Source organism: Miniopterus natalensis, chromosome 6 (assembly GCF_054644295.1).
Source record: "Miniopterus natalensis isolate mMinNat1 chromosome 6, mMinNat1.hap1, whole genome shotgun sequence".
NCBI lineage: Eukaryota > Metazoa > Chordata > Mammalia > Chiroptera > Miniopteridae > Miniopterus > Miniopterus natalensis.
This window is the reverse complement of record NC_142086.1, coordinates 46504851-46565386: the sequence shown is the minus strand read 5'-3', so window position 1 is coordinate 46565386 and position 60536 is coordinate 46504851. Positions and strand designations below refer to the sequence as shown.

Genomic DNA, 60536 nt, shown 5'->3' with positions numbered 1-60536 from the left:
GAGGCAGGACCCAGAGAGTGAGGAAGGACACAGTCTGCTTCCAGAAGCTGCAGCTTGTCCACCTGACAAGAGCTAGAGCTTTTTCTGTTTTTTTTTAGCTACAACTTTTTGATATTTGGCCAGGGAAATGAGTCTTTGTAGCAATTGCTACATATTTGTATCTTCAGAGAGAGAGAGAGACATTAATCAGCTGCCTTCTGCACGTTCCCCGATGGGATACCAAACCCTCAACCTGGGTATGTGCCCAGATTGGGAATCAAACCCACCACCCTGTGGTGCATGGAACAGTGCCCAACCAACTGAGCCACAACAGCCAGGGCTGGGCTAAAGTTTTAAATGTATACTTTCCTTTTGGCTACTAAGAATTGTATGTTAATAAGTTCAAGACTAGCCCTGGCCGGTGTCGCTCAGTTGGTTGAGTGTCTTCTCTTGCACCTAGAGGTTGCCGGTTCGACTCCAGTCAGGGCACGTGTGTGGGTTGTGGGCTTAATCCCCAGTAGGGAGTGTGCAGGAGGCAGCCAATCGATGTTTCTCTCTCTCCCTTCCTCTCAAAAATCAACAAAAACATATTTTTTTTAAAAAGAGTTCAAGACTAGAAGTGACAGGAAGAGAATGTTCGGCGGTGTATTTGGGCTTTGAAGACATTATTGCTCAGAAAGTATAGTGCCTACCGTAAGTCACTTAGCTAGACCTGCACTCATTCAATAAACATCTGTTGAGTAGTCCTTTGGGGCCGGGTGGTACATTAGACACTGGTGTAGCAAATACTATCCCTATCCTTATGGTCTTAGATAAGGGAAGAAACTAAAACCTAAATTCCTGGCAATGGGATGTTAACAAGGACAAGGCTATTGGTCTTTCCAAACCCCAGGAAGGCATCATGGTAGGCAGAATTGAGCAATGAGTTGAAAACAAGGGGATTGGTTCAAAGGAAGCTGTGAGTAAAGCAACCAGGCGACGAACTCTTGTGCCACCCTCCAAAAGACTTTGGAGAGATCAAACTGGAGAGGTTCCCAATTTAGTAACACAAGTGAATTGATAAACTGAAAATGGGGAACAAGGGAAAGTCTACATACTTAAAGGTAAGACCTTCCAGCCCTCTCTCCTATCCCATTCCCAAAATATTGACAGTCGGTTTTATACCTTCAGGCAACAGACTAAAAGATCCTTTTTGGGAGAAAGAAAAAAGTCCTGGAAATATATTTGGAGGATCCAGCAACAAAAAATCTCAGCTGATAACCCCATTAATTGCATAAAGCCAAGGCAGCAACTCCCTCCAACATAACCAACCCTTCGCCCTCTCACCAACAAACATGCATCCATTTTCCTATCTACACACTATACAGAGAGTGCATTGCATCTCACTTTAATGGCTAAGGATCAGCAGACATTTGAGGGAAGTTTCCAACATGAGTTAAATGATTAACAATTAGGGAAAGTAGAAACTTAAAGTAATTTGGGAAATGGGGGGAAATAACCAGAAAAATCTTCAGATGATATGGTCTTGCTTTTATGAAACATGAACAAAATATCAATAAAGCCTCAAAAATTAAAAAAGAAAAAAGAGCTCTTAGTAAGTATAGACCAAAAGGACAAAAGATGGACAATAGGAGAGAAATATGAAAACTACAGGAGCAATCCAGAATGTCTCACATACAATTAGGGGGGGTTCCAAGAAGAGAAAACAATGGGAGGGATGATATTATTTAGAAATTTAAATATACACACAAGGAAATTCCCCGGAACTGAATGATGTGAATCCAGTTGAAAGTGCCATGAATACCCTGCACCGTAGAGGAAAAATAAAAGCCCAAGCCAAAACACGTGAAATTTCCAGGCCCAGATTGTTTCACTGATGATTTCTAGCAGAAATTTGAGGGGAAAATACTACTTTTACACAAACTTTATTGGAGACTAATAAAGAAGGTAGCACTTCTAAACTCATTTTTTGAGGCCAGTATTATCTGAATGTCAAGACCTGGCAAAGACATTCCAGAAAAAGAATTATACCCCTATGAATACAGATGCAGAATACTTAAGAGGTTAGATCTGTCCACAGATGGGCCAAAAGTGGCTGACATTTTTCTGGAGACAGAATCAGTTCAATATATGGAGAAGCCAATACTAAGCAAAGAGGAAATGGTTGTTTATGAAGGTGGTAAGGTGCAAGATATAAAAATAAATCGAAATTAAAACACTATGAGATTACCTTTTTTCCATCTCTCTAACTGGCAGAGATTTAAAAAAGAAAGCCACAACTGCCCTGGCCAGTGTGGCTCAGCTGGATGGAGTGTAGTTCCGTATATCATGGGTTCGATTCCCAGTCAGGGCACATACCCAGGTTGCAGGTTCAATCCCCAGTTGGGGTGTGGGAGGCAACTGATCGATGTTTTCTCTCTCACATCGGTGTTTGTTTCTCTCTCTCTCCCTCTCCCTCTCCCTCTAAAATCAATAAAACATATCCTCAGTTGAGGATTAAATAAACCAACCAACAAAAATAACCCACAACTGATGTTAGTGAGGGGAGATGTGTACTCTCAAACATTATTGTTGGGAATGTAATCCAACACAACTTTTGGAGGATGGTTTGGCAATGCCTGGCAAAAGTGGGGATTCTGTCCATGTACCTTCCATTCTTACATCCAGCTCCCTATAATAAGAGAAGTCTAAGTGAGCAAAGATATTCATAGTATAGTGTTGGGTGTAAAAGAGCAGGTTTCATACAAAACATTTAATAAAATATCCTATTTTTATGAATTATATTTATGTACATATCCACAGAGTGGGGAGGAAGACAATTCAAAATTGTAGTGTTTGTTTCTGAATCTTGGTGTTATGGATTTTTCTTTTTTTCTTTTTGCTTCTTGGTATTTCCTGAGTTTAAAAAATAATGATATAATCGTTTCTGTAGAAAGAAAAAAAATTAAAGTTCTTTAAAGAAGTAGTGTGATTGCCCGGTCGGGCGTGGCTCAGCGGTTGAGCATCGACCTAGGATCCAGGAGATGGGGGTTCCATTCCCGGCCAGGGCACAGGCCCGGGTTGCGGGCTAGGCAGCTGATCAATGACTTTCTCATCATTGGTGTTTCTCTCTCTCTCTCTCTCCCCCTCCTTTCCTCTCTCTGAAATCAATAAAAATATGTTTAAAAAAAAGAAAAAAAGAAATAGTGTGATTGTTGCCCATGGTATTATTTACAAACCTGAGCCTGGATAAGCCTGTGGTAGGTATGTTGGCAGGAAGTTTAAGCATCAGGTAGAAAGGTGGACTTGATGACTTCTGAAGTCCCTTCTAATCTAATTGTGATTTTATGTTTTGTATACATACATGTCACTATATGTGTATGACTGTGTAAGTTTTAGTATAATTCTATGTATCTGTGAATGTAATAACCATGTCTTTTTATTCTGTGTTCTTGATGCTTTGACATCTTGGGGCCTTGCTGACTCTTGGGAGACTGCTCCTTCCAGGGCCAGTCAATTCTTAGAGGTAGGAAATGACTGCTTACATGGGCACCTTTCACATGTAAACCAACCAATCCAGACCCCATACTCCCAACCACCTCCTTTATGGGCTCTTACTCTCTGGGCCATAATTCCCCTTCTCTGACTACCTCAGGGCCAGCTACCAGGCAACTAGGGACAACCCCTCCACCAGAGCCTGCGGAGATTATCCAAACGAACCAATCCTAAATCTCTTTGCCGTGCCTCACCCAGTCTTCCCACAGAAATTACACTAAAGGCTTGTGCCCATGGTTTCCCCATCCACTCTGCTTCCCTCTGTGGTCCCCACACATGGCACACTGTGCCTCCTGCTTCTAGGGATCTGTGGGTACAAAATACTTCTTCTTTCATGACAGCCATTTCTGTGACTTGTCTGTCTTACCGTACCTGAGGAAAACAAATCCTCAATACCCTTAAAACAATGTATGTGAGGCACCTCTATCTACTACTAATTTCATTCAGCATAAACAAACATTTGAATGTGATTTTGTTCTGGCAGCAATGCTATAACCTATCGGCTGGTTTCCCCAAATTGGCGTCTATTTTATTCTTCTCAGAGCAGTCTCTACATATTTGTTGGGGTGGGGGGACGAGAGGAATAGTATGACCTCTATCTCTGAACTCCTGAAAAAAAAAACTCTCCCAAAATGAAACACACAAATGGATTTAATATGATTTTGGAGAAGAAAGTAAAAGAACAAATAAAACCCACATTACCCCCGTCCCTCATCAGAATTATGTAATAAATCCTTAGTAGCTTTTAGGCAGCCCTAGTTTTCAAACACAGATCAGGTGGTCTGACAGCTTATGAATGCCAAGAAAACTCTCCATTTCCAGAGATTCAATCTCCAGGCATTGTTTGCAAAGTACTATTACAGGTAAGCTGTTACTCATGTGTTTTCAATATTATTTGAGAGGTGCCAAAGACTCACTTGTTCCAAAATACCCTGGCCACTGATCAGCCACAGTGTTTGCTCCCAACCTATCTGGTTTGTTTCCTAGTTGTAGAGTAAACAACTATTTGTTCCAGAAGACATCTATCAAAGCATAGTTAAGTCATCTGGGAGGGGGAAAATATTTCTATCCTGGGGTGGCTTTCTGATTTTTAGCTGTTGAAGATTCCAGTTGCTAGCTTGCTAGTAGGACTTCGGGGGAGTTTCTTAAGCCATAGGGGTTTTGGGTATGGTTCTACTGATTCGGGGTGCATATCCCAGACTTCTCCAGGGCATACAGCCATGAATCAGTTTGGAAAAGCGCCTTGGCAGACTTCCTGGGACAGGGCAGGTGTTTAATAAATGTTTGTTGCATATTTAATTGAATAGATGGGAGCTTCAGATACAGCTAACTGCTGCATGGAACAGAACCAACTCTAGTCATATGAAGCCTATAGAGAAAATCCTGAAAGGCTGTCAGGAGCTTCTGGAGTTAAGGCTGGTGATCTGGGAGTAGAAAGTCACAGGATCAAAGTAGCTATGGAGACTTGCACAGAACCCACAGGACATTCATGGACTGGGAACAATCTGGCCCTAGCACCACCACTGGCCCAACGATGGCTCCAATCACCAGCATCCCCTCTGACCTAAGATTCAAAGTCCTGGGAGTCTCAGGGTCTGAGTGGCTGAATTGAAATAATTTGCTTAAAGGTAGTAAAAGAAGGATCTGAATTCTTCAGTTGTAATGGAAGGCCGCAGTAGAAGGCCTTCCAGAAGGAAGGAGAACAGGACTTAACGGAGCCTGGGTGGCCAGCCGGACGGCGGGAGGAGAGTCCTGGGGAGGGGAGAACAGGTGCTTGATGGTATTCTTAGGCTAACCCGGGAGCTCAATTATTTGTTAAATTAATGACAAAATGGAAATCTAAACCATGCTTTTCAGATATAACACTGAAGTTCCTCTGGCTGGATGAGGTAGTGAGTGTCCCCACACGGGATGACTCATCCTTAGAGCCAGCTTGGCTAGTCACCCTTGCTCCTGAGACTTTTCCCATTTACTTCGGAGCAGGTAACCTCGAGCTGGCCCCCAGTGAGGGGCTGGAGAGTGGGTGTGCCCCTGTCTGAATCCGAAGAACGGGGAGCCCTTGTATCGGGAATCTCCATGGAGTCCGCCTCGGGTGTTTCCAGCTTTAGCCAGGCTGGAGTGACTTGGCTTGGCCTTCATATTCCAAGGAAATGTGCTTCTCTCTCTGGGTTTTCAGGTAAGGAACCAACCCTTGATCTTCGCCACTTATTTGCCTCCGTTTCCAGAAGAATCTCTTTGTCTTCTCCTCCATGCAGAGCAGCACGGCCCAAGAGCTTGGATTCTGGGTGTTCTAAAAATCTGGGTTTAAACCTAAAGTCTTGCTCTTAGTTGCTGGCTGTGTAACCTTGTCAAATGTTACCCTAGCCTGCCTCTTCTTCTGTGAAATGGGGAAAAGAATGCCTGTCTTGTAGTCTTGCAGGGGCATTTCACGAAAATGTGCATAAAGTGCCAGGCACATACAAAACTGCAGGGCAGGGCATCTAAAAGATGGCCCCATTAAAAATTTCAAAATACCATCTCTTCTCCCACCCCAGGCTTTTTACATAAACACTAGCTATTGTCTCTTCCTCAAAAAGAATTTATTAGCTTGCAGGCAGCTTCAAGGGTAAGGCATTACCTAATGGATACAAATATCGATTTTTGAGAATTATATTATTTTGCAATAGAACAATTATATTATTTTATAATAATTCCTCAGGTATGATCAGAGTTTAAATGATCAGGTATGAATTTTTCTTTAAAATCTTCCAATTCTTATTTAGTCTAAGGAAATAACTTGTTAGGTACACAAAGATATCATGTGGAAGGATGATCAGTTACTGCAGCGTTGTTTATAAAAGTAACTATAGAGGATTGATTATAAGAGTAAATTATAGTAATTTTTTACAGTGGAACTCTATGTAGCCTTCAAGAAGATACTGTAAAATATATTTAACCACATGGAAAGGTGCTTTTGCTGTATTGAGGGACTAAATTATAAAATACCATTTTAGTGTGATTCCATTTTTATTATATATATATATATATATACACATATGATAGCAGAAGGGACATATGTTAAATGTGAACAATGCTTACCCTTGAGTGTGGGAGTATAGGTAGCTTTTATTTTATTTTTACTCATAACCATTTTCGAATTTCCCCGAAATAAACACATATTGTAAGTATATAAAACAGGAAAAAATAATCATATGACCCTTATTGCCCTGATTTCAGACTCTTCAAGCATCCTTTTGATTTTTCAAATTTGGTTTCTTCAAGGCCATCCCTTAAGAAGATAGATATAGGGACAAAGTTATATCCAGCTGAAACAACTTAAAATGAATATCAAAAGCAATTTGATTCCCCCCGCCCCCCGCAAAAAGAGGTGTAAATGAAGGGGAGACAGTGCCCCTACTCTGTTTTAGTTTCTTTCTCTCTCTCTCTCTCTCTCTTTCTCTCTCTCTCTCTCTCTCCTCCCCTCTCTCTCTCTCTTTCTCTCTATATAGGGTTTATTCTTTTTTTAATATATAAATATGTTTTTATTGATTTTAGAGAGAGAAAGGGAAAGGGAGAGAGAGACAGAAACTTCAATGATGAGAGAGTCATTGATCGGCTGCCTCCTGCACGCCCCCTACTGAGGATCGGGCCCGAAACCCAGGCATGTGCCCTGACAAGGAATCGAATTGACCTCCTGGTTCATAGTTCAATGCTCAACCACTGAGCCACGCTGGTGGGGCTTTTAAAAAAATTATTTAAAAAAACCCCCTGCAGATAGCACTGTGCCTTCCCCTCATATACGTGACTGCTTTGTAAAGCCTGGAGCCCTTTTCTTTCTTCCTACTCTCTGCAGGGTGAGATACTCAAGTCACTAACCCAAGGAAATTATCCTGATGGCTTTAGTACCTAGTTTTCTGCATTCCTCTCAAAACTGGGAAAAGGGCACAGGATAATGAATGTAAATCTGTCCCTGGAAAGATAATTTCCCCTTCTGTGACAAATTAATAAAACAGTCTGCTGATTTTAAAATGTTTCCTGAGGGCCCTGGTGGGGTAGCTCAGTTGGTTAGAGCATCATCCCCATATGCCAAGGTTGCTGTTCCATCGGGTCAGAGCACGTAAAAGAATCAACCAATGGCCCTGGCTGGTGTGGCTCAGTTGGCTGAGTGGCGTCCCATGCACCAAGAGGTCGCTGAGTTTGAATTCATATATATATATGAATCAACCAATAAATACATGGATGGATGGAATAACAAATTTATTTCTCTCTCCTTTCCTCTCTCTCAAATCAATAAAAAAATTAAAATGTTTCATAAGAATTTGCATAGCATGAATATTTCCTGATAAACTGATAAAATGCCTTTAAACATTTATTGAGTAAATATCCTAGGTTTGGGAAAAGAAAAAATAATAAGATAGGTTCCTTGTCTTAAAGGAGTCCAAAGTCTAGTTGGGGCAGACAGACATATAAATAAATAACTAAAATAATATGAGAAAGGTCATAACCAATTTATGTACAAAGTGATATTAGCACATAGATGTGATAACTTAAGGTTATATGGTGAATGGGAGAAAGCATTCCAGGAGGGGGAGGAAATTATGTATCACAGCTTGAAATAGCTAAGTATTTGGGCAAAAAGGTCAGTTTCTGGTCAGATGACCCAGACTATATAGAAGGTACCTCAAGGTACCACAGTCTGGTACACCCAATGAGGGTTTTCCACCAGGCTACCATAGTGAATGATTGTCAAGGAGTCAGGTTCCGAAATCCAACCAGGTGTTTGTAGAACATTATCAGAGATCTCCAGAGTTTCATGAAATACTTAAAATAAAAGTCAAGCACTGCTTCAGCCAAGCACTTCCACTTCTCTCAAACACTTGGAAGTGTTACCTTTTGCTGATTGTGTTATTCAACCTTCTGAAAGTCAATAATTTATTCCACTCTGATATTTCCAGGGGGGAAAAATGGGACCAATAATGGCACGCCAGGCGGAGGACAAGAGGGAGAATGTTAGACAGGAGACTCTGATTTCCTTTGAGTTTCAAATTTTCTCTAGGTGATCTCCAACCTAATTGGGTCCAATTCCTACTCTGACCTTCCCTTTTCCCTTACCTTTCTCGATTTCTCTCCCTCCATCAGTTCTCCCGAGTTTCTGGGTCTCCTAGCTTAGTAGCTGACCACTTCGCAGGCGCCCCTTTCCGCCCTAGCCGCAGCCGCAACTCCAGCCCTGACAGGTGAGCCTTCCAGATCTCCGGGAACAGGTCGGGGCGGGGCGGGGCGGGGCGGCCAAGAACGGAGGGGGCGGGACCTGGGGCGTGGCCACGAGCGGAGGGGCGGGGCGTGCCGGGCGCTGCGACGCAGGCGCGCACTGGACCCGCGGAGCGAAGCTGCAGCCATGGAACAGGCATCTCCGGATCTCGAGCGGCTTCTGCAGCCGGCGCCAGTAGAGCCTCTGGGCCAGCCCGACCCTGGGCTAGAGTCTGTGGTCGGTGAGGAAGCGGAGGGGGCCCGGGACGTGGAGGGCGCCGGGGACCGCACGGTGAGGAGAAGGGGCGGCGGAGACTGCCTGGCCTGTGTCGGGGCCTAGTGGGCCGGGCTGGGCTGGGCTGGGCTGGCGGGGGCGGGTGGGCTCGGCCGGGAGGCCCGGCTGTAACCGGGAAGCGCGGTGGAAAAGCTGGGCCACGCGTGCAGTGAGGGGGGGCTGAGTGGAAAAAGGGGTCCTGGGTAGGGGGGAGCGCCAGGTGCTGTGGCACCCAGGGAAGGTCGAGAGGGCGGCGGCGAGGGGAGCGCAGGGTTCCTGTGGGTGCGGTTCCGTGGGCGTGGAGGAGCGGGCTCGGCACCGGCCAGGCTGGAGCAGAGGCGGTTTTCAGAGGTTCGGGGGCCCGAGGTTTGGACCTGAAGAGGAACGCTGATGTTTCTCAGTCTGACAAGGGGTTGTGCAGAGGAGATGGCTTAACGAAGGCACCGTGGGGTGTGGGCTGCGACGTTTAAGAAGGAAGAGAATGGGGGACTCGAGGAACAAGTCTGGGGCCATAAGGGTGTTTGGCTGGGCGCCACAGTCAGGAAATTGAAGAAAGTGTTAGATTCAGGAAAAGGTACAAGTTAAGTAAAATTTTAAAACTCATTTGGCTGTACTTTCATTTGTGGATCAGTGCTGTATTTCCCAATAGAGACGTGTCATAGAGATCTCGTGTATCTGTCTGCTTTGGGAGGCCTCTTTGGTAATTAGTGATTTTCATTTGCTTGAGGAGAAAAGAAAATGCATCATTTTATATTTGTAATTGTTTTCAACCCGAAGTGTTTTCACTCATAATGCGTGATGGGTAGACCAGGTTGAAAAGAAGCATTTCAGAAACTCAGTCTAGGGCTCCACATCAGACCACCCTACCCAGTGTGCACATTGCTTATCCATTTGCTGCTTTTTTTGGTCTTTCTGGAACTGGTGTTAGCGCTAACATGAAACTGTGTTATGATGGATAAAGAAAGTTAAACTTGTTTGCAGACTGTAAATAGAAAGACTCCTAAATTTAAGTTTAGAGACCAGATAGCCAGGAACTTCAACACAGGAGTTGAAGGTTTTGCCAACTTGGGGAAATGTTGAAGTACATAGCATGAAGACGTTTTGGGCAGATTTTTTTTCATTGACTTTTCCCCCTAAATTCTAGAATTATTTGTGGAGAGGTCAGCATCTCACATGTGAGTGAGAAGTGTATGCACTTCTTTGGTGCGTAATTTGACTCCTATGTGATTTGCTTTTTAAAAATATTTATTTACTTATTTATTGCTTTTAGATAGGGAGAGAGAGAGACATCGATTTGTTGTTCCACTTATTTATGTCTTCACTGGTTGATTCTTGTATGTGCCGTAACTTGGACTGCAACCTAGGTGTGTTGGGAGGACACTCTAACCAACTGAGCCACCTGAGTATTTTTACTGGTTTTTAGAGAGAGAGGATGGGAGCAGCAGCATCGGCTGCCTCCTGCACACTGGTGATTGAGCTCGAAGCCTGGACATGCGCCCTGACCAGGAATGGAAGCAGCAACCTTTTGGTGCACAGGACGATGCACAATCAACTGAGCCAAACCGGCCAGGGCTCATGATTTGCTTTTTATGCAGCTATGTGACTTAGTTTTTTTGTTGTCTGTTTTAAAACAAAGTTGTGCTGAGGTGTACAATTAATGCAGAGAAGGTTCCTACAAAATAATTATCAGTTCCTTTGAAGCCCGTACGTTCTGGGTTATATCCACTCCCTACACCACAGAGGTAACCAGTATTTTGAATTTTGTATTAATAGTTCTCTTGCTTTTCTTAATCTTTACCATATGTATCCCTAAACTATATTATTTAATTTCCTTTGATTTTGAAATTTATATAAGTGGAATAATTTTACTATGATTTTCTTTCCTTGCTCAATATTACGGTTTTGGGATTCATCCAAAATGTGACTTAGTTGGTTTATATTTATGGCTTTATAGTATGTCATTTTGTAGACACTCTCCAGTTAATTTCTCTTTTCTTGGGGTTGTAACAAGATTCTTGCTCTTTCTAAAAAATCACCACTACCATGAACTTCTTCCTGTATATCTCTGGGTGTAAATGTCTTAGAGTCTAATATAAGTTTAGGGGTAGAATTGCAGGATTGTAGGGTAGTAGCATGTTTAAGTCCAGTAGGTAGTGCCAAATTGTTTTCCAAAGTGAATATACCAGGTTATACTCGCACCCGTAGTGCCTGATACTCTATCCTTATCAATACCTAATATTTTCAGACTTTAAAATATTTGCTAATCTTGTGGATATATGTTAAAGCAATTTTAGGTTGTTTCAAAAGGTAAAAATAATACCTTTTGTTGGCTACATCATGAGTTTAATTTTGGTTATGGTGATAAAAATTTTGGTGATTTTGTGTGAGTGTGAAAGCCTTTAGAGACTTAACTAGTATGAAGTTGCAACTCTAGTATAAAATCCATTTATATTAATTTAAAAATGATTATAGTCCAGCCAGGTGTGGCTCAGTGGTTGAGCATCGACCTAGGATCCAGGAGATCGCAGTTCGATTCCCAGTCAGGGCACATGCCGGGGTTGTGGGCTCCATCCCCAGTCAGAGACGTGCAGGAGGCAGTTGATGAATGACGACTCTCTCATCATTGATTTCTCTCTCTCTTTCTCCCCCTCTCCCTTCCTCTGTCTGAAATCAGTCAAGATATATATTTTTAAAAACAAACAAAAAAAGTAAAAATGATTATAAATATCTCATTAAAAAAAACTTACCTATGTTCAGTTTAAGATATTTGAAAACCCGAAGATGCCATTATATAGGAGAGGTTGTAGTTACCTGACATTTTAAGAAAATGTGTGTACATACGTGTCCAAGAGACCATTTGTTGTGACCAAACTTAGAGGGTTTCCTAAAACAACTCCCCAATTTAGTAATTCATAGAGACACAAGCCATTTGGACAAATATTTCAGAATTACCAGAAATTTAAACACACATACATTCATATGTACTTTGTACACTGTTTCCTCCTCCCAAAAAGCTACCCAAACCCTCCTTAAGGGGTCATATACTCCTTTTCCCTTTTTCTGTCCCCTGTTTAACTCCAGTTCCAACCCCACTTGAGAAGTATTGCTGTAGCTGTCGCCACGTTGCTTCTGTTACTGATGGGAATGTGGTCTGAGAAGAATAAGTTAGATCTGTTATGTATGTGCTATTCACAGCAAGGCTCTACTCTTTATTTAATTTTCAAAATTACCCCCAAAAGGCAGATAAAGATGAAGCAGAGGCTCAGAGATAAGTGATTTGTCCAAGGTCACTAGGTAGTCAGTGGCATGACTGGCACTTGAGACCAGGTCTGCCTGGCTTTGAAATTAGTCTGTCAATTAAGCCATGCAGCTTCATTTAAAAAAAAAGTTAAAAATAGTCTTGTAAATTGCTCCAATACTGTATTTTAAATTTTTTAGTTTAGTTAAGATTAACTTTAAAAAGAAAAAAAGGTTTAAATGGTGTATTGATTTATCAAGCAGTTTCTCATCACCAAAATATCTATGCAGATAGTGTGCAGAGATGGCAAAGAGCTCACCTCATGAGCCTTAATTTTAACACTGCAAATTCTGGGCAGAGAGTAATTTGTACCAATTTCCCTACTCCTAAGGGTGGTGGAAACAAGCACTGCCTAAGACTAGCCAGTTTCTTCCGGTTTTAAATATCACTAATCATGATTCTAAATTCTTCTGTAAGCTCTTATTCTGTAGTCTCTTGTTTTTCTTCTTAAGTGTTCATTCCTCTTTCTTTCCATTGTCTAATTAGAAGTCTCCTTTCTTTTCCTTTTGTACTTTTTCCATATAAGGAAGAATGCATTCTTTTTTAAGTATTGTCAGTTCTATTTAAAGTGATTTAGAAAATGGAAAAATGAGAGAGGAATCCAATCTCCAAGAAAGTAGTAATTAGTCCTGGCAGTAGCAAAGGAATGGAAGTAAGAATACTTTTTTAGGCTGGAAGATTCCATTGAGTGGTTCCAGAGAAGAACCACTGCCTGAGTGATTTTTAGGGAGAGGGCTCTAGGCCTGGAGTGCTGGTGGGACAGAGTGCTTGAGCAACTGGTACTTAAAAATCCTTCTACACAGTTAGCATCTTCACTGACTGGCCGCAGAGAACTAAGCGGAGGAGGCCGGAACTGTTCAGGTTTGAGGCGTTGGTGGGGGAGGATTAAGTAAAGGAAATGAAAATGTATAGGCATCGTTACAGCGCATTCGAGCTGCAGTGATTAAATCGCACTCAGGAATGTTGTTCTTGTTTTTCTACCTCACAGCTCTCAGATATTTCTGAAGGCAACTCATAGTACAAAATACATCTTTACAACATAATTAGCATACACTTTCATACATAAGTGTTGTTTCAGGAGACTACTTAACTTCATGTAATGCCCTCTAATATATATATATTTTTTTTCATTAAAAAGAAATGTTGGTCACAACCCACCAAATTATGAACCTTGAAAGTATTATGATTCAGTTTGGAAAACGGTTCAAACTTAACAGGTTTTAAAAAAATATATTTATTTTATTTATTTATTTATTTATTTATTTATTTATTTATTTATTTATTTTTATTTTAGAGAGAGAAAGAAAGAGTGTGAGAGAGAAACATTGATTGGTTGCCTTCCTTAGAATTGAACCTGTGACCCTTATGTGCATGGGATGATGTCCCAACCACTGATCCACACCAGCCAAGGCATATCCTCATTTTAAAAAATTCCTTTTTTTTTGCTGCTTTGATTAGGTGTGTTTTTCTACCTTTCAAATAATTTATTCAATCCTCTGCTTCATCCAACCTACTCTTTATTCCTTCCAGTGTATTTTTTATTTCAGATACTGTATACTTCATTTTTTATTGGTCCTTTTTTATGGTTTCTGTGTCTTTTTTTCATGTTGTTGAGCATCCTTATAATTATTACTTTGAACTCTATATCTGATAAATTGCTTGCCTCCATTTTATTTAGCTCTTCTTCTGGAGAATTCTCTTGTTCTTTCATTTGGGGCCTATTTCTTTCTTTTTTTTTTTTTAAATATATCTTTATTGATTTCAGAGAGAGGACAGGAGAGGGGGAGAGAGAGATAGAAACATCAATGATGAGAGAGTCATTGATCGAGCCCACAATCCGGGCATGTGCCCTGACCGGGACTCGAACCCTGATCGCCTGGATCCTAGGTGGATGCTCAACCACTGAGCCACGCCCAGCCAGGCTGGGGCCTATTTCTTTATCTCTCCATTTTGGTTTCCTCTTTGTGTTTGTCTGTATATTAGGTAGCAGATCTACCTAATACAGGTAGATCTGCTTTGCCTCCCAGTCTTGGTAAAGTGGCCTTATGTAGTAGGTGTCCTTTTTAACCCAGTGGTACAGTCTCCCTGATCACCTGAGCAGGGTGCTCTAGGAATGTCCCTTGTGTGCATCATGTGGACACTCCTGTGGTAATTGAGTCTTGATTGCTATTGGTCCGTTCGTGTGTGGGATCGACCCTGACGCTGGCTGAGTGTGAGGCTCAACCACTGACACAGTGTGCAAGCTGCTGTGCAGGTGCTGATCACATGAAGCAGAATTTGCCTCGGCAGGGTTTGTTGACTGCCAATACCTCCCTGTGGATATGCTACTTGTGAAGCTTATTGGATCCTGCTCTGTTGTCTGAAACTGGCCACTGGGTGTATGGGTTCTGGGCCTCTTCAGAGGGACTGCGGTGCAGGCCAATGTAAGAAGCTGCCAGTGATTGGCCCTGAGCAGCTTGTTTGAAGCTATCAGCGATCCACAGCTTGTGGCTTCCTTTGCTGGGCTTGGGTTCGTGTGGAAAGCACCAAGTTTTGCACCAAAGCTGGCTTTTACTGGCACCAGGTCCTGAGGTGAGTCAGCAAAAGTCTCAAAGCACCCAGAGATCCCTTCCACCTGCAGGCTGCCTGTTAGGCTTAGTGACTGAAAATAAAGGTTTTAAAGAAAAAATAATCTCATCTATAGAAATGATCTCAAATTTATAAGCAAGTACACAGTACAAAGAAACTTTTTCCCCTGAATTTGAGAGTAAGCTGCTATATATTCCCTCATTTCATCTCCAAAACTTTTAGTATTTCAAGGGTAATATGGACATTCTGTATAACTACAACACTGCCATCAAAATCAGGAAAATGACATTGATAAATTACTGCTATCTACTCCTTCGTTGGAGCAAAATGATCCAGTCCAGACCCATATTTTGCATTTAGTTGTATTGTCTCTTTAATCTGCTCCCATCTGGAAGAGTTTCTCAGTCTTTACTTTTGTGACTTTGATCGTTTGAAGACTAGAAACCAGTTATTTGCCCCTCAATTTGGGTTTACTACCTGGCCAAGTAAACTTTAGCTTTTTAATAAGTTGAAACCAGACAGTGTAAGTCCTGCAACTTGTTATTTTTCAAAATTGTTTTGGCTGTTCTCTGTCCTTTGTATTTTCATAGAAATTTTAGGCACAGGTTTATCAGTTTCTATAAAAAGTCCTGCTGGGATTATGTATTTTTGAAGGAACAATTTGTTAGTATGTTTTATATTATTCAAGCATGTTCTATGCATGATGGTCCTTTGTCATTTATTACTGTGAAGTCTAAGGCAAATCTGGTATTTATTCTTTTGTAGTGGTCTTGTTTCTTATTTTTCTGTCTTAATCTTGTTAGGATTTTTTTCTTTATGCTGAAAATGTTTAAATTTTCTAATTCATTATACATGGACCACATGCTTTTCAAAAACTTGAAGCTATAGAATGTTTTTCAATCCAGGAGGATTTTTGTTTCTTTTTAATTTTAATTATCCTGATGATTATTATTTCTGTCTTGTTTCTTCTGATTTCTTCTTCAAGAACTTCCATTATTTAAACCTTGGTTCTTAGTTTTTCTTTTTTATCATCTTTCACCATTTTTACTTTTTTGGGTCTTTTTTTCCTCTCAGCATTCTGGGGGATTTTATCGTTTTCGTGTAATTTTCGATATAACAATGAACATAATGTATTTTCTTTAGTGTGTGATTTAAATAAACGCTAAAGATATTCTAACTTTTTTCATCTATAGTCCTAAAAATTGTTATATTAAGGTTAGCTAGCCTTCATTTTGTTTTTAATCTTAAAGGGCACCTCAGATGGAGAGTAGATCACTGGAGGGTTGAGAAATCCTCATGCAGCAAGCAGTGAACTACTGAACTCAGGCAACTTGTCTCACTTACCCTCTCCTTCGTAATGACTGGCATTGTAGATACTCAAATATTTACTTAATGCATCAGTAATTTTATTGTTCTTTTTATCACTATTAACTGCTTTACGCTTACTTTGTCTTCACTGTTTGCAACATTTTAAAATCTTAAAATAGATTTTATTTTCACTCATTGAATTGGAAATTAATCATTTAATCAGATTTTTTTTTTTTTTTACATGTCTTTATTGATATCAGAGAGAGGAAGGGAGAGGGGGAGAGAGAGAGAAACATCAATGATGAGAGTCATTGATCAGCTGCCTCCTGCACTCCTCTTACTAGGGATTGAGCTCGCAGCCCGAGCATGTGCCCTGACCAGGATTTAAACCACGATCTCCTGGATCCTTGGTCGATGCTCAACTGCTGAGTCTTGCTGGCCGGGCTTATCAGCCTCTTAAATATGTCCATCTTCTGCATTAATGTAGTCTTAGGTAGTCATTTAATCTTTAGGCAGGTAGAAAGTAGTTTTTCACAAATCAAGCACCTATATTTGGGGCATTATCCCTTTGGATACGAGTATAGTGTCACTCTTTCTTTAATAATATACTTCACTCTGATGAGAAGTCTACGTTGAATACATCTGAAATATTATATCTGTCTTTAAAACGTGTCCTTTCTCTCATCTTCCAGGCATCAAGTCAGTTCATTTCTAAACCTGTTGAACATTCTTTTAACAGTTATGAGATTAGTTGAGTTTTTCTTGATATTGACAGCATAAGCAGTTTTATATCATCTTTCAAACCTTACCAGTAGCATTATGTGCCGTTCTTTAGTTTTTATGATAGCTAATTTTATTCTTCTATTTTTTTCCCTTCTGTGTAATTGGTGGCATAACAGGGTGAATTAATGACTCATATGCATTTTCTTTTTGGCTGGGGAGATAATTTGCTTTATCAATCACATGCTCCCAGAATTCAGGGAATTTTTCACTTGAGTAGAAGCTGGTAAGTTCAAGTGCTTGGCTGTGGACCAAAATTATGATTTCTTTATATGTGTATCTCAACCAGTGAGGGCTTCATAGTCTTCATGTTGAATGGTTCATGCTTAGGTAATTTCTTGAGCTTTCTTTTAGTTGAATGATTTCCTTCTGTTTCTCTTACTTTGTCTCTTTGTACATAAGCATAAAACTTATTATACTTTATAAAAATGTCTTGTTTGGTGACCGAGTGATTTCTGTTTTTGTTGACTAGTAACAGTTCCATTCCATTGGGTTGACTCTTTGTTCTCTTTTTTCTTCTCTTAGCATTTTTACCTTCTCCATTTTTCTTCAACATTTTGGGGGCACTTTCTTAGTATGTCATCTTTATTCTTCATTGATTTAATTTTTTGCACTATTACGTAGCTTTTTCTATTCTTGTAGCACTTAACCTTAATTTTCTATGTAAAGTATTACCATGGATTTTACTGTATGCAGCTTTTTCTTTTACCTTTTGATGCATCCATCTTTTTACTTAATATCTCTTCTTCATAGATTGCCTGCAACTATAATATAATACAGTGTTTTTAATTAAAACTCACCTTTGAACTTTAGAGTGAGCAAGGGAAGAAAAAACCAAAGCACAGCACTTATCACGTGGTCTCACGCAGTCTTCCTTGTTTAGACTTGGAGTTAACTTTGGGTATATTTGAGACCCTTCTTCAGTGGCTTACTCCCACAAACTCAGCCTTTGATATAGACCTGGGGATGTTTAGCTTGTGAAAAGAAAGTTTTTTTTTCCTTCTTCTTAAACCCTGCTGCTGACTAACAGTTGGAGCCCATTAACAGCTGCCAAAAAGTTTAGGCAAATTTAAAATTGAATAGAAGATGACTCCTGCTTTTATAATTTTTAAATGAAACTGCCTGCTGAAAATCTTGCCTTTTGGCATATATATAGTATTTTATTTTTGAGAGAGATTTGAGTTTTATAAAATTAGGTATCAGTATTAAAAAATTAGTTATCAATATTGAGGATCATTCATCTTTGTATAATGTGTTTTTAGATTCTTATGCATTTCTATATAGATTTATTTTTGGTCACTTGTATGAAATGTCTACATTTATTTTTTCTTTCTCCTATTTTTCTTTGTTTTAATAATTAAATGTTTGATACATTCTGGAAAAATTTAATTTGCTATATAGTATGCTGATAAAGAGAGGCAGACATATAATTTGATGCTGTCATTAGCAAACCCCTAGCAACTTAAGAAATATAAGAAACTAGTTTGAAATATATACCAATAATGGATTTTATTATAATAGCTAGTATAATAGCTGGTTGTTTTTTTCCCCCCAATACCATCTTAAAGGGTTTTTGTTGTTCTTCCATTTGTTTTTGTCCAGATGACAGAAAATAATTTTTGGTTGAAGAAGATAGAAATCAGTGTTTCAGAAGCAGAAAAGCGAACTGGAAGAAATGCCATGAACATGCAAGAAACATATACTGCTTACCTCATTGAAACAAGGTAGGTGATGAGAATTAGGCTTAGGGTTAGATAGAAAAAGCTTTGGTAGCTAGTGATGTAAAGTCTGTGGTATAATGGAATTGTTTACAGGTCATTGTCTTTTTAGGGATTTTTTTCTTTTTTTATTTTTTAATAGGTAAAGTAGACAGGTGTGTCTTTTACTATGGTATTCTTAATAACTATATTCTTTTTTTATTTTTTAAATATGTTTTTATTGATTTCAGAGAGAGGAAGGGAGAGGGAGATAGAAACTTCAATGATGAGAGAGTCATTGATCCGCTACCTCCTGCATGCCCCCTACTGGGGATGGAGCCCACAACCCAGGCATGTTCCTTGACTGGGAATCGAACCATGACCTCCTGGTTCATAGGTTGATGCTCAACCACTGAACCATGCTGGCCGGGCTTGGTAACTATATTCTAATGTACTTGTTTTTGGGGAACAGGAAGATTGGTGAAATACTTTTGGTATCTGGAATATTACTTGACGCATGCTTTGGTGGAGTTCTTGGTGTTAGATACAATCCCTATACAATTTTGGGAAAGGAAAGCAGGTTCTCAGGGGCATATTAAGTGGGCTTAGATAAATGTGAATGATAACGAAGTCTAGGAGAAGAGGACACAACCTGAGTCATTTTAGGAGAGTTGGGAGTTACAGAGAAATTAACAGGAAAGTTTTTGATTGAGACTGAAGCTTTAGACCTTGGGGTAAAATTGAAAAGACAATATAAATCATGGAGTAAGAAATCAAAATTCACCAGAAAAGTTCTTTTATGTCATAAGGAAAAATTAAAGGAATTAAATGGTTTTATCTAGAGAAAGGCAAGGGAAGACTCAATTTATTTTGCCTGTTATAAACAAACGGTTTATATAAAGACGATACTGACTTTTCTTTATGCAGATGTAGCAGAATTACTTTCAATTAAAACAGCTATGAGAAAACTTTTTGATAGCCAGTAAAATAAAATGATAAAACTATCAGACCTAGTTGATAAAGAGTTATAACCATGTTTTAATGTGAATGCTTTTTTTTTTTTTAACCCTCACCTGAGGATATTTTTTCCATTGCTTTTCAGAGAGAGTGGGGGAGAGAGAGAGAGAGAGAGAGAAACATCGATGTGAGAGAGACAGATTGATTGGTTGCCTCTTGCACTTGCCCCGACTGGGGCCAGGGATCGAGCCTGGAACCGAGGTATGTGCCCTTGGTGGGAATTGAACCCAGGGCCCTTCAGTCCTTGGGCTGATGTGCTAACCACTGAGCAAAACCAGCTAGGGCTAATGTGAATACATTTTTAATGTACTTTTTAAATGTATGTTTAAATTTGTACGTAGAATTTTTTTTATATATATATATATTTTTTTTTATTGATTTTAAAGAGAGAGGAAGGGAGATGGATAGAGAGATAGAAACATCCATGAGAGAGAGACATTGATTAGCTTTCTCCTGCCTGCCCCCTACTGGGGATCGAGCCCGCAACCCAGGCATGTGCCCTGACTGGGAATCGAACCAAGGACCTCTTGGTTTTCAGGTTGGCATTCAACCACTGAGCCACACCGGCCAGGCTGAATATGTTTTTAAAAAAAAAGTTTTAAACCCTCCATTTTCTTAGGCTTTACCAAAAGTAACCAAGCTTACCTTAAGACTGAATGCTATAACTTTTCTAGGCTCTCTCCAGATCTGTGATTCTACCCAAATGAAACTTAAAATCTTGGTAAAAATTGTTTAATCTGCAGACACTTGTGAAAATCCTCTTTGTAAGTATAATTTCTTTTCTCCACCAAAAAATAAAAAGAAAAAAAGAAAGAAAAAAGGGAAGAAAAAAGAATCTTCCAAAAACAAGAGAAATTTGTGTACAATAGGAATTTTAGGAAAAGAGAAAGGTAAGGTGCATCTTTTTAAAATTAGGTCATTTTGTAGCATATGTAAAGCATGGATTTTTAAGGTGACTAAAATACAAAACAAAACAACAACATGGTCCCACATGAGAGAGTTTCTGTGTTGTTTTTTGTTTTTTAGTTAACTTAGCCACTTAAAAAAATCATACTTTAGAAATTAGTGTTAACTCTAGCTTTCTAAGTAAATTTTTTTTTTAATATATATTTTTATTGATTTCAGAGAGAGGAAAGGAGAGGGAGAGAGAGAGAGATAGAAACATTAATAATGAGTCATTGATTGGCTATCTCCTACACGCCCTTGACCGGGAATCGAAACCCGATTGCCTGGATCCTAGGTCAATGCTCAACCGCTGAGCCACACCCGACCGGGCTCTAAGTAAATTTTTAAATTTAAAACAAAGGACGCTTTTAGTATGTGCCCATTTCTTTACCCAGTTGAGCAATGAAATTAGCTGTTTATTACTTTTACTGCTGGAGGAGTATCTTGATTTGAGTAATCTGGGATAACTTATAGTTGTTTACTCTTGACTTTGAAATGAATAGAGTATCATAATTTGAAACTGGAAGTTAGAAGTGACCATACTTGCATAGTATAGCTAGACAATGAATGCATATTTAAGTGGATCATCAGTAATTGTGTGGTACACAAAAGCAAAAGATTGAGTTAACTTTCATGATTGTCTTTCATTATAAATTTTATTGATTGATTGATTGATTGATTGATTGATTGACTTGAGAGAAAGATAGATTTGTTGTTCCACTTATTTATGCACTCACTGGTTGATTCTTGTATGTTCCCTGACCAGGCATTGAACCCGAAACCTCGGCATATGGGGATGACACTAACCAACAGAGCTACCTGGCCAGGGCCTCATTATAAATTTATTTTAAAACAGTGGTTCTCAAACTTTAAATACATAGGAATTACTTGGAGAATTTGTTAAGCTGCAGGGTTTTGGGTGTGTTCCAGAAATTTATATTTTAAAACCAGAGCTATAGCTGTTTGATTATCTTTTAAAGTACAAAGGCTTTAAATTTTAAGATAGTCCAATTTATGTCTTTTTACTTTATGGTCTGTGTTTTCTCTATTTTAAGAAAATTTTTCCTACTCCATATATATAGATATCCACTTTGGAAATTGCTGTTTTGAATAGATTGTTTTGTAATTACTGTACCTCTAAGGTTAACTTACCTTCAAAACCATAGAACCCTGAAGTTTCTTAATCATGTGGGATTTTTTCCTTAATTCAGTGTTATGCAGATAATCTTGAACAGTATGAATATTATTGAGCCTTTTTATTGACTAAAAGTTGAACATTCATCATATGGCTTACCTACCAAGGGTCTTTGGATACAAGTAGGAACCCAGTTTAACAATTGCCAATAATGTTACAGTTTAGTAGGCTAAGATTGGATAAGGCTAAAGTCACTGGTTCTTAATTTCTCCAGACATTTTGTGTTTTCTTGTTCATGGAATATGAACCCTTTTAAAATAGGTAAGAATGTGCCTCTTTTAGAATAGGAAAGAATGCCTCTGTGGCTTGGGAGGCAGTATGATATTACCTAATTCTCCTAGTAATTTGTAAAACGGGGCTAATGATACTATCCGCTTTATTGTGAGTGTTATGTTACATGTAAAACTAATTATGTGCTATTAAATATTTGTTAAATAATTGAATAAATGGACTAATTTTGTGGTCCAATGAAAGTCTTCTCTGTGTTTTTAGTTAGTTTCCAGTGACTTAGATGCTGCCTTAGGTGGCCATTTTCCTTTAAACACTGAGCAGGTCTTCTGTATACTTTCTCAAGATTTTACTTTATCCCAAGACTGATTTAGCTTCTATGTCTTTATGCCTGAATATGCAAATGCACATTGTGGTTCTGTACATGTTGTCAGGCAAACAATTAGAAAATAGGAAGGTCCTGATAATGTTTAGAGCACTGACGCTTTCTAATGGTGATTATACTAGCAAAAATTTTAAGTAGTCAAAATAATTTCAGATATCTTTTATATGATTTTACCCTAACTTCCCCAGCTGTAAGTTGAACATTTATATGAATGAGACATGGCATTGCCTGCAACTCTTTATATTAAAGGTAGAACTAGAGATGAAGTTTTACATCTCTTCTCCCCCACTCTTTTGGAGTTAATTAAGATTTTGGTTCTTGGATATATCCAGTTTATTCATAACCTTGAATTGAGATTTTTTTAGTGTCTGAACATTCTCTCTCATTGTGGCAGAAGTGCAGTTATACATTCTTTTTATTTAATGAAACAACAGCTAAGCCAGATTTTTACTATATTGTAAAATCAATTATACATTAACTGAATATCTTGAGGCTTTTAGAGTATTTTTCTAATATGATTGTTTCTCTTGAGTCCAATAGGTTTTCTATAACAGAAGAATATAACAGAAGGAAAGTGGTTAGGAGTTAGGCCTTTGGAAGCAGATGGATCTGAGTACTATACCTACAGATTGTTGTGACTGTATGAAGAGCATATACTGTGCAGTTGCTTCCTCATTTGTAAAATGGGGACAATAATGTCTGATTCACAGGGTTGTTGTAAGGATTAAATAAATAGTACATGAAAATTTTTTTACTCAGTGCCTGGTTCATAAGCATTCAGTAAATGGAGTTATAAAATTTAAAGGATGTTGCGTGCATGTATTTGTATTTTAAAAAAATAATTGCAGTTTCTTATTCTATTTCTTTGCAGGTCAGTTGAACATATTGATGGTCCAAGTGTCCTAACAGACTCACTATGGAGGCGGTATAGTGAATTTGAGTTGTTGAGAAACTACCTTTTAGTTTACTATCCACATATTGTTGTGCCACCTCTACCAGAAAAGAGGGTAAGAAGTGAAATGGCAGTACAGTTAAAAAATATTTAACATTGAGACTGTTCTTCATGATTATTTTGTTTACCTAGGCAGAATTTGTTTGGCATAAACTCTCTGCTGACAACATGGACCCGGATTTTGTGGAAAGACGACGAATTGGTTTAGAAAACTTCCTCTTGAGAGTTGCTTCACATCCCATCCTTTGTAGAGACAAAATCTTCTATTTGTTTTTAACACAGGTATTTTTCTTTTATTTGGTCTTTTTTAAAAATTCATTTGACTTGGGATTTTAAAAATTTTAAATTGTGCCCGGCCGGGCATGGCTCAGCGGTTGAGCATCGACCTAGGATCCAGGAGATCAGGGTTTGATTCCCAGTCAGGGCACATGCCCGGGTTGCGGGCTGCAGCTGATCAATCACTCTCTCATCATTGATGTTTCTCTCTCTCTCCCTCTCCTTTCCTCTCTCTGAAATCAATAAAGATATATTAAAAAAAATAAAATAAAACTCTAAATTGTGGCCTGGCTAGATGTGGCTCAGCAGTTGAACGTCGACCTAGGATCTGGGAGTTGTGGTTCGATTCCCGGTCAGGGCATATGCCCAGGTTGCGGGATTGATCCCCAGTTGGGGGCGTGCAGGAGGCAACCAGTCAATGATTCTCTTATCATTGATGTTTCTGTATCTCTCTCCCTCTCCCTTCCTCTTTCTGAAATTAATAAAGATACATTTTTTAAAAAACCCGAATTTAAATTGTGGAATGCTTGCTATTTTTTTTAACTTAATTTTTTAAAAAATTACAGTTGACGTAAAGTAATTATGTTATAGTGATTAGGCATTGAAATAATTTATGAAGTGATCACCCTGATAATCAAGTCTAGTTGGAATGCTTATTCTTTATTTTTTTATTTTATTTTATTTACTGATTTTAGAGAGAGAGAGAGGAAGGGAGAAGAGAAAGAGAGAAACATGACCAGTTGTTCCACTCATGCATGCACTCATTGATTGATTCTTACATGTGCTGTAACCGGGAATCGAACCAGCAACCTTGGCGTATTGGGAGGATGCTCTGACTAACTGAGCTACTCAGCCAGGGTGGAATGCTTATTCTTAAAGATACTTTTGGAGCAGCTTTGTTAATTTGTATGCATTTTTGTTTGTTTTGAATTTCAAAATTATTGGTTACATTATTCTTTTGGCTAACATTTTTATACTGAAAGATATTAAAGACAGTGCTTTTTGGTATCACTTAATGATATCAAAGTTCGTCTTTAGTTTTTTGAAGCCTAGATTGTAAATTCTTGGGTTCATCTTTTGGTAATTTTTTTGGAATCTGGATTGAATGTTTAATTTTGAACTGAAAAGAATTATTTTTTTAACCTCTCCCTCCCATCTCCCCTTAAAGAAAAATAGAACAATAGATATTTTCTTTAATTTGAAGTATTCCTTGTGTTTATCTTGCAGTGATTTCTAAAATTAACTTTAATTTTTAGGAAGGCAACTGGAAGGAGATTGTGAATGAAACTGGGTTTCAGCTGAAGGTAAGAATATTTGTATGAAATAATTTGCCATGTTCCTTTACAGTTGCCAGAACAGTGCCATGCACTTTAGTGGGTACTTGGTATTTATTGAATGAATGAATATTTGAAATAGGCTTTGCATCTGATATCATTGGTAAGGTGTTCAAGAAAACATTGCAGTTTAGTTTTGATTTGTGTAATTTTAGTTACTAGTGAGACTATAATGGGCATATTTATGAATTTAATTCTATTAGGAATGCATCTTGTTTTCTTCCCTTTGTCCTTACAACTTCCACTTGCAGTGGTGCTCTGGTAAATGCTCACTCTTTATCAGGTATGAAAGATGTTTCTGAAGAATTGAGCTTGGGTTTTCCAATCGTAGTAAACTAAAAGATGAGCCTTTGGTTATGCTTCTTTTTCCTCCTGAGACTTGGTGGCCAGTTCTGAGTGGGCACAGGAGTCATTTTGAATTAGCATCTGTTAGTGAAATAGGCTTATTTAGTGTTTGTATAGCTTTTTAAATTTAGTTAGTAGAATTAGTATTTGGGAATGAAATAGTTATCTAAAAGTTGAAGAGCATAGTGATGGTAAGATGGCCACCCTAACTCCACTATGTGCTCTCTATTGTCCCCAAAAGTAATATAACAATGGTTCTTGTACATTTTTGAAAGTCTTCATTTCTTGTGTAAATTAAATAGATAAGTAGAAAAATATATAAATTGATAGACATAAATTGATAAGCTATTCAGATGACAGTGCAGTAGCAGAAGTTCAATAGATCTAAGCAACAAGAACAAAATGTCCTTACAGTAATTATAAAAACACCCTCTAGAGATTTATGCATTGGCGCATAGGTATTTGAAATTTAGCACACAAAAAACTAGGAAGAGAAAGTTTTTTCTACACAGATATAAAATATTTATATTTAATTCTGTCATAAACTGATTCTAATTTATAAATATTTTGTTGAAAGATTGCATGAAAAGAAATTTTCTTGGCTGTAATTTATTACTTTATGGCACTCAGAAAAAATACTAGAATTTTAGTTTAGAAATGGATTTGAAATAACTAAACTTTTAAAAATTATGTATATTTTGATAGGGTTTTCTGAGAACTACTCCAAGGTATGCTAGGAGCTAATAATAAACAAAAGAGCAAACTAAAATATAATGGTTTTGGTGACATCTCTTTATACAATAGAAAACTTAAAAAATTTTAGTCATTGATTTATTTCTCCATCCATATAGACTATGCTGTTTACAGAGTGCTTTGAATCTTGTGTATAGGTGCTATTTAAATGTCCAGATATATTGTATTTGGCTAGCCTTATGATACAACTTTGGTTTTACTTTCATAAAGTCTTTGAAAGGTAATAATATACATTATTAATAACTTTGAAAAGTCAGACTTAATGAAATAAAATATATCAAGAGAATTTGGAAACCCATGTCTTGTTCTATTCCTTATTTTGTTGTAGCTGTTTCTTGTTTTAAGTCTTTTATTAAAGAAATGAGACCTTTTTGGAGGACGTACATGCATCATACATCCAACATTCATGTGATGCTGTCTATATACATATATAAATAGATGTAGTTACCTTTCACTTATGCGGAGGTCATGTATTTGGCAGTTACAACTAACTTCATCACAATGGAAAGCTGGATTTAAGCAAAACTGATTTCTGAAATGTTCAAACGGATGTAACTTGGCTTACTACTATACTTACAGAAATACTTTGGTCCTTTCAGATAGGACCCACTTAATTTTATTATAGTTATTCATACCAACTCGGCTATCTACTTTCTAGGCTACAACATATTAGAAGAAAATTTAAAAGGTCTAAAAGTTAACACTACTACTGGATACAGGCACACTGTGACAGTAGTGAAAATCAACAGCTGAGCCTGCCAGCAAAGAGGGATAGCCACAGAATGGGTGCATTTGGCATGGGCCCAAATCCCTGTGCCCCAGGGTAGCTTCATTATATCACATAGGGTTCAGTATTAGTTGTTTATACTGGTTACCTTGAGGCCTCGAGAAAAAATTGAGTTATGCTTGCCTTGTACTCATGATTCAGTGTTTCTTCCTTTTTTTTTATTTTTAACATGCAACTAGTTCATGATTTAAAAAAATTTTTGAAATACGATGTTTTTAATGTGATCATCTATCTTTGTGCATCTCAGTTTGTTGGGATTGTTTGTTCAAAACACTGAATCCTAGAGTTCATCCTAGGATTTCCACTAGTGTAAAATTTGACAACCATTACTGTAAGGTGATAGATAAGAATATTTTGGGGAAGAGAATTTTAGAATGAGTGTCAAAAATGGTAAAAAAAGAAAAAAGTTTTTTAGAACCTAAAGCAGCACCCTATCTGAGTATAATTAGCATTGTAATGTTTACTCTGCTAAAGCACTGTACTATACCATACTGGGTTTTTTTTCTTTCTTTTTTTTTTTTTGCTCAGTATTGCCTCAGTACCTTTGAGATTAGTTCAGTATTATTCCCATTTATCTATCTATTTGTTATTTATTTAAAAAGTTTAAATTTATTTTTAGAGGAGAAAAGGAAAGAGAGAGAGAAAGAGAAACATACATGTGAGAGAGAAACATTGATCAGTTGCCTGCACACACCCCAGCTGGGGATTGAACCTGCAACCTGCGTATGTGCCCTGATGGGGAATGGAACCCACTGACTTTTGGTGTATGGGACGATGCTCCAACCAACTGAGACACACCGGCCAGGGCTATTCCTATTTTTTAGATGAGGAAACCTAGAAAGTGACTTACCCAAGGTAGCATAGTTGTAAGTGATGGAGCCTGAATCCAATTCTAGGCCTAACTCAAAGCTCTTCTTAATTACTATTTCATATTACTTCTCTTCACTTATTAGCTATGCAATTAATGTATATAAAGATGGTTGGTAAAGGATGTGTTAGAAACTATTTTTCCACGAAAATAAGATCATTCTAAATCAGACCAAATATTTACATTACTATAAGAATATTTGACCTTGGTTATTAGATTGTCATTCTCGAATTGAAATGTCAGCTTACTTTTTTTTTTTTTTGGTCAGAAATGTTTAATTTAATTTCTAGTATGGGCCTACTAGGTTAATATTATCTGAAATCTTCTTAGAGTAATTATTATACCCAGCAAGATAATAAAAATTTAGTTTCTTTTTATCTGTGCTCTATTTAATGTAAACATGAGCAACAAACCTTTTTATCACTGCTATGTATTGGCATTCCTCCTTTTTTTGAATATTTATATGATAATTCAGTGAATTCAATTCAATTCAGAGTTTATCTCTAGAGTTATGAAGACATAAACTAACTAGTTTAAAATAATACTTTAACTCAGTTAACTCAGTAAACTACTTACATGAAAGTGTCATTCATATGCCCAAACCTTAAAGCAATTTAGGCTGAGTCAGAAGAATCCAGACCCTGGCTGTTGCTTGGAGCAGGGACTGCCAGTGACAAGATCGGGGCCCTTAGGATCTCTGCTAATCTGTGTATTGCACAGGGACTCCGAGAGAGCCAGTGTGGAGATTCCAAATGCTAGGTGCCCCGAGTGTCAGGTACTCTACTAGGTGCTACTGATACAGTAGTGAATGAGTGGAAAACCTAAGCTCCATGTTCTTATGGAGCATATATTTTAGTAGTTGGAGACATTAAATTAACACTTAAATAAGATACTTTAAAGTAAGAAAATAAATCACTGTGAAAGAGCGTGACAGCAGAGATTTTTTTTCAGGGGTTATTTTGAGATTGGTGACAAAATGGGGATACTTATGAGAGTAAAAGGGGCACTATTAACAATTAGATTAGGACACAGATGTAAACCAGGACTGTCCTGGAAAACTGGGTCACAGGGTTGAAGAGAGGTACATAACATTTGAGCTGTGACCTAAATAATAAGAAATCTGCAGTGGAGTCAACCTTGGGGGGCCAGTGTTAGAGAGAGGCGAAGCTGGGTCATGGCTTACTAGGCAAGATTGGGGGGAAGGTAAGAATCAGGAAATGAAATAAAGGAAAGACAAGGTCCAGAACAAGGAAAGTAAAGTGTATACTGGGAATTGGAAAGGGAGGGTTGGTGGATTTTAAAGGAGAACATGGGAAAGAAAACTTGTAAGGTGGGGCTATGGAATAGTCCGTTATTTTTTGTCATCTAGCCAATACTTACTGCATATTTGTGTTGTGCCAGGCATTGGAGGCATTGGAATACAGCAACGAACAAAGGAGAAGGTGGATTAGAGTATTGCCATGGCAGCTGTTGTGCAACTTCAGGGGGCACCATTCACATTGTGATTTTTTAAAATGTCTCTTACATTCTAGTGGACAGCTAAGAAACAAAGATGAGTTCTAATAGTACTGTGTTAAATAAAATAGGGTGGTATGAAACAGCAGCGTAAGGGCTTTTTAATTTTATTATTTTCAACATTTATTTTTAATTATAGTTGACATATTATATTAGTTTCAGGTATACAACATAGTGATTCAACATTTATATACCTTACAAAGTGATTACCACATTAAGTCTAGTGTCTGTTACTTACAGTTATTACAGTATTATTGACTTTATTCTACTTTATTCTATGCTGCACATTACATCCCCATGACTTATTTTATATCTGGAAGTTTGTACTTCTCTAAGGACTTCTTTCTGGTAAGATGGATGGTAATCTGTCAGATTTGGAATAGTCCAGGTAGTTTTTTAGAGATCTAGCGTTGGGGAGAAGTTTCTGGTTTGGTGACATTTTAGGCAACTTCTCTTTTTTTTTGGATCTTGTGAAATGATGGGCTGATTGAGTTGGGTGTTGTGATGGACTTGACTGACAGAATGTTTGGTAAGCAAAGGTTTAGTTGGATGGTGATGGTTTACATTTGATATGACTTCTAAATTGGTAAATTTATGATATTAAAACTAAATTGCTGGTATTAAGAAGTATGAGATTCAAGAAAAGGTACAAATGAAAATTTTCTTCTTCCTGATGGTTTTTATGTAATTTCATCCTCATTTTAAAAATCACATTTGCATTTGACTATGAAGTCATTAACACTTTGTTATTTAGTGATTTTAATTAGCTTAAAGAACATAAGGGGGTAATATATTTGTGAGGACTTTCACATCACATGCATTATTAGCTGGTATGCTCTTGAGATGTAAGAAAGGTAAAGAATTGGTGAAATACTGATTTTTAATTATTTTTTAAATATGTTTTTATTGATTTCAGAGAGAGGAAGGGAAAGGAGAGGGAGAGAGAGAAACATCAATGATGAGTCATTGATCGGCTGCCTCCTGCATGCCCTCTACTGGGGATTGAGCCTGAAATCCAGGCATGTGCCCCAATGGGAATCGAGCCCTGACCTCCTGGTTCATAGGTCTACATTCAACCACTGAGCCATGCTGGCTGAGCTGAAATACTGACTTTAGAAATAAGAGAAGCCCCTGAAATCAGTGACAGATTGAGCTTCTTTAGATATTCTTGATAGCCCTTTGAATTTCTTTTGGTCTGAAGTTCTGGGAGGCTGAGTTTGTGGAGTAGCATATTTGTTACATTAAAAAAATGTTCTTAGGCAAGTAACCTGGGGAGCCCTAGTATTTTTATTTATTTGTTTGTTTATTTTGGGGATATTTGTAATTATGGGTTGGAAGTTGGACCAATGTAAAAATTTTAAGCTGATTAGGATTTTAAAAATCAAACCACATTTTGAAATTGATTCCTGATTGAACTACCTTTTATTGAGCCCTATAGTTTCTGTGCTTGGTCAGAAAAATAATTTGGTGTTTTGTTTTTCAATGAGAATTTAGGATAGGATTTGGATGTATTAAGTATAAATTTATACAACGAAATTATTTATTTTGTGTTTATCCCTCTGCCCCTCTTTTGAGAGCAGTTATCTGGAAATAAGAAAATAAAAAGTTGTGTTGTCTTGTAACATTTTCTACCAGCTAGTAAGTAATTTGATGTCATTTAGCTTGTTTTACTTTAGTACAGGCATTTCCATATTTATTTATTTATGTATTTATATTTTAAATATATATTGATTCCAGAGAGAGGAAGGGGGAGAGAGAGACAGGAACATCAATGATGAGAGAGTCATTGATCGGCTGCCTCCTGCACGACCCATGCTGGCGATTGAGCCCGCAACCCGGGCATGTGCCCTGACCGGGAATCGAACTGCTATCTCCTGGATCCTAGGTTGATGCTCAACCGCTGAGCGACACTGGCCAGACTCCATATTTTTTTATTTTCCAAAATACTGATTATGAAAATGGGAAAAACCAATGTACATTTGGTTTGGATTCCACCTGAGAATTACCCTCAGTAATGCAACAGGCTTCAAAGCAGCCCTTTTATTTAGTTTATATAAACAGATTGTTGCTTTTCTTGATTTAGAGAAAAAGTAAACTACTTTTTTCTTGTGGTCTATCCTGAGGTATAATAATGCCTGCTAGCGTGTTGGTGTTTACAGTTGTTTTACTTTGTTATCATTGAATGCTGTGTATTCAGTTTAATTTATAGCATCATTTTTGTCGTGTTTTCAAAAATAACTACTAAGCTGTTTTTTTAGGTATTGTATGTGTTTGACATAAATGATATGAAGAAAACTGTACTTGAACATCTTGATTCTAAAGGGAAAATAAAACTGTTTGGATTTATACCCTGAAATGTAATTATATTAAGTGAATAAATTATTTTTTCCAGGCAGACTCCAGGTTAAAAGCGCTTAATGCAACATTCAGAGTGAAAAACCCAGACAAGTAAGGTTTTGTTTTAATAACGGTTACAATGTTGTTTTGAATGGTGCTTATCAATATATTTAATTTTTCATTTCTGAATGTATGCACTTTATTTGCTAAAGATTTTAAATAGTAATTCACATTTAGTGAAATCCTTTTATGGTCTAAAATTGATTTTAAAATTTGCTAACTTTATTGGGTTTAAGGTTGTAATCGTCTGAAGTTTTAGAAAATTAAACCACTGCTTTTTTCTAGAAGAATTTTTTAAGTGTTGTTGAAGGTGTCAGAAAAATGAGAGAAGCAATTTTAATTTCATATAAAATAGTTTTTCTCATATGAGTTTGCTTGCCAAATATATACAAAGGCCAAGATAAGAAGATTATATATTACATTTATATTTTAATAATAAACTTTCTACTTTGCATACCAAAACAACTTCATAAATGCATACTAGTATAATAATGCCATAGAGATGTATATATATAACAGTTACTTGACTTCAGTAATGTCAGCTTGGTGTTTGTGCAAGCATTTCTGTGTGAAAGGAAGACAGTGTATTCATTTAATTTATTTTTTAATCCTCACTTGAGGACATGCTTACTGATTTTAGAAAGAGGGGAAAGGAGAGAGGGAGGGGGAGAGAGAGAAACATAGATGTGAGAGAGAAACATCGATGGATTGCCTTCCATACCTACCCCAATGGGGGATGGAACCTGCAACCTGGGTATGTGCCCTGACCAGGAATTGAACCCGCAGCCTTGCAGCCTCTTCAGTGTATAAGACGCCGCTCCAGCCACTTGAGCCACACCAGCCAGGGCAACGCTAGTGTCTTCAGAAATAGCTTTTCTTAGGATGAGACCTAGGTATTTCTTAAGATTTTGACTTTGCTTATTCTCTGAATTTGGTGGATAAATTTGGCTCTTCATCATACGGATTTTCACCTGGTGTTTGGTTCAGCTGAGTTTTTAATTTAAAAATTTGCTTATGCAGATGAGGCTTTTCTTTTTGGTGCCTAAGTTGATGAAGTCTGTTAGCATTTCTCTAGTTAGGTCTTTAGCATTAATTTCTACATAGTGTAAATTCTTAGCAGACAAAGGTCAAGTTTGCATTGTCAAATAGCCGATTATGCCTGACTTTATAAACCATAATACATTAACATAATGCCTTTGGTTTTTAAGATAAATTTTGACTATAAAGTATAAGTAAGTATTTTAAAGTTTTGTTAATTAGGAAATTGTGGTGGTAATCATTCAGGTGTTTTTTTGTTTTGTTTTTTGTTAATCCTCACCCAAGGATATTTTTTCCATTGATTTTTAGGCAGAGTGGAGGGAGGAGAGGGACAGAGAGAGAGAGAGAGGGAGAGAGAAACATCGATATGAGAGAGACACATGGATTGGTTGCCTGCTGCATGTGCCCTGACTGGGGCAAGAATGTGCAACCTGCAACCCAGGTACATGCCCTTGACTGGGAATTGAACCTGTGACCCTTTGGTCCGCAGGCTGATGCTCTAACCACTGAGCCATGCTGGCCAGGGCTTTAAATATTTTTATTGATTTTTAAAAAAAATATATTTTTATTGATTTCAGAGAGAGGAAGGGAGAGATAGAAACATCAATGATGAGAGTCATTGATTGGCTGCCTCTTGCATGCCCCCTGCTGGGGACTGAGCCCGCAACCTGGGCATGTGCCCTGATCGGGAATCGAACTGTAATCTCTTGGATCATAGGTCAGTGTTCAGCCGCTCAGCCACACTGGCCGGGCTATGTTTTGATATTTTTAGAGAGAGAGGAAGGGAGAAGGATAAAGAGAAATATCAATGTGAGAGGGAAACATTGATCCGCTGCCTCCTGCACACCCCCTACTGGGGATTGAACTTGAAACCTGGGTATGTGCCCTGACTGGGAATTGAACTGGCAGCCTTTTGGTGCACAGGACAAGGCCAGCCAACTGAGCCACACTGGCCAGGGTGAGGCATTTGTTTGTTTGTTTTTACTTGACTTTATATCATAGAGTGGTTTAGGTTCACAGCAAAATTGAGCAGAAAGTACAGAGCTCCCACATACCCTCTGCCCCTACACATGAATACCACCCCCGCCGTGCATAGCTTCTCCCAGTTTGTCAGCATCCCCCACTAGAGTGGTACATTGGTATGGTCAGTGAACCTACTATTGACACATCTTTGTCACCCAAAGACCACAGTTTACTTTAGGGTTCACTCTTGGTGGTGTATATTATATGGGTTTTGACAATTATATACATTATTATAGTATCATACAAAGTATTTTCACTGCCCTAAAAATCCTTTTTGCCCTGCCTACTTATCCCTTCCTCCCCACAGCCCTGGCCACCAACTGAGCTTTTTACTGTCTCCATAGTTTGACCTTTTCTACACTGTCATATCATTCAGTATGTAGCCTTTTCAGATTGGCTTCTTTCACTTTGTAATGTGCATTTAAGATTCCACCAAGGTTTTTTTAAGGGTTAAAAATGATATCTATGGTATATAAGTGATGTTCTCTAGATTAAGAACTGAAATTACTAAAAAAAGCTTTGGAAAATTTTATAAGCAAAGTTTCTGACATTGACGGATGTATATTCATTAGAGGAGCATGTACATGAGACTTTTAAAAATAATATTTTAATATTAATAGTTTGTCAATTAAATGTTTTCTAATTTAATGAAAAATATTTTGTCAATTGAATATTTGTCTTCCCTTTTCTGACCTAACTAGATTTTCTAGGTTGCTAAATTTTGTTGCTGTTAATCCTCATTGAGGATATTTTTTCCATTGATTTTTAAAGAGACTGGAAGGAAGGGAAGGAGGGGGGCAGAGAGAGAGAAACATCAATGTGAGATAGACACATCAATTAGTTGCCTCCCACATGTGCCCCTATGGGACCGGGGATCAAACCTGCAACCTACGTGCCCTTGACCAGGAATTGAACTTGCGATCCTTTGGTGCTCATGCTGACTCTTTAACCACTGAGACACTGTGGCTAGGGCTAGACTGCTAAATTTTATTTAATATTCATATTATATACAGTCACGTGCCACTTAACATTTTGGTAACTACAGACCACATATAGGGTAGTGGTCCCATAAAAATATAACGGAGCCAAAAATTTCTGTCATCTAGTGATGTAGCCGTCTCAAATATTACTCACCTGTTTGTGGTGATGCTGATGTAAAACAAACCTACTGCACTGCCCATTGTATAGAAGTACAGCACATAAAATTATGTACAGTACAAAATGCTTGATAATGATAATGAACAACTGTGTTACTGGTTTATATGTTTACCATACTATATTTTTTATCATTTTTTTAGAGTGTACTCTTTTTACATATGAAACAGTCTGCTGTAAAACTCTACGCCATGTTACACTGACAGCAGCCTAGCACACCGCATGTTTACTACATCTCTTGATTGTGTCATTTTCTCTTGTGCTTGATTTAATCTCGTGTTGCTTTGTAAAGTAGCATGCTATACAAGCTTGTAGTTTAGGAGCAATAGGCTGTACCTGTAATTTACAGCTGGTGTGCTGCAGGTTTTGAAGACATGAACTACCTGACTACTTAGTCAAGGGCACTGACCTGTTTTCCTTTAGATTGTCAAATAAAAAAAATGACTACAGCCAACACAGTAACTGTGGAGTGTGAATGAATCAAAATTATACCTGTTTTTTTTGTTAGATCGACAAAAAGTATATTTTTTGGTGTGCTGCAGAATTTTAGTAATTAGATTATATGTGGCATGAGACGAAAAAGGTTGAAAATTGTATTAAGGTTTGTGCTGTGCACTCTGACGGTTGCACAGTGACGAAACTGCCTAACGAGATTTCTCAGACGTATTCTGTTGTTAAGTGGTGAGTGACTGTATAGGATTTTAAATGTGATATGACGAATAACATAACCAAGGCAGTTTTTTACTTCTAAGTTCTTGTTAAAGTGTATAATTAATGTGTAATTAGTAATAGAATTTGTTTGCCTTAAGTTCTAGATAAAAGAATTGTCTACATCAGTCATTGTTATAACAAATTCTTGATATACAGAATCTTTGTTCTACATCTAGTTGGAGCAATTGTTATTCATGCTATTACTAAAATAGTTTACATCACTAAAATACTTTTATTCTTTCTTAAAATCTAGAAAACCAGAAAGATTATTTCAGAGATTACCAAAATGATACTTGCTTTATGCATGTTTATCTTTCTTAAAACTAGACTGTTGAGAGCAGTGAAGAGAAGGGCCTTGGGTCTTCTACTTTTATGTGGCAATATTTAGACAATATTTGGGCAATATTTAGGATGTAGACCTAGTGATTAGTAGAATGTGTGGGATGAAAGGGGGGGGATACAGGTGGCACCCAGGTTTCCATCTTTAAAATGCTAGAGAACATAGGGGAGAGAGATTTTGGGGGGTAGGGGAAGATAAGTTAATCTTTGGGTATGAGCAAGTACAAAAGTCTGCTAGTTGACTTTCTAGATCTGGCATTTAAGAGAGCTCGGCTAGAGGTAGACATTTGGAATTCAGCAGCATGTGATCATAATTGTGAAGCTTTGTGAGTGGTAAGTCCCTTAGAGTGTGTAGATGGAAAGATTGATTGTAAGATGGCTGAGGACCTAGGACTGACCCCTAAAGAAGCCAGCACTTTAAGGGCGTTTTCCAAAGTGTAGTCTGAGGATTACCAGCATCTGAATCCTGTGGGCGAGCTTTAATAACTCAGGTTCCTGAGTCCCACTAGGGCCCCTGTGTGTAGCAGTGCTGGTTATTCACAACTCCGTCTTACTGAGATGCCCTGAACAGTGTTTTAATAAACACTTCAGGCATTCTTTGCAGACTGAAGTTGGAGTGTAAGGGATGGGTGAAGGAAGTGAGGACTGCCCAGGAGACCTTAGGAGTAACCAGAGAGTAAAAGGAAAATTCTGAGAAAATGACACTGATATCTAGGGAACACATTTTTGAGAAGGGTCAGGTCAGCCGTTACATTGCTGGAAGGATCGACTACGATGAGGACTAAAGTACATCAGTGGATTTCAGCAGCTTGAAAATAGTAGGTGACCGTCGGGAATATTGCTTCGCTATGGTGTTGGAGGCGAAGTGGGCTGAGCAGTGAACAGGAAGGAAAGAATTGGTTGTGGCTAGAGAGAGAATGCCTTGTGAAAACGTGCTGTGAAAGGAGTGGGTATGGAGAAGGTGTTAACAGTTGGGTGTGATAAGGAAATGCATGTGTATTGCTTTAATCTAGAAGGGACCCTAAGTTAATTGATGTACTAATGAGAAGGAGTTTGTAGAGAGAGGAATTTAGAAAACAGGAATATGGAGTGTAGCTGGGATAGAATCTAAAGTATTGATTAGATGGGAAGAAAGATTCTAGAGGGTAGGAAGAAATGATGTGATACTGGAAAGTTTCTAAGTTTGCTGGAAGGAGGTGGAGGTGGAGGTACTTCCTATCTGATCGCTTCTATTTAATCTTTGAAACTTGGTTAGAGAGTGACAGGTGGTGACATCAGAAGTTTCAGGTCTTTTTTTTTTTTTTAAATATATCTTTATTGATTTCAGAGAGAGGAAGAGAGAGAGAGAGAGAGAAAGAAACATCAATGATGAGAGAGTCACCGATCAGCTGCCTCCTGCACGCCCCCGACTGGGGATAGGGTCCGCAACCCGGGCATGTGCCCTGACTGGGAATTGAACCCCGATCGCCTGGATCCTAGGTCAACGCTCAACCGCTGAGCCATGCCTGGCCAGGCAGAAGTTTCAGGTCTTAATGGAGAATGGCAGTTATTAGATTAGGAAAATAGATTACTGAGCAGCATTAAGATTGAGGTTAGAGACCGCGAGTTTGTATTTGTACCGTAAGATTTTTTTTTTAATCTGTTGCTTTTTAGAGAGAAAGAGAGAGAGGCCTGATTTGTTGTTCCACCTATTCATGCGCTCATTGGAATGATGCTCTAACCAACTGAGCTACCTACCAGCCATGGCCCATAAGATATTTTTAGCCTCTTAAATTTTTTCCTGTTTTTTTTCCCTCCCTGTAATTTTATCTCTATCTCTGTCCCACACACAGTACAAATTATGAAGTATGAAATCTTTTCTTGGCTTTAAAAATATCAAAAGAAAGTACGGGGTTTTCTTTTAGAATTTTTAAGATTTGTATTGGTGTATAAATGTTCAAGACCAACATATGGTTAAATAGAATCAGTTTTATTATTCTCAAGAACTACAGTTGACCTTTGAACAATGTGGCAGTTAGGGGCACCCCAAACTCCTCCCCCCTCTGCACAGTTGAAAATACACATATACTTTTGACTCCCCCAAAACTTAACTTGACTCGAAGCCTTGCAGATAACATAGAGTTGATTAACACATATTTTGTATGCTATATGTGTTATATACTGTATTCTAACAATAAAGTAAGCTAGAGAGAAGAAAATATTAAGAAAATCAGAAGGAAGAGAAAACAGATTTATAGTATTTACTGAAAAAAGTCTATGTATAGGCGGACCTGCACATTTCAAATGTGTGTTGTTTAAGGGTCAGCTGTACTGTTTTGTCTTCCAATTTTTTATGTGTTTTCATGAGAAAAGTTATGTTTTATTTATTTCCTGTTTTAGGAGATTTACTGAACTAAAGCACTACAGTGATGAACTACAGTCAGTCATCTCACATCTTCTTCGAGTCAGAGCTGTAAGTTGTTCCCCAAGAGTTTTTTTACTCACATCCGTAAGAAAGTGCTTCTCATGTAATCATTATGTTTTTAAGTAATCAGTGGTATTTATAATGAATAACTGATTTTTCTATTCAAATTTGGTGTGTTTATCAAAAGTGCATTTTTTAAAAATGTGAAATGTTTTCTGGCATAAACAACTTGAAGAATTTTAGCCTATTTTCTCTGTAGTTTATATATGGTTGTTTTGACATCTTAGAACTTGCCTTAAAGGCTTTGAAAGATTCTGAATTACCAGATCTAGGATCACATCTTAGGCTGATTGGAATCTTCTTGAAATGAAATATATTGTCAGGATTTGTTTTAATAAAAGAGTCTACTGGTAAAGGGTGGAGAGTAGGGGCAGTTTTAAATGAAACTAGATTGGCCATATAATAATTATTGAAGGTGAGTGTTGGGAAATGGACGAATATCCTACTGTTCTCTGGTTTTTGTATGTTTGAAGATTTCCATAATAAGTTTAAAGAAATAGAATAAGGGGGAAAATCCTTTTGAAGATTCTCATATTGGTCTAATTTCCTTTTTATCCATTCAGAGTACCTTTGGACTCCTTAAATAAATTGTAAGATAGTTTTTAGGAGAAGAAATGGTACCTGTGAGAATTATTAGGCTACAGTCAAGGACTGTGGATTAATGAGATAAAATGAGAAATTTTATTTCATTAGTTTATCTCATTTCTCATTTTATCTCATTAGTTTCCTTTAGATTACACAAGTACATTAGGCAGTCGTTCTTGTGGAAAGCGGAGGTAGGGGACAGAGAAAATCCAGAAGAATGGAAGAACAATTTATATTGTTCTGTCTTCTGTGCCAGAAAACTTGGAGAATCTACTTAAATTAGAGGTCTGGCTGATTATGAAAGCTATATCCTCTTTAAAGGCCTTTAACCAAAGGGAAGGGGGACAATGCAGAAAGCGACATTTAACAGGAAGGTGTAAACAGTTCTGGGAGTCTTGGGTAGGCAGAGGTACACTATTAAGCAGTCACATGACTAACCCCAGGTATTGGAAGTTTCTTTCAACCCAAAAGAAACGAAGAGACAATGCAGAAAAGCCAGCCAGAATCAGATTTATCAGAAATCTCAGAGATGAGTGGTGAGTTGAACAAATTGTAACAGTTAAACACTCAGAAAATTCATGAAGCACAGGGAATACATTTAAGTGAAATCTAAAGGAGGGAGAAATGGTTGTTATTGTGGTGAGACTGTGCTGCAGATCACTGAGCCTGAGAGAAAGTATGGATGATTGTTTTCATAAAACAAATCAGAAAATTGTCACAAGGCAAGAGGTGACAGTGATTATATTTGGATTTCTACTAATATTTTAAAGTATATTTAAAAGTGTGATTAATATTTAATAACCTTTAAAGATTATAACAAAATTTAACTATGATGCTAAAGAAAAATTTTAAGAGTCCCACACAACTGTTTTTATATTCTTTCTACACTCCACTTTCATCCTCTAACTACTCTCAACCATTCTAAACTTGTTTCTGCCCTAGGACTTTTATTTGCTCTTCCCAGTAACTGTACCATTCTTCCCACCCTAAAGATCGGCCCTTGGCCTATTCTCTCTTGTCATTCAATTCTTGACTCAAATGCCTCCTCAGGGACATCTTTCCTGGGCATCTTATACAAAATAAGACGCACTTTTCTATCACTTCTCTGTCATTTTCTGTTGTTGCTGTTGTCTTTTTAGCAACACTGTCTGACATGGTATTCTGTACTCATTTGTTAATTGTCTCCCCTACTAGTGTTTGTGAGCTCCATAAGAGCAGGAGCTTTGTTCTCTTACTGCTAATTCCCTAGAATAATGCCTGACTCATAGTAGGCACTCACTACATATTCATTGAATGGATGAATAAATGAATGTGTATGTTGACAGTTTTATGTTTAAAAAGATCTTAAAAAGCAATAAGATAAGTTGGTTTTTGAATATAATTACAACCTGTTAATAGAACTGGTAACTAATGTGTGTATAACAAGAACCTTTAAAAGAAAATCACGTGTCATCAAAGAGTTTGTAATGCATAAGTGAGAGAATTATGGTTAAGGATATTAAAAAACCAGTTTATCTTATTGCGTTTTCAAGGAATATGTAGTGAGTGCCTACTATGAGTCAGGCATTACTCTAGGGAATTAGCAGTGAGAGAAGATTAAGAGTTATCTTGACAGAGTAGCATGGAAGTATGTTGTATATGTTGAGCATTTATGTATAAAACTATCAATAGAACTGAAAATGTCTATATTCTTTCCCCTATATACCACTTTGGGAACTTTATCATAAGGACACAATATGAAATTTAGAAAAAGCCTTACTCTCAGATGCTTTTTACAAAATTGTAATACTCAACAAGGAATACTTAATCTGCCGGAGCCCGCCGGCAGAGTCAAACGGTCCTGAGAGTAGGGGTGAGGATGGAGAAAAGACAGACACAAAAAAGATGGGATCGGGAGGACTGCAGCTCATGACGGCTGCAGCCTGGAGTTTATTTTCCAAGCTCAATTTATACCGGCGCTGTTGTTTTTGCTGAATAGCACCCTGCCCCGCATTCCTTCCCCTTGCCCGATACAAAGTAGTTCTCTCCAGGCTGCACAAACACACCTTCAGGGTAAACATCCTGCCTCCTGCAGGAGCTCAGACCTTAGTAACTATCTTTGTCTAGGCTTCTAATGGGAACTTGTTGGGAAGGATTGAGTCCTTGGCTCCGTATGTAGCTTGACTGTCCCTTAACCCTTCAGGCCAGGGCCAGCTTCCTAATAAGCCTTTCTAGAATTTAAGGCCGCAAACTAAATTAGTATCGCCTTGGTGCCTCAAGGTCTGGGTCAGGGAGCAGGAGAGCATTTCTGCAGCTCACCCAGGCAGCTCCTCTGTGCCTGGGGCCACAGCAGCTCACCCACATCTCCCTAGGAGCAGGGGAGCACATCTGCAGCTCACCCAGGCAGCTCCTCCGTGCCTGGGGCCACAACGGCTCCCCACATCAATCTATACACTAGTTGGAATTTTATGCAACTATTTAAAATGGTTTCTATTAACCTGCTGGATAAAAATGTTATCATGGGGAAAAAATAGTGTGGTCATCATATTTATGTAGTCACTTTTATACTTTTTTCTGTATATGTTTTAATTATTGTCTTTAAGTTTCCTATATCAAGAGTGATAAGACTTTGGGAGAGTTTTCTTTTCCATGTTTTCTAAGTTTATTGTACTAAGCACGTTTTTGGTTTTTTAAAAATGCATATAACTTTGAACATATAATTGCAATTTCTTTTAAATATTTATTCCAGAGAGTAGCAGATCGACTCTACGGTGTATATAAAGTACATGGGAATTACGGGCGAGTTTTCAGGTAAGTATTACATAAACTCTTAAAAGAAATAGCATACTTTAAACAAATGACAGATTAAGCACACTGTTGTCTGGGCAAGGGGCAATGAAGGAATAAAGTCCAAATTTAATATGAAGTGTATTTTTTTATACAAGGCAGAGTCAGTGACCAGTCAAGAGCTGATTTCCAGCTGCCAGAGCAAAAGCGAAATTCCCCTGTTGCTAGAGCATTTTGCTAGGAAACAAAGAAGCTGGTGTTGGCAGGCAGGGTGACTTCCTTCGTGGGACCACTGAGCCACTGCTCATAGCAGGATCTCATGCACCTAGGAACTTAAGAGTTTTTGGTTAGCGAAGAGTTGCCTCACCCAAATAGATACTCTCAAATAGTCCTCATAAACTCAGTATTTATGGTCTAAATGTTCCCTTGCTTTAGTTTCTTCACATATTCTTTTATTTTTTTCACACTGTATACTCCCCTTCAGTGCTCACAGCCCACTGGTAAGGAGGCCGGGCAATGGTTTGAGGCTGCAGTTTACTCTGGTGTGGGTACACTGTGAGAGGCCCACAGAGAAGGGCTCACCATAAGTCCATTACCATGCTCTCCACACATTTTTATTGATAAGCCCCTAGTGGAGCCCCTCAGCTGCTAGGCTGCTGAGGTACTTAAGGACATTAGATGAGATGATGACATCCTGAAATAACTTACTTCATTCTTATATCAAAGCAACTTTATTTCTAAAAACGTTTTTTGTCTTTGTCATAAACAAGTGGATTAAAACAATTTCACTTAAGTAAAAAAAGTGAATTTGAAGTTGTTCAACCAGTACACAGTACATACATTGATTCTCCCAGTTTGCTATAATATACATATATAACTTTTATAAAAAGGAGTTTTTACCTGGAGCATCTCAACAAAATAACTTGTGGTTTCTAGTAAATTTTCTCACCCAATTTTAGTTTTAGTACAAATTATTGAAATGTCACTGTGGACCTACTGTTTCTGTACAATCTTTTTGTGTTAGCTGTTATATAGTGTCATGTAATCAGGTGTGTTCATCAGAATCATCTGTGGATTTTGATTAAGTAGATCAAGAGCAGTGCCAGCGTCCATAGCTTCTAAAAGCTCCACAATTGATTTAAGCAGGCCCTTGTTGAGAAAGTTGTCTGTAAGCAGAAGCTCTTTTGTATGATACTTACTAGGCACTTGACAGCAGCAGGTTATCAACTTCTGAACTAATATTTTATGCCTTCACTTGCATTTAGTTGTTAAACTTAAAGAGAGCCCAGCCGGCGTGGCTCAGTGGTTGAGTGTTGACCTATGAACCATGAGATCACGGTTTGATTCCCAGTCAGGGCACATGCCCAGGTTTGGGGCTTGATCCTCAGTAAGGGGTGTGTAGGTGGCAGCCAATCAGTGGCTCTCATCATTGATGTTTCTGTCTTTCTCCCTCTCCCTTCCTCTCTCTGAAATCAATAAAAACATATAAAAAAAAAATTTAAACTTAAGGGGAAAGCAGCATATTTGAGTCACAGAAAATAAACCCAAATGCAGATACTGTACATTGTTTAAAAGCTAGTTAGAAAAAAACCTTTTAAAAGATTCTGCTTAATAATATTCCACAATGGTTTTGGTTTTGTCTTTTTCTTCCCAGTGAATGGAGTGCCATAGAAAAAGAAATGGGTGATGGACTGCAGAGTGCTGGTCATCATATGGATGTGTAAGTATCTAGAGAATATGAGGTAAAACCTAAGGTGAGGTTTAGTGGTGAAGTGGTAGTGATTCTTCTGTTCTTCTGTTTATCAAGTTTGCTGGCGTTTATATCATGCTTTGTGTATACAGATCTGTCTTAAAGAAGTTTATCTCAGAAGTGCTATGTTAACATTAAAAAACCGATCAGTCTAATTCATATACTAGTAGAATAAAGAAGAAAGTCTGTATGTTCATTTCAATACATGTAGGAAAAGCATTTCAACATTCATTCACAGTAAAAATTATCCTCAAACTAGGAATAAAAAGTATTACCTCAGTCTAAAACCTACAGCTAATATTGTACTTAGTAGTGAAATAGTAACACTTTCTCCTGAGATGAGGAACAAGGGAAGGTTGTCCGCTATTGTACTAAAGGCCCTAGTCATGTCATGAGGCAAAGAAAGTCAACCTTAGAATACATTTTAGAAAGGAAGAAGTAAAACTGTCTTTATTTGTAGTTAACAGGATCTTTTACATAAAAAATATCATAAAGAATCAACCAAAAACTTTACAGAACTAGCAACTGAATTTAACAAGGATGCAGGATATATGATCAATATATAAAAAATTATTGGTTTGAGTTTTTTTATGCCTTTTTTTTAAAATCCTCACCTGAGGATATTTTTTCCATTGCTTTTCAGAGAGTGGGGGGTGGAGGGGAGAGGAACATGGGTGTGCGAGAGACACATCGATTGGTTGCCTCCTGCACATGCCCGATGGGCCGAGGATTGAGCCTGCAACCAAGGTACATGCCCTTGACCGGATTTGAGCCTGAGACCCTTCAGTCCTTGGGCCGACTCTCTAAACACTGAGCAACACTGGCTAGGGCATATATACAGTACTAGCAACAATTGGAAAATAAAAATTTTGAAGCAGTGCTATTTATAATAGCATCAAACCAGAATACTTTCCTTTTTAAATTTATTGATTTTTAGAGAGAGAAACATTGATTTGTTCTTCCACGTATTTATGCATTTATTGCAAACCACAGTACTTTAGAGATTAATTTAATGAAAGATGTGAAGGACCTCTACACTGAAAGCTTTATGTATAAACATTGCTGAGGGAAATTAAAGAAGACCTAAATAAATAGAGAGATGACTCATGTTCCTGGGTTGGAAGACTCAGTAGTGGTAATACGACCATTTTTTCTGGATTATAGTCCTAATAAAAATTCCAGTGACTTTTTTATAGAAATTGATAAACTGATTCTAAAATGTATATGGAGCCCAGCCAGCATGGCTCATTGGTTGAGTGTCAACCTATGAACCAGGAGACCACGGTTCGATTCCTGGTCAGGGCATGTGCCTAGGTTGTAGGTTCGATCCCCAGTGCGGGGCGTACAGGAGGCAGCCCATCAATGACTCTCTCATCATTGATGTTTCTCTCTCTCCTTCTCCTCTCCCTTCCTCTTTCTGAAATCAGTAAAGACATATTTAAATATAAAATAAAATAATTATGGAAATTCAGAGGATCTAGAATAGCCAAAATAATCTTGAAAAAACAAACCCCGAATATATTACCTGATTTCAAGACTTACTATATAAAGCTGTAGTTATCAAGGTAGTGAGGTATCGAGATAAACAGATCAATGGAACAGAATAGAGTACAGAAATAGGTCTACATTTATTTAGCTCATTTCAAGAAATTATTCTGGAAATTAAATGGATATCTACATGGGGGGGAAATGAACCTTGAGGCATATTTCACACCTTACATAAAAACTAATTCAATTTGGATCATATACATATTTTAGAAAACAGGAAAATATTTTTGCAACCTTTGAGTAAGCAAAGATTTCTTAAAGAGGACATGAAAAGAAAAAAAATTTTAATGGTAAATTGTTCTTCATTAAAATTGAAAATTTTGCCTCTCAGCCGGGCTGGTGTGGCTCAGTTGGTTGAGCATAGTGCCATGCACCAGAAGGTCACGGTTTGATTCCCGGTCAGGGCACATGCCCAGGTAGCTGGCTTGATCCCCAGGAGGGGGCGTGCAGGAAACAGCTGATCAATGTTTCTCTGGCATTGATGTGTCTATGTTTCTCTCCCTCTCCCTTCTCTCTGAAACCATTAAAAACATATTTAAAAAAAAATTTTTGCCTATCAAAATATCCTATAGGGGAGGAGGAGTGTGGGAATTACTGTTCAATGGGTACTGTTTTAGTTGGGGAAGATGGATGGTGGTGATGGTTGCACAATCTGAATGTACTTAATGCCACTGTACTGTATACTTAAAAATTCTTAAAAAGGTAAATTTTATGTTATGTGTATTTTATCACATATACACACACAAAAGACACCATTAAGCTAATGAAGAGGCAAGTCGTACTATAGGGGTAAACATTTCTAACTATAATATGTAAAGAACTACAACTCAATAATAAAAATTAAATTAATTTTTTCTATTATTTTTGGGCGGGCTATATTTAAGCTACCTGGCTACTTTTCAGCCAGGTTGTTAAAAAGTCTTCCTGCATTCTTTTCACTTAACATTTTCAGTATTTGCACAAATTTAGGATTATTCCTTCAATTGATTGTAAAGTATTAAATAAGATTAATGTTAGTATCAATAGCTAAAATTCTTTACCACTTATACTTTTCTACCCAAGAACATGCCCTTTGTCCCTACACTGTGTTTCCTGTTTTCAAGCCACTAGCCCTGTGGTTCTTCTTTTTTGTTTTCCTAACATTAACTCTTCCAGAATCATAGGGGTATGAACTAAAGGCAGTTTTTCCTGCTCAAAGCAATGATTCTTAGAAGTTATTCTACACTCTACAACTGTAAATTTGTAGTTATAAAATATGTAATTTGCCTACTTTTATAAATCCTGTAAGCACATCGATTTTCAGTGAACTGAAACTTAGGTTTACTTATTTATTTTTAGAATTCCAGTGAACTTTGTTTATTTGCCTATATGAAGTAGGCCTGGAGACATAAAGTATATTTTTCTTTTAGTCCCATGCTAGGGAATCAGAATTAATTAGAAAAAAGCATTACCATTATACGCTACAGAAGTAGTAAATGACAAGGCCCGTTTCCTTACAGAATTTATAATGTGATCAGAGAAATAAAACCAGTACTCGAGACATCATTTTGATGCAGTTTAAGTTATAAATTGATAAAGATCAGAAGTAGAGCGATGAGTGAGGAGTAAAGTAGCCTGGGAAGATTCCCTGGGGGCGTTCAGGTGTGTACCTGTAGGGTTTGGAGGAGCAACGTGGAAGCCATCACATTTCTCTACACAAACGACTAGGCCCAGGAACAAGAATGGCATAACAGTGAGGGTCCAAGCAGAGATTTATTGAGAATTTGAATAAAGTAAGGCTTCTAAAATTTTCTGTAATCTTTATTTGCTTAACTTTTCCTTTGATAGCTTTTTGGCATCCCTGTATGTAATTGCTACCTAAAACACTTGTGCACCAATTATACTAAGCTCTTATTTCTACAGATTTTGTAGCCCTTTTATAAAATCTTTGAACCAAACGTATTACAGTCCTACAGTGCTTCTTACGCTACCTGTAAGAAGGACCTTTTTTGTTGTTTGTTTTATTTTTTTTATTTCCAAGCCATTAGTGATTGAAACATTTTAGTAAAATGCAATAAAATTGTCATGGTAATTAGAAATTGCTGTAAATGTTTCTAAATGCCTATTCTCACTTTCTATATTTCCCTTTGTTACTGATGGGTATAGCAAATGGTCTGTGGATTACACTTTGAATAGCATTTTTTTAAGAATGTTCTGATAAAAGTTGTTTCTACAATGTTTTTTTAAACAGGTATGCATCTTCTATTGATGATATTTTGGAAGATGAGGAACATTATGCAGATCAGTTAAAGGAGTATCTTTTTTATGCAGAAGCCCTACGGTAAGTGTAATGTGTTTTAGATGCGGCTGGTCACCACTCTCTGTACATGCTGCCCTAAAATAGAGATAGTAAGGTTGTTTAATGAATAGAAAGATTTTTAAATGAATTCATTTCTCCAGATATTGAATGAGGTCCCTTTGTAGTCCTCTCTCTTCCAGAGGCTAGGCATAGAAATTTAAGACAATCCCTGTCCTTGAAACATTATATTGATAAAACTCGTCAGTCTCAGGCATCAGATCTCTATGTTGTTCTTTGTACTTTTTTCAGTTTGAAGACTGGAAGCAAAGAACAGATTGAGTATGTGTGTAGCACTATCTTTTATTAGGTTGTATATTGTCTTTTAAAAAAAATCCTCACCTCTGGATATGTTTGTTGATTTTAGAGAGAGAAGAGGAGGGAGAAAGAGAGAGAGGGAGAGAGAGAGGGAGGGAGGGAGGGAGAGGGACATCGATGTGAGAGAAGCATTGATCGTTTGCCCCCCCCCCCCCCCCCCCCCCCCCCGCTGTCCCCTTATGTACCCTGACCTGGGATCAAACCCACAACCTTTTTGGTGTACGGGATGATGCTCCAACCAACTGAGCTACCCAACCAGGGCTACATACTGCCATTTTTATTCTGTAATTTTTTTACACCTGAATATCTTAATCTTAGTAAGGCTGTAAAACTTGCTAATATCAGGACTTTGTTTTCTGTTTTTATGGTATCTCCTGCAGAGCCAAACAGAACTCTCTGGTAGGTAGTCATATTAATTAAGAAGTTACTATATTTTTTCTGTCCATTTTAGAAAAGTGAATTATTTTCCTATAATAGGTGGCTTTTGGTTGTAACCGCTCTTGGTCATTTTCCTATAACTTTTAAAATCAGTAAAAATTCTGTTATAAAAAAAATTCTGTTAGTAAAACAGTGGAGCAATATTTCTTGTTTAGTAACTGTATGAAAACATAACATTGTTAGCCTTTTTCCTTCTAGAGCTTAGGATAGTAAATAGTTTCACCAAGTATTTTCAAGTTACCAAGGAATAGAAAGTTGCTGAATACAGTGGAATTTTCTGCAGCTCTTAAAAATTATAGAAAAGATTAACTTATCTTGATATGGAAACATTTTCATGGTATATAGTTAAGTAAGAAAAGATGTGGAATCACTTGGGGTGTGTAGATATATGTATTCATAAGTGCCTACCTAAAGTCTGAAAGGATATACACCGTCTGTTAACATGGATTGTGTCTGGATAGTGGGATTGGGGAAAAGAGAGGGTTCTTGAAACTTTTAATTTTGTGCATTCCTGTGTTAGAATTTTTTTACAGTGAGCATGGATTACTTTTCTGATAATAAAAACTAATAGAAATTTCTAAATAAAAATGAAGAAAGCTTTGAGATATCTTTTTAAAGAATAGTCAGTTGCTATGTGAGATTATAGCATTTGTTTCTAGGTTATACAAAATATTTTTTATGATGTGATAATTTTGTATGTTTATTGAAAAAATAATTGCAAGTATCTAGAAAACAATCTTTTGTTTTAAGTCATATAAAGTTTTTATGCTTAGGTTCTGTTAGATTTAATTTTTAATGTTGGGCTACTACATTTTAAACTTGAAATTTTTGGTTACACAATTTTTGACCCTGCTAAGACATTGTGGTGCCTCCCTTTTACCCCTGAAAAAAAAATTAACATGCTAAAAGAGAAGCCACAAAAATTAAATGGCAGCACTTTTATTCATCCCTAGGGCTGTGTGCAGGAAACATGAACTTATGCAGTATGACCTGGAGATGGTTGCTCAGGACTTAGCGTCCAAGAAGCAGCAATGTGAGGAACTGGCAACTGGGGTGAGTGTTTTTCTACTTAGATTTCTAGTATTATTATAGCAAGCCTTATGTGGAATGAGCTGTAGTTATAATACTCAAGATGCTTGTAGCTTTTACAGGGGAATAATTTGTGGGCAACTTTTTAATTCTTTGGGTTGTGATCTTGATATAAAAAGATGTAAATGGTAGTATTGTAAGATATTTTGCTAACATTGCTCTGTGTAATAAGTGCCATCTCATTTCTGATTAAATCCAAGTGAAAAAAAATTATTCTTTGGGATTGAAATAATGACCTTTTCAGATTTAATTTTACAAAGTATATTATAGAAATTATAGTTTACTTTGAAAAGCCATACCCAGTTAGAATCGGTGTATCTCTCTTTACAAGGAGCTTTCTGTGTACTTTATTCTTGAATGCTTACAGAGTACTTGTGAAGAAAATTCCAAATCTTATTGTATTGGACTTAGATCACTTTTATAATCAGCTTTCTACTCTACCACTATCTCATTGACATAATTGCTGTCACAGTGAGAGCACATAGTCTGGAAGTAATGAAGCAGTGACAGTGTTGCCATTTATAAGTCACTTTACTAACAAGTGCTTTAGTTTTAAAGGTGCTTATAGGTTACCTACTTGCTATGTATATAAAGTGTCATAGATTTATGTGGGAAAAGACCCTTGACTATGAAACAGGTATATACTAGGCTTAAGTTATTTTTAAAACTCAAAGGAAATTCCCAAGGAGTCACCTTTTTGAGGGAGTTTGGTTCTCCTACATGTGAAGGGAAACTCCAGAGAGTGAGGAAATGTTAAAGTAGCAAAGTTTGATGCTTGGACTTAGGCATCCTATTTTATTAAAAATACCCAAGTATTTTCAGTGTGAGTTATGCAGATTTTAAATATGTTTCCTTAGTTTGGCTTATTTCTGTTTTTGGCCTGTTGAATTTTATCAGAGTAATTTTGAAAAATATGAGCACTAATATAAAGAAATAAATTGCCTAATAAATAATTCAGATAGAAGTTTTCCATCCGATTAAGAAGTTCCATTAGAATTTTACCCTTTTTGTCTATTCCATATTTTTCCAGTGTTAGCAATCATACTAGGAGCCCCTTGGTTATAGGCTTATGGTGCTTCTGTCTGATCTAGGGGGGAAATGACAAAAGTTTTCTGTTTCCTTTTTTAAGAAGTTCTTAATTGTAAAATATACATAACATAAAACTTATCATCTTTATCATTTTTAAGTGTACAGTTCAGTAGTAGTAAGAACATTCACGTTGCTGTGCAACCAACCTCCAGAACTCTTTTCATCTTGCAAGGTTGAAACTATATCCATTTAACATCAAGTGTCCATTTCCCTCTTCCCCCAACCCTTGGCAACCACCATTCTACTTTTTGTCTGTGGATCTGACTACCTTAGATACCTCTTATAAGTTGAATCATATAGTATTTGTCTTTTTGTGGCTGGCTTATTTTCTCTTAGTATAATGTTGTAGCATATGTCAGAATTTCCTTTCTTGTTATGACTGAATAATATTTCATTGTATACATACATCACACATTGTTTATCCATTCATCTGTTTCTAAATCCTTTTAGACTGTCAGAACATTTTCTTTGAAGGGAATGACTACCAAGCTCTTCGGTCAAGAAACTCCAGAGCAGAGAGAAGCTAGAATAAAGGTGCTTGAAGAACAAATAAGTGAAGGAGAACAGCAGCTAAAGTCTAAAAATCTGGAAGGCAGGTAAAAACGCCGAGGTATTTCACAAAGCCAGTCATGTAGATTACATGCAGGTTGTTGCTTCATAACAATTCCCGGCTTCATTAGCGTCCCTGGATATATCTGTTCTTCTAAAGTGCAGTCATTGAATTCCTAAGAAATTTGAGTTATCAAAAATATGTTACAGAAACAGTTGTTTTAAAGTGGGGGAAAGAGGAAGAAGAAAGTTTCAGCTTCATAATGTTATTTTCCTGCACTTTTCATGATTTCTATCCTTTGCACGTTCCTTCTGCCCTTTTCTGTCATTTAACAGAAGCCTGATCTGTCTTCAGTGCCCAGCTCTTGGGTTCCTTCCTCTGTGGCGCCTTCTCCTGTCCGCACAGGCTGTGGAGCACTTGGTCCATGCCACCGCGGCGTGGCAGTTTTGTACTAGCTGGTTGGGTGCTCTCTGCGTGTCCCTGGCTAAATTACAAGCCCTTCAAAGCCAGTGACCATGTGTTTTTTCATCTTTATGTTTCAGCATCTTGCATAGGACTTGCCATGTAATTATTCCATAAATATTTCTAGAAATTCAGTTTTCAAAGGTCTACCGTCACTGTTTGGTCCATTTTCCTTATTGTTTTCATCTGTGAGTGAGTGAGTGGAGCAGGGCAGACAGAGTATATCATTGGTTTGGCGGTGGTTTTGGTATATTTCAGAACTGCAGGCACCAAATTCAAAGTAAACTTTCATGAATAGAGTTAAAAAGACAAATGCTTGTCAGAATTTTTAAAACTGCAGTTGTCATTTAAAGCAAGTACATGATAAATGTGATACATAATCCACCTTGTTAAAAAGAGTATATATTTTCCAGTGACCCAGACAGGCAACTTCATGTGGTGTCTATATCTGTTTTATAGGAATAATTTGAAGCTGGAATTCTTGTGGCAAATTATTAAAATGTAGAAGAATACTTGACTGTCTGCTTTTTTTCCACTGTAATTTTTAGGGAGAGAAAAATAGATCTTACAAAAGCAATAGCCTTTTCCTTTATATAGACAAATAAAAACCAACTTACATGAGAACTGGTGACTTGAATTTATAAAATACAGTTCACTTAAGTTAAATAATAACAACAATGACTATACCTTTTATTTCAGAGAATTTGTGAAAAATGCTTGGGCTGATATTGAACGCTTCAAAGAGCAAAAGAACCGTGATTTAAAGGAGGCTCTCATAAGCTATGCAGTCATGCAGATCAGTATGTGCAAAAAGGTGGGTTTCGGTTTCAGTGAAGATACAAGTATATGCAGAAGTGCTTACAGATTTTTAAACTTGCCCTGGCTGGGTAGTTCAGTTGGTTAGAGTGTCATCCGATACACCAAGATTTCAGGTTTGATTCCAGTCAGCGCACATACAAGAATCAACCAATCAGTGTATAAATGAAACAACAAATCGATGTTTCTCTCTCTCTCTCTCTCTCCCCCCCTCTCTCTCTCACTCGCTCCCGTTTTCTCTCTCAAATCAATAAATAAATAAAAACAAAATTTTAAAAAACGCTTTAATCCTATTTGAATCAGTATTAATCATTTTCTTTTTCTTTTTTTTTTTTTTAATTCTCACCCGATGATATTTTTTCCATTGCTTTTTAGAGAGGGTGGAAGGGAGAGAGAGAAAGAGAAACACTGATTGGTTTCCTCCCACATGCACCCCGACTGGGACCAAGCCTGCAACCGAGGTACATGCCCTTGGCCGGAATTGAACCTGGGACCCTTCAGTCCACAGGCTGACACTCTAACCGCTGAGCCAAACCAGCCAGAGCCAATCATTTTCATTTTTAAAGCTCACTCTTCCCTTCCAGAATATTTCCCAATTAATTTTAAAATAAGGATCATAACCAAAATACCAGTTACTGAGTCTCTAGTCATCTGAAGTTCCAAATCTATGCACCCCATTTACCACTTGTATTTGAAAATATATATTAACAACATTACTTTGGTTATATGCTGTTCTTGGACAGGGCAGTAAAATACCATTCTTAACAGTGATGGATCCTTTGATTGAAAAGTAGCTTACATTAGTTTGGGAAAATGAGGTTATCAGGTATGGTTTGTTGCCAGAGTAAGACCTTCATGTAGCTGATGTCTGTATTAGAAAATACAAACATTGAAGCTCATTTTAGTTAAAATAAGTGTTTTGACAATGGTGGGACTTTTTCTAAAATACTGTTGTAAGAACAAAATATGAAACATTTCTTAACAGCTTTCTCATAACCCAAGATCTGCCTGTGTGCTTTATATTTGTGTAGCACTTCACAATTTATCAAGTGATTTAACATGCATTATCTCAATAAATCATATAGTAAGACGAATTCCCATGTTTATGAAGACCTTCTCAGGGGGAAAATCTCACTCATGTAGACACTCTTATGCTTTAATTTATCCAAAATTTGTATTTTCTGGCTAGGAACCATCACTTTCCTAGACCTTTCACTTGTGTCAACAGTAACAGCACTAAAGAACAAACATATTTTGAGACATAAACACCAGACTTACACACTAGTCAAGTGGGCTCCTTTTGTACTGAGCTAATTCATAATTTTGACTCAGTGAAATTGTAGGTTACATCATGTTGTGGATCTTTGGGGTCACTTAAGAGAAGTTAAAATCATGGTTGGTCATCTGACATGCTGTCCTAGGGAACTAGGGCTCCCACTAACTTACGAGGTTTTTAAACATTGAAAATGACATGATGTTAAAATAAATTTGGATTTACTCATTAAAAAAAAAAATCACGGTCGGTTAATCTGCAAATGTTGATGGTTGGATCTATTGTAGTTTGGTGGTGGTCCTATCTGTTACTGTTATCCTGTCAACTCCTACTGCCTGCTTTGCTTCCTCACAGTGTCTCACATTTACAGTCTTACTAATCTGCCTTTTTAAATCTTGGGTGGTCTGCCCTGGCCAGTGTGGCTCAGTTGGTTGGGCTTTGCAGGTTCCATTCCCAGTCAGGACACATGCCAGGGTGCTGGATCTATCCCCTGTAAGGAGCGTGAAGGAGGCAGCCAGTTGATGTTTTGCTCTCACATCGATGTTTCTCTCTCTCTCTCTCTTTCTCCTCCCCCTCCCTTCTCTCTCTAAAAATCAAAGTAAAAAAAAAAAAAATTTAAATTTTGGGTGGTCTGAAAGATCAGATAACAAAGGTTTTTCGAGTTGGTTTTTTGTTTCCTAGCCTATAAAAGACTTATTAATAAGGTCCTTGTGATCTCCTATTTGCTGCTTTTCCCAAAATAAAATTCAGACTTTATAGAAGGTTCAAAGAACTTTCCCCCCACTTTTCCTGGGGTGGGCTCTTTGAGGGTGCTAGAAATTAATCTCTGAATAAAAGATATTACTGTAGGTATATTTGGACATACCTTCGATATCTTGCGGGTCAACTCATATATTCTAATTGTAGAAGCAACAGTTTACTCACATGAAATTAATAAAAATGTATGTCCACCTTATTTCTCTAGAATAGTACTACAAAGTTTCATCATGTTTTATTTTCTTTCCTAAAAGGAATATATTTTTATGTTTGAAATCTACAATTTCTTTTCTTTAGAAGCCTAAAATTAAGTACAAGAAGTTAAGATTTAACGGGGGTTTTTTTGGATAAATACAGGTGGCTATATTTTGTATATTTTACTTGTCTATAACTTAAAGCATACTTTGTTATGTTAGCTATTCAAAATGATAATCGAATATAATCAGATACAAAATTACAGTAGTAACAAACCCAAACAAAAATTTAATAAAAATATTAATATTAGCATTTGAAGCAAATATCACTTGTGTTTTTTTGTTCACTTTTTAAAAAAAAAAAATTTTTGATTTTATTGATTTTATAGAGAGAAGAAGGGAGAGAGGAGAAACATCAGTGATGAGAGAGTCATTGATCAGCTGCCTCCTGCAAGCCCCCTACTGGGGATCAAGCCTGAAACCCAGGAATATACCCTGACTGGGGATTAAACCGTGACCTTCTGGTTCATGGGTCAATGCTCAACCACTGAGCCACGCCAGCCGGGCTCTGTCTGCATTTTGAAGATAGGCTCATACAAGTCTGTCTTCTCAGAAGCATTAGACATTCACTTATATTAGCTATTGCCAGAAAGTGTCATAGTTGCTGGACTTGTTAATTATTCTAAAAAGCAAAACGTAGCATACAAGCAGGCAGAATACTTGGGCTTTCAGGATCCTTTCAAAATCACAGTTTAAAGTTTTTTGTGTTTTTTTTCCCTAAGGGAATTCAAGTTTGGACCAATGCTAAGGAATGCTTTAGCAAGATGTAATCCTGTGAAATGAATTTCTCTTCAATCAAAGTGCCCCAAAACAGAAGCACAAGTAAATAAAAAAATTTAAGTTGCTACCCAGTCTACACAAACATATATAAGTTGAGTAAATTCAGCTTTCTTTAATTTGTAGTTGTGTTTATATAGCACAAAAGGATGTATTAAATATTATAATTTGAGGTTTTGGGGACTGGTGCTGATTCCTAAAAGTTAATTTGATAAAATGTACCAACAGGTTGTTTGTCAGGCTTCTGAACCAATGACTGAATGTCAAGATGTTGGATAATTTCTAGATGTTCATTTCAGTTCCAGCTGTTTTAGATCTGTTCATGTAGAGAGTTTTTTCCTAAAATTGAATTCCTATCTTTACTTGGTAAGACCCACTCATCTGTTATAGGGGGTTATTTTTTCTTGCCTTATAGTTGAGCTGTTTGGTTTGACAAAGCTCAGCAGAAACTTAGTGTGAAATCCAAGATTTTCTCTCACATTCATTGATGCCCCCTATAATATTTGCATACACTAGAAAATGCCTTTAATTTGTGTTTTACCAGAATTTTGATACTGGTCAGAAATTTTATACTGCCAACAAAGAAGACTCCACTTCTCAGATATATAATGGAGTACATTATTATGACCTAGGAATTGCTATATGGAATTGAGTATGTTACATATAAGCATTAAATTCTTCTCAAATAATTCCTAACCTCAGTGATGAGCCTAAATTTACTCTGCTTGGCTCTCTACACATGGCATTTCAGGGTACAAGATGTAGCATTTCAATGTATAAGATACATGTAGTGCACATATGTGTTAGTATTTTCACTATTAACATTGTTCTTTGCTACTGCTTGGCTGTAATTTTTGTAAAGATAAATTATATTGTTTTTTGGTGTGTGTTTTTGTGGTATATGTTCAGAAGCCAAGCACCCTAATTTTGCTAGCTTTGCAGAATCTTACGTGTGCTCATTATTAGTAATTATGTAAAAAAAAAAAAAATCCCCAGTACTGTTCAGCATTTGACTTTTTTACATGTTTAAAATGTTGCTGGATTTTTGTGCTGTTTGCCAAACTTATACAATAAATAAATGAAGTATTGTGCTGATTTTCATATGATTTCTATTATTTTAACACAGTTATCTACACATATTAGTACCGGATGCTCTGTGAGGAAATAATACATGCCATGTTATGTTTTGAAGTGTTTAATTATATAAATTGTCTTATGGCAAAATGTTAGGTTTTAAAAAATATATACTGAAATGAGATATGATTTTAAAAATTTCAGTTATTTTTTAAGGATAAAATTGTTAGAAGCAGAAGTCATCTGTATAGATACACCTTTCATTCTATTGAATTATATCATCTCTTGACTCATGAAATTAAGTAGTTTTCCATTTGACACTTAAAAATCAAAGCCTTTCTCCCACCTGAACTAACCTGGGGCTAAATGTAACATGTATTAGGTTTTTTCCTCCTAGCTGACTTAATTTGTTCTTTTTGTTATTGTTAATCCTCATCAGAGGATATTTTTTAGAGAGAGTGGAAGGTGGGGGGTGAGAGCGATTGATTGGCTCCTGGACGCTCCCTCATAGCACAGTCATTCCTTTAAAAAAAATTCTTAAAGGAATTTTATGATGGAAATAATTTTTGGTACTATCCACAATAAGGATAAAGAAAATAAAATCTATACACAATAACCCTTTGGGCATTTAAAAATCAGAACTCAAAATGAATTATTAAAAGGGGGGTGTTAGGCTGGACTCGCCACTGCCCTTGGGCTGAACTTAATTCAGCTTGTGCGTGACCACTGGGTACATGTACTTGTCCCTATGGGACTGTCACTGGATATTACCTAGACTGAAAGAATGATGAAAAGCTAACTGCCTTCCGGAACAAGAGTTTGTTATTTTAAAAGGGAATTGAGACCCAATGAAGAAGTTAAGGCTGGAAGTAAAGGCTGTGGCTGAATTACAGAATGTTCACATTTTCTAAATTATGAGAAAAATAAAAACATTTAGTTTGAAAAAAAAGGGGGGTGTTAGATTTCCAAAGGTAAATATAAAAAGCTAGTGTAAGCAGTAACTAAAGAAAAATTACTCATTACATTAATTGAAATACTTAGTGACAGGAAGATTTCATCTTGACAATGTATGCAGTTGGTATAGTCAACACATTAAAATGAACTGAAGTCATACTTTCATTTGCATCCAAAAACTTGAGTATGGATGAATGAGTCACTTACAATTACAGATAACATTCAAAACAGGAACTGAGGATTTTTAAAATTCAAGCATCCTTAGAATAAACACACGCCCAGCTTGGAATGGAATGAAAAACCAAGAGTTATGTAACAGGAATGTTAGACTTTTAATATCCTTATAAGCATTCTTTAGATTTATATGCATACTTTCCTTCTGGGTAGAATGTACTGATTCTCCTAAAAAGTTTTCCCTAAAAATTGATTTAGGAATGCCCTGGCTGGTATTGCTCAGTGGTTAGAGCATCAGCCTGAGCACTGACAGGTCTTGGGTTTGATGGCGGGTCAAGGGCACGTACCTGTTTGCAGGTTTGATCCCAGCCCCAGTTGAGCGTGTGCGGGAGGCAGCCAATCGATGTATCTCTCTCACGTCTGTTTTTCTCTCTACCCTCCCTTCCACCCCTCCCTCCCAACTCTCTAAAAATCAATGGAAAAAATATCCTCAGGTAAGGATTAACAGCAGCAACAAAAACTTACATAATTATAATAATGGAAATGTGACAGTCATGGTGCTTATAGTGGTTGGTTTGGAAGGGTGGTTAGGAGAGCCACAGTCTCATCTTGTATGTCTTGCTAAATCAGACAAAGCACTAGAAACATTGCTTAGAAAGGTAAATGTCAAAAGAAACAGCGAAATAACAAAGGGACTGGAGAATGGGGATGTGGTAGAAGTGGGCCAAGGGCTGCTGTTTATCTTAAACCTTTAAGTACTATTTCATTTTAAGTTATATGATAGATAACTGATTGAAAATAAAAAAATAAAAGTAATTGACTTTAAAACATTGAATTGACTTGAAAACATGTCCCCTGTAGAGAAAGCAAATAATGCAAGTATCAGAACAGTATGTATAGCATGAGCCAGTTTTATTTTTTATGTAAAAGGGTTTGATTATGTCTTCATGTGTCTGTGTTTCCATGTGCTTGGGAAATGTTTGGCAAGATACTAAATGAATCACAGTGGTTACCTTGAAAGTATAGATGGGCAATTGGTTGGAGTAGCAGCCTGTTTTTACTTTGTTTCAGTACTATTGAAAGTTTCTACCGTTATGTATTATTTATGTAATGAAAACCTAATTTTTTAAAAGTGTAGACCAGAGCCCGGCCCCAGCGGCTCAGCTGGTTAAGCGTCACCCTGTGCACCTGAAAGTTGCTGGTTCGGTCCCTGGGTGCGGCGCGTAGGGAGGGCAGCTGAGCGATGTTTCTCTTTCTCTCTTCTCTCTCCCTTCCTCTCACTAAGCATGTCCTCGGGTGAGGATTGAAAAAAAAAAGGTGTAGGTAAGAAATAATTACCCAAAGAGAAGAGAAGAACGTAATCTATCAAAAGAACACCCCCATACCTGAGGTGGTAAGAATAGTATTTGTAAGAAGATATCTCTGTCCACCGAACTGCTCTGCAACCAAAGGAAAAGTTTCAGGAGTCACTGCCTCAGACAATATGGCCCGATAGGAACGTGATCAAAGTGGGCCCATGTCCTAGACAGTGGAGTAAATACACTGGAAAGGAATACAGACGTGGGCAATAAAAGTGACACAAGCACACGCCTCTGAAAAAGTGGCTCCTGAGGGAATTTTAAGTGAAGAAGTTAAGGAGATTAAAACAAACATCAGGAATTAGGCTATCAGCAAAATGTGACCACAGCGTACTGGAATGAAAGGCAGTGTCCACCTGTGCCCCCTCCACTTACTAATAGATAATTTCATAAAGAGTGTTTCTAATAACCACAGGAAGTTCACTGCCTGTGTGTTAGAAACACTGCTTGGCAAACATGTGGCACCCCTTATGTGACAGGGTGGAGAAAGGACAGAGGCAGCAGGGAGCTCAGAATGTGTGTAATGAAAAGGTAAAAATAATGACTTCTTTCTCCTAGTATTTACAACAGGAGAACAAGGCAGAGACCGGTGTTAAGCAGTGAGCACAGAAAGGCAAAGGACAGGATGACCCGCTTCCCTGTGCTCCCCTAGGGAAGTCAGAGGTCAGATCGAAGACCCACAGTGCTACCGTGAAGATAAAGGACGTGCCCAAGTCTCTTTAAGCTTGTGAAATTCACTCTTGACGTTTCAATCAAACATTAAAAATTTTTAAGTTAATATATGAAGGTGGCTAAAACAATTTCAAATGCTGCTAGAGGCCTATACGTGAAAACTTGAGTCCTTCCTCTCTTTCCCAATCCCTCTGTCTCCCTCTGTCTCCCTGTTCTCCACAGAGATCACCACTTAGTTCCCTGTGTACCCTTCCAGAAGCTGCCTATCATAGCCACGTGTAGACACCCTCCACACACAAATGGGAGCAGACAGTGCATGCCTAACATAGCCTGAAGATTGCTCCAGGCAATACACCTTCCTCTCTTTGGTCAAGTGCTGTTCCATATAGACCACAGTTTATTAGACTAGCCTCACATTGGTGGAAGGAGAGTGATTCCTGGTTTGGGGTTATAATGGTGCAATGACTATCCTTGTCTTTATGCTCATAGGAGAGTAAGATAAATTTGGTGGGACTTCTTTAAAAGAAAGTTTTATACCCTACATAGTGTGTTTCCAATCATGTTGAGTGAGCTTCATGTTCTCCTAGTTGCAGTCTGAGTATGTGGTTCATGAGAAAAAGTTGGCTCTTCATAATCTATGAGAGAGTTGCCCTGTGAGGATCCCCCTGCCTTGGCGTTGGTCAGATGGGATTGAGAGTGGGGGTAATCGAGGGAGCGGGTGGGGTATTCTAGCGCATGCATGTCTAATTGCATTCCCATGCTAGTTTTAAAGTACTTTGGCAATGACCTACCATTTATAATTGTCTACATTTTACCCCACCTCTCCCCCCGAGGTGAGCGTAACTGTATTTTGTTTGTTCAAAAGGAAAAGCTATCATAAGTACAGAGAGGTGACCAGCAACGTACTGAGGCTCCAAAATGACAGATTCTTGTCAGAAAAACTAACAATTAAGCAGGGAACTCAGAGCCTTACCCAGGCGGAGGGTCGGGGTTGGAGCCCACTGGAAGGTGGTGTGGGCCAGTGTGGACATTAGCACCTCTCAGTCCCTGTCCTGGCTGCCTTGCCTGTTCTTTCCCTGCTTCTGTGCTTCCAGTTTGGGAAGAAAG

General features: G+C 37.6%; 1 protein-coding gene and 1 non-coding gene across 2 annotated transcripts; one reads left to right on the top strand and one right to left on the bottom strand.

The window, feature by feature from the left end:
• The first annotated feature begins 8868 nt into the window (after positions 1-8868).
• SNX4 (sorting nexin 4) lies at positions 8869-56296 on the top strand. The gene is made up of 14 exons (XM_087818195.1): positions 8869-9031; positions 18570-18691; positions 23306-23441; positions 23519-23668; positions 24919-24966; positions 31657-31712; positions 38307-38379; positions 41705-41766; positions 43397-43462; positions 47271-47360; positions 49085-49184; positions 50760-50905; positions 52021-52135; positions 55143-56296. The coding sequence occupies exons 1-14, from the start codon at positions 8888-8890 to the stop codon at positions 55188-55190; spliced, it is 1356 nt and encodes a 451-aa protein (XP_087674321.1). The 5' UTR covers positions 8869-8887; the 3' UTR covers positions 55191-56296.
• On the bottom strand, positions 42207-42343 carry LOC148092897 (small nucleolar RNA SNORA42/SNORA80 family). The gene has a single exon (XR_015714709.1). It is a non-coding gene; the product is annotated as a small nucleolar RNA SNORA42/SNORA80 family (small nucleolar RNA).
• Positions 56297-60536: the final 4240 nt, after the last annotated feature.

Excerpts from the sequence above, each read along its gene's own strand:
- SNX4 (XM_087818195.1), top strand. The coding sequence starts at position 8,888 with ATGGAACAGGCATCTCCGGATCTCGAGCGGCTTCTGCAGCCGGCGCCA. Across the intron at positions 23,442-23,518 it reads CACCTCTACCAGAAAAGAGG|GCAGAATTTGTTTGGCATAA; the intron begins GTAAGAAGTGAA and ends TTGTTTACCTAG. Across the intron at positions 50,906-52,020 it reads TCTAAAAATCTGGAAGGCAG|AGAATTTGTGAAAAATGCTT; the intron begins GTAAAAACGCCG and ends CTTTTATTTCAG.